This window comes from Lissotriton helveticus, chromosome 2_1 (assembly GCF_964261635.1).
Source record: "Lissotriton helveticus chromosome 2_1, aLisHel1.1, whole genome shotgun sequence".
Taxonomy (NCBI): Eukaryota; Metazoa; Chordata; class Amphibia; order Caudata; family Salamandridae; genus Lissotriton; species Lissotriton helveticus.
Window position 1 is genome coordinate 60,741,421 of NC_136059.1, and position 72,089 is coordinate 60,813,509.

At 42.8% G+C, this 72,089-nt stretch overlaps 1 protein-coding gene across 1 annotated transcript; it reads left to right on the forward strand.

Moving 5' to 3' along the window:
* Window positions 1-10,958: 10,958 nt before the first annotated feature.
* On the forward strand, window positions 10,959-40,372 carry LOC144820063 (vomeronasal type-2 receptor 26-like). The gene is made up of 4 exons (XM_078677718.1): window positions 10,959-11,021; window positions 14,934-15,170; window positions 33,731-33,854; window positions 39,251-40,372. Exons 1-4 carry the CDS (start codon window positions 10,959-10,961, stop codon window positions 40,126-40,128), a joined length of 1,302 nt encoding a protein of 433 aa, XP_078533844.1. The 3' UTR covers window positions 40,129-40,372.
* The last annotated feature ends 31,717 nt before the right edge of the window (window positions 40,373-72,089 follow it).

A 72,089-nucleotide genomic window follows, 5' to 3' on the forward strand; every position in this document is an offset into this window, starting at 1 on the left:
TGTGGCACTGGTGTGGCCATCCTACAATGGTAAAAGTCGGCGTGGGGCGCCCTGTTGGCCTGTGAGATGGTGTCAGTAGCGGACCGATGTGCGAATGGGGCCAAAGGCAGCGCAACAATATTTTCTGACTAGAAGACACCACAAGGCGCTGAGATGCCAAGATCCGAATGGCACCGAGGGGATGTCTAGCAAGTTGCTGTACTGGTGTGGCCATCCTACAATGCTGAAACTCGGCGTGGGGCGCCCCATTAGCCTGTGAGATGGCGTCAGTAGCGGACCGATGTGCGAATGGGGCCAAAGGCAGCGCAACAATATTTTCTGAATAGAAGACACCACAAGGCGCTGAGATGCCAAGATCCGGATGGCACCGAGGTGGTGTCTAGTAAGGTGCACTGGTGTGGCCATCCTACAATGCTGAAAGTCGGCGTGGGGCACCCCGTTGGCCTGTGAGATGGCGGCAGTAGCGGACCGATGTGCGAATGGGGCCAAAGGCAGCGCAACAATATTTTCTGAATAGAAGACACCACAAGGCGCTGAGATTCGGTTACCACCGAGGTGATGTCTAGCAAGTTGCCGCACTGGTGTGGCCATCCTACAATGCTGAAAGTCGGCGTGGGGCGCCCCGTTGGCCTGTGAGATGGCGTCAGTAGCGGACCGATGTGCGAATGGGGCCAAAGGCAGCGCAACAATATTTTCTGAATAGAAGACACCACAAGGCGCTGAGATGCCAAGATCCAGATGGCACCGAGGTGGTGTCTAGTAAGTTGCACTGGTGTGGCCATCCTACAATGCTGAAAGTCGGCGTGGGGCGCCCCGTTGGCCTGTGAGATGGCGTCAGTAGCGGACCGATGTGCGAATGGGGCCAAAGGCAGCGCAACAATATTTTTGGAATAGAAGACACCACAAGGCGCTGAGATTCGGTTAGCACCGAGGTGGTGTCTAGCAAGCTATGCAGCTGAGTTGCGTGCGCACTTGCGGCGAATAGGTCGAAGGCAGCACAACAATGTTTTCTGAATAGAAGACACCACAAGGCGCTGAGATGCCAAGATCCGGATGGCACCGAGGTGGTGTCTAGTAAGGTGCACTGGTGTGGCCATCCTACAATGCTGAAAGTCGGCGTGGGGCACCCCGTTGGCCTGTGAGATGGCGGCAGTAGCGGACCGATGTGCGAATGGGGCCAAAGGCAGCGCAACAATATTTTCTGAATAGAAGACACCACAAGGCGCTGAGATTCGGTTACCACCGAGGTGATGTCTAGCAAGTTGCCGCACTGGTGTGGCCATCCTACAATGCTGAAAGTCGGCGTGGGGCGCCCCGTTGGCCTGTGAGATGGCGTCAGTAGCGGACCGATGTGCGAATGGGGCCAAAGGCAGCGCAACAATATTTTCTGAATAGAAGACACCACAAGGCGCTGAGATGCCAAGATCCAGATGGCACCGAGGTGGTGTCTAGTAAGTTGCACTGGTGTGGCCATCCTACAATGCTGAAAGTCGGCGTGGGGCGCCCCGTTGGCCTGTGAGATGGCGTCAGTAGCGGACCGATGTGCGAATGGGGCCAAAGGCAGCGCAACAATATTTTTGGAATAGAAGACACCACAAGGCGCTGAGATTCGGTTAGCACCGAGGTGGTGTCTAGCAAGCTATGCAGCTGAGTTGCGTGCGCACTTGCGGCGAATAGGTCGAAGGCAGCACAACAATGTTTTCTGAATAGAAGACACCACAAGGCGCTGAGATTCGGTTACCACTGAGGTGGTGTCTAGCAAGTTGCTGCACTGGTGTGGCCATCCTACAATACTGCTCCGAATAACGGCGTGGGGTGCCCGAAGGGGGGGGGGAGGCGGCGTGAACGGGCCTTCCTAGGTGGAGGCTCGTCTGCTGTAGTGGGGCGCCCCTTTACCGTTTCAGTTGCCATTCAGCTGAGTTTCGGCCGCTCTTGATGCTACAGCGACAGGCGGCTGCAACAGGACTCTCAAAATGGCGGCCTGTTCTTTGGATTTGGGCCTGGTCCACTAAAATGGCCCTGGGACACCTTAGAACTCGGACGCTCGATTTTTTTTTCCTGTCCTCTACATGCAAAAAAAGGTAAATGCCCGGTACGTTATACGCTTCATCTGCCACGATGTACTCTCCAGAGGAACCGAAAAAAAATATAGTTATGGTAACTATACCATGCATCGTCATATGGAGAGGTGGCACCAATTAATTATAGTGCTGCATAAAAGAGAGATTTGGAGGAGAACCCCCGACCTGCCAGTACATTCATCAAAGAAGTGGCACTGACAGCATCAGAGGCAAGGGAAACGGTCCCAAATATTGGCATTTGGTGCCAGACAGTGACACAAAGAGACGCTAGGTGTTGGCAGGATGGGTCACTCTGAGTTAACAAGGGGGAGAAGCAATCAACTACTACATTTACACCTACTCTTTTCAACTGAAGCTATCACCCAGATTGTACTCACGCTTGTGATATCCAGCATTGACTATGCAAACCCTTGTTACATCGGACTTACAAAGGATTACAAAGACTGCAGCTTGTCCAGAACCAGTAAACTAGATTGATGTACTAACAGCCAAGATACTGCCATTCAACACCCCGTTTAGAAAATTGCATTGGCTTCCAATCACAGAACCTATTGTATTCAAAGCAGGTTGCACAGTCATTAAAACCAGACAATCTTAAAAGTCATTTTTTCATTACTTCCAGAATACAAAACTATACTCTCAGGCGTCATCTCAGATCACTAAAACGTAATCTTCTAGAGGTCCACAAATACGACAAGAAAAAAGCAGAGGGTAACCAAGCTTATGGTGCTGGCTCCTGGTGCCTGGAATTCTCTTCCAGCTAGCATACACTTTTCAGACAATCTTATGACTGAAGTGGTCCTCAGCCCTGCTGCTGGAACACCCAGCACCATGAAAATGTTTGGTGTACGTACACATAACATAAAATGTCACAAAGGCCCCGTCTGAGTACTCTTGCAAAGGATATGACACTATTCAATTGTGACCTCAATACATCTGGGGCCAAGGCTTGATGGCAGGAAATTGCAAGCCACTCTGGCTGGTGGAAACCTATAGAAGTTTCTCCTACTTCAAAGTAGGCACCAGGTTTAAAGATTGGACCTCATACCCCAACTCTTTAGTATACTTCTGGACCTGTGTATGCTTTGCTGTCAGAATGACTGGCACTCTTCTGCCCTGGTACTCTGTTGTTCTGATGCCAGCTGCCTTGTTTGTTAAGAAGGAAGACTGGACCTGCACCCTTCATCTCAGGATGAAGTGACTCCAAGGTTCAGTCAGCTGACCTCCGGTTGTGAGCTATGGGGACATAACTAGCTCCAGAGGGTCCCTGCAACTGCCCAGCAGACCTGCTGCCTGGAACTACTGCCTGGACCTTCAAGTGGACCTGTCTGAACCCTGATGGCCTCTGAAGTGAGTTCTAGACCCCCAAGGTGCCCCTCAGGTCCTAAAACATTGGTGTGTCCTCATTTAAGCTTCCCTCAAGGGTTTTATGCTCCTCGGAGACTCAAACACAAGTTTTCTGTCATGATATTGCAGCCCCTGGATCCCACCAATGATACCCAGTAATGTGAGAGCGGCACTTCGTGTACAGCATTGACAACTCAAGGGGACCAATAACGCGTAGCGGCAGCCATGACTGTCTGCAATGCTCAGCCTGCTCTTTGTGCTACTTTGATGGCTATCCGTAAAGCTCATCCTGCTCCTCTCGGCCTCTTCCACTGCAAAAGGAACTCTTTACACAGGACTGTGATGGTTATTCTTTCAACTGGACTAACCTAGTCCACGTATTTGACTTTAACCCTCTGCTGCTTTATTTTGCCAGTTCTGCAGTTTTGTTAATTTGAAGGGACTGCAGGCACTCTGCCCCCTTTGAACATCTTTCCATCATCTCTCCGGACTCCCGCTGTCGTCTTTCTGTGGGCACTACACCCTGGTGGGACACGGAGTCCCAGAGTGCAACACTGCATCACCATCAGCCCCAAACTAGCCGCAGCTGTTGAGGGCGGAGGCATCAACACCGCGCTATAAAGCGCCGCCACGCGTCCGCTGCGCGGGATGCGCCGGGTGAAGCCCGTGCCAAGGGCTGGCCCGTCCTTGCCCGTCAGTGACTGTCAGAGGCTGGGCTGGGCCACATCTCTAACTTCCTGTTTGGACGCCCGTAGCCCCATTAATAGACCACCCCAATTCAGTGTGTTACCTATGCCCCCTCTACTTCAATATTCCAGTTTCTAATAGATTACAGACTCTGAGTCACATGGATGCAATAGATTGATGCTGTGGTGCAGATAGACAGGGACAGGAGAGTCAGGAAATGGGTGTTAGCAAAGGGACTGTGGATATGTTGGAGGTGGATTCATTCCCACTTCAGTCACCGGATGGGAACCCCATTTTGTTAGTAGACCCCAGTTTGGATAGTCAATATGCAGGGCTATTTACCATCAGCCCACCGGGAGTATCTAACAGCCCAATAATGGAGTCATCTGCTGACCATATGGGTACAGAAGCAAGCAATATAAGAAAGGGGTATACAATTACTACATGGAGTGTAGCTGGTTTTAAGAAGAAACAGGATACCCCAGCTTGGATGGATTTCATTGCTTCTAAGCATGATATTATATGCTTACAAGAGACTTGGTGTATAGTACCTATCTATGTGGAGGGGATTACATCCTATTGGCTCCCTGCTGTAGCATCAATAACTGGTAGAGCTAAAGGAGGCCTGCTAATCCTTGTTTCCATTAAATTGACTGCATTTAAAATGAATTAGTGTGTTACTGTTGGGCCCATAGCCAGATTTTGTGGCTTCATTTTAAAGGAGGCAGTGATATGATTTTGGTCAATTTTTATAACAATATATTTGTTAACAACCGGGATTCTGTTATCCATGCACTAGAAGAAGAACTTGATAATATGTTGGAACATATTAGGAAACCAGCTATCATCGTTTGGGTGGGCGATTTTAATATACAGCTATGCCCTCTAGCTAAGACTTATGTGTGTGGGTTTAGGCAGGATGGACAATAATGAACATGATGATGAAGACTTTCTACACTTCCCCCACTGTGATTATGTCATGGCATTGAATATGTTAATATCTAAATTTGATTTGGACCTTCTCCCATGTCTTACAGATGAGGAAAATGATAATCGCCCCACTTTTACAGGTAGAAACGTGGCTACTAACATCAACCACATACTGATTTCTTGTAATAATGATAATTTGCATTCAACCCCCTGGATAACGGAACAGGCAGTCAGTGACCATTATAGTGTATCCATGGCCTTATTTTATTGGGATCGCAATTCCATAGTAGAGGAGATATACGTCACCAATGCTGCTCCAATTAGACCTACTGGAATGCGTATACAGTGGGCTGGTATTGAACCGGCGAAGTTTAAAAGAGAAGTTATATTTTGGGAGCGGCTAAAATTAACTATTGTCTTAGAGAAGAAATTAGCCCAGAGCTGTTAATGTCTAACTACTTAAAGATAAATAGTATAGTAGAGGGTCTGTTAACCAAACCTTTTAAAGGGGATAATCATCAACATGTGGGCTGGTTTGACCAAACTTGTTCTAATGCTTTACGTAGCCTGAAAAAAGCCCTGGATATGAACCCCAGAGATTCAGCCGATATTAAGAAACTTCGTTTAAATTATAAAATGGCATTAAAAGATAGGAAAACTGAGCTCCAAACTAATGCATGGGAAAAGTTATGTTTAGCATCTAATTTGAAGAACAGTAAATTGTTCTGACAGACAATAAATTCCCCCTTTTCCATATTCCGGAATTGATTTCCCATGTTAACTGTAAAGCCTGGGTTGATCATTTTACTACTATTTTTAACCCACCAGATAGGGATGCTTTATCCACTTAATTTCTATTGGACACCGTGTGGCAGGCACTGCCTCTGTCAATAAGTACTGAGGAGGTCCGTGATGCTTTAGCTAGTAGTAAGGGAGACAAAGCACCGGGCCCAGATGCGGTCCCGGTAGACCTGTATAAATGCGAAATGGATTTGTGGTCCCCAATATTGGCCTGAGTTTTTAATGTTGCTGCTGAGAATGATTTCCCAATATCCTGGAGCCAATCCCTCATTATCCCAATCTTTAAGAAAGGTCTAAAAACCGAAGCCTGTAACTATTGCCTGATATCCCTGCTGGATTCTTCAGTTAAGGTTATGAGTAGGGTGTTATTAAAGAGATTGGAATCCTGGGTGAATGACAATAAGATCTTGTCCCCGGTCCAATATGGATTTAGAAAGGGCCTGGCAACCCTCGAACTATGTGTCAATCTCGATTTATTGCTAGAAAAATACACTCTGGCCAAAGGAGGAAATCTGTAACTTTGCTTTGCAGATCTCAGCAGTGCCTTTGACCTGATCAACCATCCTATACTGTGGCCAATACTGCTAGAACTTGGAGCTCCCAAAGAAATTATTCATTTCTTAGCAAGACTATATGCGACGCTCTCCAGCAAAGTACGTTATGGGTATAAGGGAGAATGTACACCAACCTTTAGGGTCAGAAGGGGAATCCGCCAGGGCTGCGTCCTGGCTCCTTTATTATTTTCTTTATTTATTAATCATGTGGATGCAGCCTTGAGATTGATACCTGCGGACGCCCCAATGGTCGAGGGAAGTGCTATACCCTTTTTATTATATGCAGACAATGCTGTATTAATGTCACGGACACCCATTGGATTGCAGCGTCTGGTTGATGAGTTAGTTTTGTTTATTGAAAATAGGAAACTTTTAATCAACAAGACAAAGACATTTGTTATGGCCTGTGGCATGAAGCCTAAAACCAATAGCTCCTTTTATATAAAAAACTAAAAAATTCAAGTGGTAAAGTCTTTCTGTTACCTAGGTATTACTTTTGCAGGGAAGGGGAGATTGGTGTGCAAACTCGAAAATATACGCTCTAAAATGATTAGGAATAAAAATGGGATTTTTAGATTTGCGACAAAATTGGGTAACCGCCGCATTGAGGACATGGTAACTATCTTTAATGCAAGATGTGTTACCTCTGCCCTTTATGGTTCAGGGGTATCGGGTGATAGTCATCTTGATTTATTACAGCAGGATGAAAATACTTTTCTTAAATGTCTTCTATGTGTCCACATTCAGCTTCAACAGAACTCATACATCGCAAAGTGGGTATAAATTACATTACAGATCTCGCTGCTCTTCGCCCGGTCCTATAATGGTGATGTATTTGGGCTAAGAACAAGACTTTTTTTACCCAATCAATAATTAAAGACTGTATGAGATTAGATAATTGCCTTAAAATACCATGGCTAAATTACATCCACCATTGGTATGGCCTCCTTTTTAATTATGAGGCCCAGACTGAACTAGATTATGCCCTTCAATTGCTATATCGGAGGTAAAAACATTTTTTCTTATATATGAAATAAAGACCCGTCTTAGAGCTAATGGTGACCAGCCAACTTTTATGTTCTATCAGCAACTGGGCCTCAATGATGGTTTTCAGGATTATTTAACTATTGTCTCTAAACCATCTCATCGTTTTGTTTTGACTTGTCTTCGGCTGGGTATTGCCCATCATCTTGTGGCATTCCCAGACATGAAAAAGCGTTCTTCTGCCGTCTGCCCTTGTGACAATACATCACGACAAAGTTGCTGCAATTTTTTATTATTCTGCAAATGTTATCTTTTTTTAAGGAAATTTTACTTAAAACCTATCTTTTTAAAGCATAATTTAAGATCTACAACAACTGCAATGAACGTGTTGATCTCGTTGGACAATCCAGGATTATGTTTCCATGTAGCATCTTATCTATTATATTCTATTGCTATAAGGAAATCTATTGTAGTCTGACAACTGAGAGGGTACAGCTAACCGCCCCTAAACCACTAATTGTTAATATGAAAAATGTTATGGCATCACTAATGTTAACGGTACGATGCACTTCATTTTAACATTTAGCATGTATAGTACTGTCTAAACAATGGAAAACTGGAAACTAGAATTGCACAATGCACTCTTCCTCATTCCTTTTAACAAAATTGTGATTATATGATCTTGTCTGCTAATTTAAGTATTTCCATTGTCTTTTAACTGTTGGTTTATGTTGCCTGTTTTGTATTTTATTATGTTTTATTTTTTATTGCTTTCCTGAAGATTATAGGCACTGCTTATATGGTTGTATATTACACCCAAATAAAAGCGTATGAACAGCGACTTTAACCCAGTCTCACATGACCACTTAGCTTCGGCAGGCACTTATGTTGTTTACCACTATTTTCACTTCAATCTCTAAAATTGCATATCTTCGGTTCTACTGATTGTATTTTTGTCAGTTTGATCTTAAATTGTTTAGTAGATGTATTCCCTTTATTAGTTTTTGAGAGTGCTGCATAAATACTTTGCACATTACCTCTAAGTTCAGCCTGACTGTTTTGTGCCAAGCTTTCAGAGGTTTAAGCACAGGTTAATTTGGGTTTTGCTTGTGTGGTTTTTGCTTAAGTAGGGTTTCACCCTCAGAATCAACAACCCTGTTTCTTACAAGCCATTATACCTTTCAAGTACATATGTTCCTGTGGAACTTTGTTAGCAATTTAAGCTACCTAAACTAACATGCTGCACAACTGGAGAAAGAAATATAATACAAGGTGATTAAAAGCATCAACTACACGATTATATGGATAAACACCATCAACTTCTGGTTGTCTTGAGTAAGTTCCGTTTTGTTATGAAGACAAATGGATATGTTCAACCCTGCAACACCAAAAGAGGCTATAAATTGCAACACCAAAAGAGGCCACAAATCCAGTTCAAACAATTCTTCCTCAATGCATGTGATCAGAAAATGTAAATGTAAATGTAAATGGAAGAATGCAGGTGCCGGATGTTGATGATGATGAGGAAGCCATAAGTCCCTCAGAGAATTAGGATATTGAAACTGTATGTGAATACAATGTCAACGGTGAAGTCAGATGTGTAGTTTTTCTTGTCCTGTGCTTGCAGGACTAGTGATAATTGACAGCAAAGGTGCAATGTCAAATAAAGCAGCATAGTAGACAGGTAACTGCTTTGTAGTTCAGAATGCCTGATGTACTCTGCTGGGTAACATTAATTCCAAAGTAAGGTTAGACATTACTGATGGTTGCTCAAATTAAATAAGCAGGAGGAATATTTCAAAGCGAATCATACAACAGAACACAGTTCTCATTGAGATAGCTTGAAACTTGTGAAAAAACAGAATCAAGTCCAAAAAATCTCCAAAGTCGACTGCCAAAGCTTTGCAACATTGATATTCAGTCAGGCAGGATTTGCCTTCTCTCGTGTACGCTCTCATAATAGTTTTCATTTCTTCATTATGAAAAACATTAGAATTGTGCAAGAAGTATGTGTGATATTCAAACAAGTGAAGAAGAAGGAGACAATAAATATATAGTATTAAAGACAGTTAATACGACAAATCCAGCAGTGAACTAGGCCTGTCTTTATTTGAGGAATGATAAATAGTTTGCAATAAATAGGCAAAGTGAGTCAGGAACTCAGGGGCATATTTATCAATATTTCATGTAACGCAGCAAGACACCTAGCTGCAATGCACCTTGTAAAATGTAGAGGTCATGATTGTGCCATAGTTAACATTACATGGTGCATTAATGTCTTCTCCTTGCACAGCCACATTTTCTGTGGGCTGGTGCCAATGCAAGCATCCTTGTGTCATGCTGTAAGGGTGCCTAGGTTTCAAGCAGGATTGTTTTGGTGCAGAAAGGGACACCTTCCTGCACAAAAACAACCCTCTGAGGCTCTTCCCTTTTTCAATTGAAATCTCTGCCAAGATCATATTTTAAGGACATAGGAGACCTAGGGGCACAAGCATCAAGCTAGGCTTTTGCGATTCCTTAATTGTGATTTTTAAGGAATCGCAATTATGAAATCGCAAAAGCCTATGCATGTAGGAATCGCTAAAATAATAGCGATTCCTACAAAATCCTTAATTGAAAGTCGCAATTAAGGAATGGCTTCCTATTCATTCCTTTAGGAATGAATGGGAATGGGAATTGCATGCACAATTTGTGAGTACCAAATATGTACTCGCAAATTGCGCATGCAATATCGAGGGGTGCAAAGGTGCCAGTAGGACACCCTGTTGCACCCCTGAAATTGTGATGTGCACCCATGTTGCGCACACACTTGCCCCAAGGGCATGTGTGTGTAACATTTAACTTTGAAAAGTGCACTTTAGTGCATTTTTCAACGTTTTGCAAAATACCGATTAGTCTACATTTTCGGTATTTGGTGATCCCTAATAGCAAAATCGCTACTTCAAAATGCTTCTTGCATTGAATTTAAGGAATCTCAAATTGCGATTCCTTAAATGCAATCGCAATTTGCGATTCTTGCATTTGGGATGCGAGTCGGCCCGTTTGCGAGCAGTATTTTGGTTGATGCATGTGCCACTTAGTATACCTTTTTCAAACAAAAAACAGTCTTTGGGGCTGTGTTGTACCTCCTGCTGGCCCTCATAATATATTTGATCAACATTGGTGGTGTCCCTACCCATTTAGTGGTACTGCAGAATCAACTGTTTATGCAAATACGCCCTGTGCAAGTTTACCTTTATGAATCAGGCCCTAGGTACTTATACTTATGGTCCTCTTGCTCATGTGATGGCAGATTTAGACAGAATCCTGTAGATACATATGTCAATATCTATTGGCCATAAGACTAAGGGGTGGATTATGATGGTGAACTGCCCACCATCACAGCCACATTTACCCCCTGCCAAATTACCACGGTGGGGGTACCGCAGTCGACGGAAAATCTGTCTGCCGCTTTTCTGCCGGTGGGCAAACATCAAGATTGCAGGCCGGGTGGAACTTAGGCGTAATATGTTGGCGGTGCCAGGAAGGCACCGCCATCCATCTAATGATGCGTGGCGGTTAAGGCCTTTTCATGATGGCGATGCTGCCATGGAAAGGCTGGCAAGAATTGCTTTGGGGACCCCTTGCTGGTCCCCAGGTGAGTGGGGGGGGCAGAGGGCTGCACTTGGGGGGTACCTATCATAACCCCCTCATTGCCAAGCACAAGGTGGCAGGCACTGCGTGCTGCCTGCCACGTTATGCATGGCAATGCACCACATGTATTTATGGCATAACGGCGGGTGCTGCTCACAGCAGCACCCACCGCAATGTTAACAATACAGAATGCGACCGTTAGGGTGGTGGTCGAATCCTAATTGGTGGTGCGGGACCGCCGCACCGCTGGCGGGCAATCCCAACACCGCTAGGGTGGCGTGCAGACTGAAGTCCGCCCTCCATCCTAATGGGGCCCTATGTTATCTGAACTACACAATGTTAAATTGTATGCGATATTCGAAAAATTTTCATTCAAAGCCTTGCTACTAATGTTTTTCATCCCTTTGAAAACCACTAAAGTGTGTTTGTAAATCTTTAAAAGAACCAAAGCTCCTTCAACCACATGACAGTTTTCCAATCCTCTTTAGAATTATAATTTCTCTCTGAACCATGTGTGTCCTGAACGTGTGTGCCTAATTTTCAAACTTACAACTTGTCTGGCACCTAGTAATAATAAGATGCAGGTGGACCAGACCCGTCATAACGGTTAAAATACATAAATATTTTTTGGGGAAATTCTGAGGAATGTTAATCAGTGAAGTCTCACAAGCTTTCTCTGCATAAAGTTAGGTATTTTTCTTGCACTAGTGGGTCAGTGACTGTAGTGGTGTCAGAATGATGAAAACAAAATAGCACCTGATACTTTTCTGTATTGAGATAAGGAGCGTGATTGTCCAATGGAGTATATCAACCCAAATCATACGTGATGTAACCACATTAATGCAGGGTTATTATCAGCATGATAATCTCTTTTGACTTTGTGTGAAGTTGTTTTTGCAATCCCTAAACCACAGACAGCAGCATAATTTTATCAAGAACGTACTTCCCATGTACAATAACAAAATTATAATCAGCATTATATTCCACACTAAGATCGACATTTCTCCATTACAAATCCTTATGTATGGCCATGGTGTAAAATGGACAAACCAAAAAGGAGGTGCCCTCAAATCAAATTGCGACAGAGTGTAGTATCAGAAAGCTATACAGGTCCCTGCTACAAATATACAGTGTCACTTTTACCAGCTTATGAGGAAGTGCTGTTCGAATAAAATAGTATCAAAAATGAAAACACAATATCAACATAAGTTAAACGGCAATTACAAAAAAACAAATACAAAAAAACGTCAGAGGAGCACTGCATATTTTATCAACAAGGCAAAGCAGTATTTTAAAATCATTAGATTTTATTATAAAAAAAAGAGGGATTAGCCTCCACAGTTTATTTAAAAAAACACAATATACAATTCATATGCAGAAAAACCAAACAGTCGACGCGGCGCTTCGGTGCTTTAGTGATGTTACACCTTCTTTAGGACGGTTTTCTATACAGAAGAAATACATATATTTTATTTGCAGGCTCTAACAGATATTGACATACACATCTTCACTGATTTATAAATTGTTTTACTTTATAACAAGTTCAACAATTAATTAAGCTCAAAACCTACCCTACATATCTCTATCTTGGGTAATTGTGGGCTAAACTCATAGGTCAAAATTACGTACATATTATCCAATACCCACTATTAATTCAAGAAATAAGGATCATTGTTCATATATGTCCATTCCTCTGATAATAGTAACCGGGAACATCCATTTATGTTAATTTTCTAAGTTTTAGTCCCCAATTAGTTTGAAAAACACACATACCTCTAGTTTAAGAAGACTAGTCATCATACTTTAAAAGGACAAACAGATCCGCTTTATCATTTGCGGTGTTGCTGATTCCAATGTGGATAAATAGGAAACCATCTATAGACAAAACATAATGAAACAAAACACCACCTATAGTAACAATGTTATCAGGTACGCACCTAATCATAAATTACTGTTTTCTGTCCTACATCTCTAGAATCACATACCTGTTCAATACCAATCAAAGGTAGTTTATATGGCCACCATTTTTTAATTTGCTTGGTGCTCGATTAACATCGCTAGATGAACAGAAATACAGAACTTTTTTAGAAATTAATATGTGATTTCCCAACCGGATAGCTAGGTGAAAATCAAAAAAAGGGGGTAATTGTTGTATATACTTTACTCGTGTTGTAACAAGACATATTCGCAATATTGGTCTATGTTCTCTTCAAATGGTGCTGATATTTGCACTCAATAGTATCCTCTGCCTGGACCGCTTCCTTTTATATATTAACATAAATGGATGTTCCCGGTTACTATTATCAGAGGAATGGACATATATGAACAATGATCCTTATTTCTTGAAGTAATCGTGGGTATTGGATAATATGTATGTAATTTTGACCTTCCGGTTTAGCCCACAATTTCCCAAGATAGAGATATGTAGGTTTTGAGCTTAATTAATTGTTGAACTTGTTTTAAAGTAAAACAATTTATAAATCAGTGAAGATGTGTATGTCAATATCTGTTAGAGCCTGCAAATAAAATATATGTATTTCTTCTGTATAGAAAACCGTCCTGAAGAAGGTGTCACATCACTAAAGCACCGAAACACTGCGTCGACTGTTTGGTTTTTCTGCATATGAATTGTATATTGTGTTTTTTTAAATAAACTGTGGATGCTAATCCCTCTTTTTCATAATAAAATCTGATGCTTTTAAAATAATGCTTTGCCTTGTTGACATATAATGCAGTGCTCCTCTGACGTTTTTTTGTGTTTGTTTTTTGTAATTGCCTTTTAACTTATGTTGGTATTGTGTTTTCATTTTTGATACTATTTTATTTGAACTGCACTTCCACCTAAGCTGGTAAAAGTGATACTGTATATTTGTACCAGGGACCTGTATAGCTTCCATTGTGTAAAATGAACCTGTCATCAAACCAACAACTAGCAAGAAGCTGTTTATAGTGTTGACTAATTGGAGGGACAACTGTTTATTTCGTTTTAAAGTCTGTTTCAGAATCATTATCATACAGCACAATTTCTTATAGCAGCATCATTGCAATTGAAGTAGATTATATTTGTGGTTCACTATACACAACAAATGCACAGTTTGCAATTGTGATATTACAGCAAAGCATTCTCTTGTTGCAGTGGTGCTTAAATTGCACCATTTACTTCATTTCCTGTAGTTGCTTTCCATGATACATCATTCTAATGGATTAATGATTTCAACATGGCTGTACTCCTTTATGGGGTAGGTCTTCCAGAGTAGGAAAAGGGATGTACTGATCTTATCTAGAGACACCTTGGTGTTAATAGGGGTATATGTTTCCTTGAATGGTTTATGGCTATTATGGAATAACTCTGTCAGGAGCAAAAATTCAAGGAACATAATACATGGCTAACTTAAATGTAAATGTAAATGTAAATGTAGTATACTTGTAAAGCGCACTGCTGCCCCAGCAACGGGGCGTCCCGGCGCTGTATAACTCTGGGGAACCCGTCCTGGCTTTCCCTGTGGGATGGTCCCATGCTGGGAGTCCCCAAGGTGGAGCCAGGCATCCCCGGAATTGGTGGGGCCGTTGTGGAGATTAGGCAAGCTAATGCCCAGAGTTGCCGAGTGGAACCCCTGATTAGAGTAAGCACCGAAGCGAGAATTATCGAGTCCGCTGACCAAGGTCCACGACCCTGCCGCGTCGGGAATTGAACCCTGGTCCCGGGCTGACTTCTGCTCTCAGGCCTGCCGCCTCTAACCAGTGAGCCACACTACTCAACTTACCAGATAGTGTAAAGAATTGATGATTTATGGTTTGTTTTTAATTTTTACTTTTGTTACATTCATAACAACATTGAATTATCTTTGCAAAGAGTAATGAGCTCTGGTAATACAGTTAGCATCATGTTTATTGCATCTATTCTGTATTTTAATAGCTGATCGGGTTCCTGCAGAAGATTCATTTTAAGACACCTTCTGGAGCTGATTTTGAATTTGACGACACAGGTGATGCACCTGCTCAGTATGACATAGTAAACTGGCTTGTCTATCCAAATGGAACCACCAGAGAAATCCAAGTTGGCACTTTTGACTCATCCGCTCCCACTGGTCATCAACTTGTCATCAGCAAAAATTCAATTCATTGGGACTCTTGGTGGTCCGAATTTAATCAGGTCAGTCTACAAAATGAGCTTCCTATATACCTGCACACGCTATAACATGTATAAAATGGTAGCCATGTTACAAACAATCTACTTTCTTGAGGCATCAAATAATTTTATATTTAACTGAATGTTTGTGGAAAAGTAAATTTTGCCATGTTCTGTGTCCCTACGTGTTCCCCATCTTATGTTATATGTGCATGATTAATATGCATATGTATTCCCATGATCGATTAAAGACGCAATTATAGTTGTGTCCATCTCTAGTATGCCAGTTCCCAGTTTTCGTGAATACAACGAATATCAGGCCTATGTAAAGTTACGTTGCCACGTTTCTCAGTGTGCACGTTATTTCATTGTAAAGTCCCCGTTTCTAGGCCTCAAAAGGGCCCGGACTCAGATTCAGCTCCTGTCTTCTGAACCCTCTCCGAGGAGCGATACAGCCCCCACCTGTATCCCTGACCCTTAGCTTACTTCATGCCTCACAGTGCCCGGCTCGGCCTGGCTCTGCCTGCCAGTCTGCCAAGAGTATGTTATGATTCTAGTTATCAGTCCAGCCCTCCTTCTCTGCATTCCTAAGCTACTGAATCGCATCAATAGTTTCCGTCATGGTCTAGCCTTTACGTCTCCATGTAAGAGAAATACTGTATTAATGGTCATTTAATATTCCTCAACACGCACTACATGTAGAATAATGCATGCACCAGTCTTAGAGTCTGTTAGCCTTTACCCTGATAACTTTTGGATTCTATCAACATGTTCTCTAAACATCAGATACCAGATAGTGTTTAGGTACATGTCGCTCTGACTCTCCAGACTTTAGTCTCTCCTTCTAGCGCAGAAGTCATAGCCCCCAGCTTCTCCCTAGTAACACGTCATTGCCAGTTTGCGCGCATCTCTAGGTTAGAGGTCCCGGCTCCTTAGGTAGCCCCCTCCATGTTTCCGCCCCATTTAAGACATATTCTGTTACGTTTGCATCACATGCCTATGTATACGCCCTGTTCACGCCTCTTGTTACACCTACTTTCTGCCTTATCTTTCGCGACTGCTACAGGCCCTGCCCACTGCTACGCCTATTGTATTGAATACCATGTATTTTGTTTAACTATATATGCTTGTGCACTGTTATTAAAAGAAGCGCTAGCCATCCCAGATCTTGCCCGTGCAGGTTGTCCTGTTCCTGTCCTTTATGCTGTATTAAAACCTGCAAACTCCAGCTACCTCGAATCTTGACTCTTATTTATTGAGCTATCTGTTATTGTATATCCAGTCAAAAATAGAGGTATTATTTATTTATTTACCACATAATGGCGCCCGAACAGGGACTTGCCCTTTCCCCACGCGCCGGAGAAGCCACGCAGGCCCCCTGATCCTCTGCAGCCGTGACGGAACCATACCGTGCACGTGCAGATATTTCTGCTTCAAGTATCCCTCAGGCCCACGGAGGAGACGGAGGTTGCGGTCCAGCATCCAGACGAGGCGGTGGAGGAACGCGGCGAGTCCCGACCAGAGCCCAAGCCGAGAGTCCAAGGTCCGAGGTATCCGGAGGCCCACCCGTAACAGAAGTCCGAAGTTCGTCCGTCCGGCGTCGTAGCCGTCCAGTCCAGTCCGAGGCCTTCCGTTCTTGCTGCCCGGTGAGTACCGTTGCTGGGGTAGTATCTAGACAGGGTCAATTGCATTGTCTCTGGTCCGTGGGTTTGGGTACACAGATCCAACACGAAGTGTCCACTTAGGTGGATGCGGGTCCTGACGTGTCTCTTTATGAGACCGGTAAGTTTCGTACTGTTTTAGCAGTGCATCTAGTTTCTGTCCTAGTCTGTTCTGTTCTCGAGAAATTCGTGTATTCTGTTTTTGGTATTCCAGGTAGTATTTTGTCCGAACAGTTATCCTAAATGTCATTCATGTATTTCAATGTCGTGGTATGAATGTGTTGTTCTTCAGTAATTATCGTGTTCATTGTGTATTGTATTGTGTCCGAACTCCAGTCTAGTTATGCCTTTGTTCTCCAAATTACGTCAGTTAAAAACTAGAAAAGGTCTGTTAGAAGAAGCAGTTCCTGTCCCGCCTAGGGACAGTCCAGGTCATTTTATGTATCAAAAGCATGGCATAAGTGCCATATTATATCTAGATTTATGGGTGGAGTACACCAAACAGTTAGAAGAAAAGTATAGATGGCCCGTATCGGGTACATGGGATGCCGAGTGCATCATGCGAGTAGAAGAAGTATTATGGAAAAAGAAAGCCAGACAGTCACAGAAAGATGCCATCGAGTTATGGCGCAAAGAATCTCATAAAAGAACCGAAAAAGAAATCAGAAAGTCCGAATTAAGTAGAGAATCCTCAGAAAGAGCCCAAGAAAGGGAATTAATCGAAATAGGTGAACGAGTTAAAACCGAACAGTCAGACAGACAGAGAAATGCCCTCATTAAGGGTATGTATCCTCTTCTTGCCGAGGGCCTGCCAAAAGCAACCCCGGAAGCACCATGTAATTTTCCGCCACCCTTAGTTCCGACCAAGCTACGTCACAAACCGACCGCAGCTGATATTTTTCTCTCGTCCTATTTGGACGACACCGTCCCGGAATATGCAAATCCTGTTCCGCCAGCTCCTGTAAATAATGTAATTCATGGTCCTCCAGCCACCGGGGCATCCGTTACAGCACCTGTTACGGTACCCCCGGTCCAGCCCGTAGTACAAATTCCCGCCACATCAGTCACTTTGCCAGCACGAAGAGTATCAGTCAACGATTCCAGTTCAGGGGCCGCGGGAGGAGGTCCTCCTGGTACCCCGCCGCCAAATAGACGTCTAGGGTTAGTCGAGTTACATGAACGTGCGTTACAGCGTACGCCCAAATATCAGTCCATTGCAGAAATCAGGCGAGCTCTTACTGAATGCTGTTATGATCCAGTTCCAGGCGAGGATAGTATGGTTATATATTCCGTACGTATAAGGCAGGTGTCCGAGTATTTGGTCACCCTACCGAATATGAAAGAAGATCTAGACAGAATGTATCGTTTCATTCGTACAGGACAAGATCTAGAAAGTATTGGTGAAGTCATGTCTCTCAGGAAAGCTGAGATTCAGTTCATGCTATTAAAGTTTCTGATCAATTGTTTAATTAGGGAACAAGATTCCCCGACTAAAGATCCGAACGAAATGAAAATTCTGACAAGGTGGAGTGATAATATAGCCGAGGGTAAGCACAAGACACTTAATAGTATAGAGAGTATGTACAAGAAAATACGTAAAGAAATAATAAGGTTACACGAACAACGCAAAGAAGCTCTAGGAAGCGAGAAAGAAAATGACTCTCCTACTGAAGAGGTAGACGACGAGAATCCCTCCAGAATAGCGTATGTAGGTAAATCTAGATTTCCAGACCGACATTTACGCCTAGAACACAAGAAAGTCCTTCATCTTCCAGCACCAGAACAAGGTTCTCTAGAGCAAGTATTTCAAGCTACCGATCAAATTCTGAAGTCACGAATCGGTTATAGTGAGCTAAGTACCATGCATGAACAAGAACTAGCCCGATCAGCAGTCCGATGGATTACTGATTCTACCACTTTTCTAGACGAAATAGTGGCACAAATGTTTCTGAAACTGCCCCCAGCCGAGCAGCGACTGGTGGGTATGTATATGATCCAGCACCTCATTACACTGTATGAGGGTCAACATTCTGATCCAGGTCCGTTACATGATATCCTGAACGAGTTACTCCAGTATAGATGGAAAGGTTTAGGTACCGATTTAATTAGTGTCATTCTAGAACAGCGCCATAAATATAGAACGTTTCTGAACCCGCATTTTGTTCATGTCTCACCCCCAGAAAGTAAACCGTTTTACATAGACAGACAGCATCCGTTACGAGAAGTACATCCAGTTAAGGCAGCGGGTGGTGAAATGCAACGAGTATTTGTTTACACCCCTGTCACAAAGATGGAACTCTTAGAAATGAAGAAGTTAATTCCCTGTCACGACAAAGATCCAGCAGGGTTCCACCGAGAATTAAAAGACATGCTCCGTATGGGAGAATACACGTATCCAGATATAATTAAAATGCTAAAAGTCCTGTTGCCCGCAGGGGTATACGAAAAACTCAAGGAAAAGGATTGGGAGGTGGGAGAGAAAAAGATCGATTGGACAGCTCTAGAAGCTGAAGATAAGATAAGAGTACCAGGTACCGGTCTCGGAGACAAATGTAAAGAATTACCAGAATTATTGATACAGGTTTTGCCTAGGTTATTAGCCACTAAAAAGGAAGACTGGGATGCAATCTCAGCATGTAAACAGAAACAAGACGAAGACACTAGTGATTTTTAGTCCAGATTCGAGAAATGTTTTATAATAAACAGTGGTTTGAAGACGAGTAGTGAGTCATACCCTCATCTTTTTGTTACTAAATTAGTCGAGAATTCAAGTCCACAAGTTAAGAATCGAGTTTTGAAAGTCGAAAGTACATGGCAAGCTAGTACTCCGTCCCAGATGCTTCAGATGCTCCAATATCACCAGAATAGAATCAGGGAAGAGCAAGAACACGAGAGAAGACGTATGAAAGACACGAAAATGAAAGTACTAGTTGCACAATCTGTTCCACAGGATAGTCAGAAGAGGGGTCCGAATCAAGCCAGTCATCCTGCAGTTCCTGTTAAAGGGACCTGCAATTATTGTAAACAGCCAGGTCATTTTATAAACGAGTGTGCAGTTCTGAAACACAACATAGCCACTGGTAAAACTAAAGAAAGACCACGTCCGCCTAGACAAGAACAAGTTTCACAGACTTCTCAGCCACAGAATGCACAACAGACAGTTCCAGCACCGCAGCCTATCGCTGCAACACAGCATGTTACACAGCAGATGTACCAGTATGCTCAGTCAGAGTATCCAGAGTATCAAGCGTATTCATGAAACAGCCTAGAGAGGGAGGTAGGCTTGCCTCTCATCGAGATTCCTGTAGATCAAGAGGGTCCCTATGTTCATAGTCAAGTATTAGGGAAAGATAGAAAGTCTCTGATTGATACAGGGGCAAGTAGGACTACTATTAGTCACGACGAGGTTCCAGGGGCTCCGCTCTCAGGCTCTAGAAATGTTTCCCTTGGATTTTCAGGAAAGCCTATTGTAAACGAGATATCAAAGCCAGTTACTCTAGAAGTAGGTCCATTGTCCCGAACTACTGACCTGTTACTTACGAAATCATGTCCAGAAAATTTGTTAGGCATTAAGACATTGAAAGAATTAGGTGCAGTCATATGTTGTTCCCCAGAGGGAATACGTTTGTTTTTGCGTGACTTCAAGGGTCACTATGTTTTACGAGATTTTGATCCGAGATTGTCTAATGTTCCGCAGCATCTATGGGCACAAGGTCCAACTGATGTTGGTTTTATGCAAATCACACCCCATCGTGTGACTCTCAAACAAGGTATAGTCCTACCACGAATCAGACAGTACAGACTGCCACCTGAGGCTGTAGCAGCCTTATCCAAAATTATTGACGAGCTCATGGCTCAAGGAGTAGTTGTAGAAACTGACTCCAATGTATGTAATTCTCCTATCATTCCAGTCATGAAACGTACTGATCCAAATGCACCCCCAGTATATCGATTAGTGATTGACCTTCGAGAACTTAATAAATGTATCATTCCCCAGTACCCAGTTGTTCCAGATATCTCATCTCTATTGACAGCCATTGATTCTGAAGCCACATTTTTTACTGTCATAGACCTCAAGAACGCATTTTTCAGTGTCCCCATTCATCCGGACAGCCAGTACCTTTTTGGATTCTGTTTAAATGGAAGGAGCTATAAATTTACACGAGCTCCTCAAGGTTTCACAGAAAGTCCTAGTATTTACAGTCAAGCACTTAAAAGACAACTAGACAATATTCACATGCCAACTGACACTGCCCTGCTCCAGTATGTCGATGATCTACTGATCACAGCCCGCTCTGAACGTGACTGCGTGCGAGCGTCACTTACAGTTCTATATTTCCTAGCCGAGATGGGGCACAAGGTGTCCCCTTCGAAGCTTCAGTTCTGTGTCCAGCAAGTGATCTACTTAGGCCACTTACTGTCCAAGTGGGGTAGGCAGTTGACACCCGACCGTATCCAGTTAATAGCGAGTCTTCCTCAGCCCAAGACCCAGAAGGAGGTACGTGCTTTTATCGGCCTCACTTCTTATTGCAGACAATGGATTCCTCAGTATGCATTTCTAGCAAAACCACTGATACAGTTAACGACACAGGAGGCAGCCGTATCGACTGTTCTCCCTTAGACATCTGAACATACACTTGCTTTTAATGAGTTAAAGAATGCCTTATGCCAAGCACCTGTTCTAGCAACACCGAACTACAGTAAGCCTTTTACGCTTTTTGTTACAGAACGTGATGGTACAGCATTATCTGTTCTTACACAAGATCAAGCCGGACAATACAAGCCTTGTGCTTATTTTTCTAGCACATTAGATCCAGTAGCCCAGGCGTTGCCTGCGTGCCTCAAGTCAGTTGCAGCCACAGCACTAGCTATCAGACAAAGTGATTCCATAGTATTAGGACACTCCTTGACAGTACAAGTTCCACACTCCGTGGAAGTTCTTTTAAACCGAACACAAACTCAGCACTTGACAATTGCACGTTTAACAGGTTATGAACTGACACTGTTCCAGCCACACATAGAAATCAGACGCTGCAACGTTCTAAATCCTGCTACACTGTTACCGTCAGTTACTTCAAATCCTGCCACGCATGACTGTGTGGAAGTTGTTAACACCATGACAAAGCCAAGACAAGACCTGACAGATATTCCGTTACCTGATCCCGACCTGACACTTTATGTGGATGGTTCATGTATGAGAACAAGTACAGGAGAACTAGTAGCCGCGTATGCAGTGACTACTGACACTGAAGTTATAGAGACACACCGTATTGATACTCTGTCCGCCCAAGCAGCAGAGCTAGTCGCTCTGACCCAAGCCTGCATACGTGCCAAGAACCTGAAAGTTAACATATACACAGATTCACGTTATGCATTCGGAGTTGTACACGACTTCGGAGTGCTCTGGCAGGAAAGAGGTTTTATGACTTCTCATGGAACCAAGATTCAGCATGGTTTCCTTATTCAAGCTCTGTTAGATGCAATACATTTACCGACAGCTATCGCTATCATGAAGTGCAAAGCACACACGAAAGTTACTGATATTATTTCCCAAGGTAACGATCTAGCAGATCGAACAGCCAAGCTTACAGCCCAGACTCCAGACACTCCAGTTAGCAAGACACCGACATCCACTCTAGAACAGACTACTTGTATGACAGTTAAGGACCCCACTCAAGATGTCATAGATATCCAGTCACATGCTACTCCCGATGAAATCAAGAAATGGTCCGAACAAGGAGGGGTCCAGACAGACCAGGGATGGTTGACGAAGGGAAAAGCCACATGGTTTCTCCCCGACTCTATGGTTCAAGTCATTATTAATACCGCACATAGTCCTGCACATTTAGGAGAAAAAGCCATGTTAGACAGTATCCAGAACATTTGGTTCAACAAGCATTTACGAGCTGCAGCCAAGCAGAAAGTCCGTACCTGTATGATATGTTGCCAGTTCAATCCAGGTAAAAGTGTCCCGGTGGAACAAGGGGGATTCCAACCTCCTGACCACCCTTTTGAGGTCCTCCAGATGGATTATATTCAGATGGAGCGATGTCGAGGTTTCAAGTATGTCCTTGTAGTTGTATGCGCTTTGTCCAGGTGGACAGAAGCATATCCAGTCCCAGATTACACAGCCGCGACCACTGCCAAGCTGCTGGTTCGTGAATTTTTCCCCCGTTATGGACTCCCTAGGGTCGTGTATTCTGATAACGGCCAGCCATTCTCATCTGAACTCATGAAGCATGTTTCCCTTTTGTTAGGGTACCAGTGGAAGTTCCATTGTGTACGCCATCCTGAAGCAGCAGGTCTCGTAGAGAGACATAACCAGACTCTAAAAATCCGCATCGCCAAAGTCTGTAAAGAGAAAGGTGTAGACTGGCTAGTAGCTCTGCCAGTCGCCCTATTTTATATGCGCATGGTCGCACATTCCAGATCAGGTCTGTCCCCTTATGAGGTCGTATTCGGCCGACCCCCGAACATGTGGGGTACACCTAGACCCCGAAGTATTACAGATGTTTCCAGTAATATGCTGACAGATTACCTAGCTTCCTTGATGTCTGCCCTACACTCTTGTAGTTCACAGGTTGCCGCTGCATTTCCCGACAATACTGAAGTCAAGCCACACGAGGTCCTTCCTGGCACCCTGGTCCTAATTAGGAACTTTGATCGTTCAAGTCCGCTGGAGCCTCGCTGGAAGGAGCCGAAGTTAGTCCTTCTGACCACCCGCACGGCCGTGAAGTTGGAAGGGAGAAAAGGCTGGGTGCATCTGTCTCATGTCAAGAAATTTCACGGACTAAGAACTAAAACGTTCAATGACACTTCTACAGACATTTCCGATTCTAAAAATTGCCCTATTTTTAAGGACTGTCCCGCTATTGACTTTGATTCCAAGCCTCCCCTGTTAGAGAAAACTCCGCAGCAGGAGTATAAAAGTAAGCTCCGGTCTAGTAAAATAAGTCAGCCAGTTTAATTGTCTAAGTCCCCCTCGGGTGAAACGGTTAGACAGGTATCTGACATGTATGAGATAGACCCCCATAGTGAGAGAGTTAGTCAAAACTCAATCCGATGTATCGTTTTTCTAAGTTTTATATTGTTTCTAAGTTTGATGGTTACCTGCACAAGTTATGCATTTCATTTATGTTTTCCAATTTCTCATGTCAATATGTTTTCTAATGCTACAGTAGAGCACACGTTTAGTGATCTGCCTCCTCACGAACTATCCTATCGTCTTGCTATGCGCAACAATTCATTTATCCGTATGTTACATTATTCACACCAGACCAGCAATGCCACTAATTGTTGGGTGTGTGGTCGACTCCCCCCTTTCCAGACACCGAAGGGAGTTTTGCCACTGTTTCCTTATCCGTTTTCACATAATGGTTCATGTGGAGCCTGGTCCATGTTAACGTCATCCTCAACAGATATGTCCCTTCTGAATAGTACATGTTTTCCAGACAAGCAAGGTCTTCCCCACAGAACAGGGTTAGATCTAGAAAATGAAGTTTATAATTTGGGTAATTATTCCTCGAATTTTATGGTCCTGAATGTTCAGTCTGATCCTACTCCAGACTTACCTGCTATTTCAGTACTACCAGTCAAAGGCGAATTATGTGTCAGAAAGAATGGTTCCGTACATATAGGACATAGTGATTGTACTACTATTGTCAAGTATAGTGACAGTGGGAAATATATTTTCAAAGCTTCACATCATTCTTATTTTGTTTGTGGTCAGACCGCATATGTTCGTCTGCCCCTCGATTGGGAGGGAACATGTTACATTGCCTTCCTACTGCCACCAGTTTTTCTAATCCCATCTGATTATCATAGAAACACACATCTAGTACACATTAGACATAGAAGGGAGATCGAGTCCCCAATTGTCGATCAAACTGAAACTGCTCTAGAACAGTATACAGACTTCAATAAAGGATTCTTCTTCTTTATAGGCCCTATCCAGAATAGTAAGCTAATCCGTAGGTTGACCAGAACCCTTGAAGCAGTAGTGAATGAGACTGCCTCTGCCCTAGGTAACTTAACCGAAGAGCAATCTGCTATGAGATTTGTCGTGCTCCAAAATCGTCTCGTTCTTGACGTCATACTGGCCGATAGAGGAGGAGCATGTAGAGTCATCGGATCTAGTTGCTGCATTTTCATTCCTAATAACGCGCCGTCTGTTTATTCAGCTATAACCAGACTTCATAAAATTGCCCATCAGTTACACCAGAATCCAGGCACCTGGACATGGTCCGGTTGGTTTTGGAGTATAATTTCTGCCTGGGGATGGAAAATATTGTCATTTCTAGGTATTGCAGTAGCGATCATATTCAGTTGCTGCCTCTGTATACAATGTGGCCCTGCGATTTGCGGCATTTGTGCTACATCCTGTATTCCAAGTCCTAGTCCTAGATCCCGTTCCAAGACAATTCGAGACGAGCAAATGATACTGTATGAAATGATAGACGGTATCATGAATATAGATATTTCCTGATGGAAACGTAGTGACAAGGAGGGAATGTGGAAAAGTAAATTTTGCCATGTTCTGTGTCCCTACGTGTTCCCCATCTTATGTTATATGTGCATGATTAATATGCATATGTATTCCCATGATCGATTAAAGACGCAATTATAGTTGTGTCCATCTCTAGTATGCCAGTTCCCAGTTTTCGTGAATACAACGAATATCAGGCCTATGTAAAGTTACTATGCCACGTTTCTCAGTGTGCACGTTATTTCATTGTAAAGTCCCCGTTTCTAGGCCTCAAAAGGGCCCGGACTCAGATTCAGCTCCTGTCTTCTGAACCCTCTCCGAGGAGCGATACAGCCCCCACCTGTATCCCTGACCCTTAGCTTACTTCATGCCTCACAGTGCCCGGCTCGGCCTGGCTCTGCCTGCCAGTCTGCCAAGAGTATGTTATGATTCTAGTTATCAGTCCAGCCCTCCTTCTCTGCATTCCTAAGCTACTGAATCGCATCAATAGTTTCCGTCATGGTCTAGCCTTTACGTCTCCATGTAAGAGAAATACTGTATTAATGGTCATTTAATATTCCTCAACACGCACTACATGTAGAATAATGCATGCACCAGTCTTAGAGTCTGTTAGCCTTTACCCTGATAACTTTTGGATTCTATCAACATGTTCTCTAAACATCAGATACCAGATAGTGTTTAGGTACATGTCGCTCTGACTCTCCAGACTTTAGTCTCTCCTTCTAGCGCAGAAGTCATAGCCCCCAGCTTCTCCCTAGTAACACGTAATTGCCAGTTTGCCCGCATCTCTAGGTTAGAGGTCCCGGCTCCTTAGGTAGCCCCCTCCATGTTTCCGCCCCATTTATGACATATTCTGTTACGTTTGCATCACATGCCTATGTATACGCCCTGTTCACGCCTCTTGTTACACCTACTTTCTGCCTTATCTTTCGCGACTGCTACAGGCCCTGCCCACTGCTACGCCTATTGTATTGAATACCATGTATTTTGTTTAACTATATATGCTTGTGCACTGTTATTAAAAGAAGCGCTAGCCATCCCAGATCTTGGCCGTGCAGGTTGTCCTGTTCCTGTCCTTTATGCTGTATTAAAACCTGCAAACTCCAGCTACCTCGAATCTTGACTCTTATTTATTGAGCTATCTGTTATTGTATATCCAGTCAAAAATAGAGGTATTATTTATTTATTTACCACATGTTACCTACAATATATTTTAGCCTAAAGGTATAGAGTTTACATTAGAAGATGACTCACAAAAACAAGCTCCCAGATATTGGCTTCATGCTGCTGTGGCAGATTTTTCAATGCCTTCTTCAGGAGTTATACTACATTTCATCAGCAATGAATTCGGTGCACCCAGCATGTATATCACAGAGTATTACATCCGATTGACACAACTCTAAATCAACATTTATTCTATCTCCGTACATTCACAACCTGTTTGACAGCTGCTCCTTCACCACACTCCTCAAGCTCTAATCATTGAAGTCTAAATTATTTTCTACATCAAATTTTGTAATGTTTTTGATTTTGGACTTCCCGGCGACAGCTGCTGCAACAACCAAGGTGATGGAAGAAATTCTTCAGTTAATCCCAGTCATTAGCACCTTATGGGGTGTATTCCAGTGCATAACTTTTCAACTATTCTCTCGATAGAGCCTAGACAGTGTCTGGGTGTTGTACGAGATGGTTCAGGACAGAAATGGACCCCATGCTCACCCAGAGAGAAGTTTGCAGCTACACCTAACGAAGGGGGCCTAAGTAAGCACACACTGATCTGGGCCACTTGTGTTCCTATAGCACACAATAAAGAAGAGGAGAGGGTACGGTGCTCACCTACTCCAAACCCCATATTAAATACTTATACACACCAAGAGCGGAGTGGAGTGAGAAAATTAGGTGTCGTGAGTGAGAAAACATTGTTTTGTGATCTGGTGTGGACACGTGCTGTGTGTTCTAATACTTCCCTCACTCACACAAATGTGTGACATGCTTCATCACAGGGCTGCTTACAACACACCACAGCACAACCAACGCATTGGGTGGAGCAATACAGGTGAGGAAGATATACACAACATAAAAAGAAGAGAACAATATTCCAACTTGTTACTGGGAACAATGGAGGTGAATGTGAGTGTTAAAACTAACTCAGAGGTGTCCCTAAACCTAGACTTAATTACTGGATCCTCCGGCCAGGACTAAAAACTTGAAGGATGGTAGTGCTAGGGAGATATCATGTGCTCCTTGCACCCCTCCTTGCTGCCCAATGGTCAACATGTTTCGGCCGTCTGGATGTGCCCGATACAGGGGTCACGTCGGCCTTCTTCAGGACTCTCCTAGTCCCAGTGTATAGGTTCCTACTTAGTCCACCATTTGAGGTAGCAGGTGTTTCAAACCCTAGTCCTTACTCTGAGGAATTTACCACATGAGATTCCTTGGATTTTACTGTGAAAGATAAAAAGATACAGTCCCAAGGTTAGGCTGTATATTTTCCTTCAAGTGCTCTAACTAGTTAAAAATTGCTTCATCCATGCAAGGCCCGCTCCACACCAAAGTTAAAAACACTAATATCCCGGGTGTTACACCCGGCGGACATGAGCTGCCTCAATTAGGTCACTATATTCTCATTTCATTCTCCAATTTTGAGGTCATGCTGAAATAAGTAGGTTTAGTCACCTGTATCATTCACACACTCATGTTCAACATTTACATGGCCCCACTTGCACACGTAGCCCAACAGCACGACCTCAACATAATCTCCTACGCCGACGACACTCAACTGATCCTCTCCCTCACCAAGGACCATCACCCCCAAAGTCAACCTCCACGAAGGAATGAAGGCCATCGCCGACTGGATGAAGACCAGCCGTCTGAAGCTGAACTCGGACAAGGCGGAGGTCCTCATCCTCGGATCCGACCCTTCAGCCTGGGACGACTCCTGGTGGCTGACGGCACTGGGGGCAGCCCGACACCCACCGACCACGCATGCAACCTGGGAATCATCCTCGACTCAACTTTCTCAATGACCAAGCAAGTCAACCTCCACCTGCTTCAACACCCTCTGCATGCTCCGCAAGATCTACAGATGGATCCCGACAGATACAAGAAAGACAGTCATCCAGGCCCTCCTCAGCAGCAGACCCGACTACGGAAACGCACTCTACTCGGGAGCCCAGACCAGGCTCATCCAACGACTACAACGGATCCAAAACGCCTCAGCACATTGATCCTTAACATACCACGCCAAGGCCACATCACCCCCACCTGAGAAACCTACACTGGCTCCCCGTCAACAAGAGGATATCCTTCAAGCTCCTCACCCACACACACAAGGCACTCCAAAAGACCGGCCCAGCCTACCTCAACAGACGACTCTCCTTCTACATCTGCATCCGCCAGTTACACTCCGCCGACCTCTTCCTTGCCACCGTCCCGCGCATCCAAAGAACAACCACCAGTTGGAGGTCCTTCTCCCACCTCGCCGCCAAGACATAGAACACCCTCCCACTGAACCTACGACAGACCCAAGACCTGCTGACCTTCAGGAGGATACTCAAGACCTGTCTGTTTGATCAGTAGCGCCCCCCCCCCTTGCGCCTTTAGACCCTCGCGGGCATGTAGTGCACTTTACAATTATTGATTGATTGATTGATTGATTGACTCATCAAACAAGCCACACTTCAAGTACTTGCCACTATTAAGGAATACTCGGATGTAGAATTCTCACCAAGTTTGCCCCTAAGTCATGCTAAAAATGGTGGTTTGCAAGGAGAGACCCCCTGTTGTCATACTCTAGGATGGTAAAAGGAAAATGAGGGAGAGAGACACACATCGTACTCGTTATTATTGTCTTAACAGTAGCTGTACATTAACGGTACTAAAATATCGGACCCTGTGTGGTTTTATACGGGCTGACTTGTCAGTGCTTTAGGTCAATTTCATGATAATTAGCATTAGTGTGCCATCGTGATACTCGTATATGCCCAAAAGATTACCCGCATATAATGTTGTAATGAGGAATGTTATCTATAACCCCCATATCTCAAAAGTTAATCTGCCATAAACAGAGCGGCGGCGGTTCTGTCACCCTTCACTTGTGCCAGGTCTTTCAATAGTAGTGTAAGAGACTGGAGTCTCTGTAATGGACAATCGACAGATTGCGCATGCCAGAGAAGGTCCCCCGTGAATTGAGGAATCCCCCCGGTTTACAAGAATCAAGCTGATGGTCAGCATGTGTGCCCTAGTGCTATCCTCCATCTCATTTTTCCTCCTTACTACTCCAAGGATGGTGCTCTTCCTTCGTCAGTGCTCGCCTGCTCCTGCCATTTAGAAGTGTGAGGAGTCAGGGAGCCCAGCTGTATATGAAGGGAATCCCGTCTAACGGATCCGCTTCCGGGTACCTTGACATCAGTGCACGATCACGTGCCTCAGTTCTCTCAATTCCCGCTTTTGTTCCCTAGAATGGGCGGAAGCCCATTGCTATGGGTCCCAACAAACCCATTGACGTCAGACGCACAGTTAATTGGCTCTGCTCTCCCAAGCCCCGGCTATTTCCTAGAACGTGCGGCGGCCTGTTGCTATGGATACCAACAAACTCCTTGTCAATGCAGCAGGCATTTTTAAGAAAAGGAGTGTTCTGCTACCCTGGTTTGGATAAAGTTGATTTTGCCCTGAAGACACACACCCCAAGGGTGCCTGATCAGGTTTTTTATTGTGCCTCTTGAATGTATGTATGGGGGGCAGAAGTGCATACATGGCCATGCTCAATAGGCGGTATGATTAAGGTCATCTAAGCAAGGGGTCTGGGTGCAGACTAAGCTACCCCACTATGCAATGTGGGAAGTAGGGTACAGGTGCTCTGCGCTGAGGGTCTACGCAGTGGTGTATATGCGCACATTTAGTCTTCTAAAGCCTGGTTATCGCCCACAAGCCCCTAGCCTGATCCCTGTAATTTAGACCTACCAGGATGGAATGTAGGTCTATAGGTCGGGGAGAAGGGTATGTGATTACCATTTTTCACTGAATCAAATGCCAGTACAAAGGGTTTTATCTATTAAGAGAATGCCACGGTATTTCATCATTTAAGCCAATTGTCTGACTCCTCAACCCGTACACCCACTATTGCTCCCTCAAGAGTAGTGCCCTTGGTTTGTCCCCTATGCAGGGTGGCAGAGTGGGTTTTTTAATAACAGTCCAGGTCATATCATCTGGAGTATGTTGTCTTCCCAGGTAGTGGGTTGTGAGTTTGGTATTTGATCTCCTGCATCTTATTCTACTTCGATGTTCTATGATACGTGTCTTCACCTTCCTGGTGGTCATGAACAAATACTCCATGTCACATGGACAAGTGATCAAATAGATCATGTTTTCTGTGTTACAATTGGTCTGTGATCTTTGCTCCTAAGGATAGGTCAATCCTATGTCGATGGTCTTGGTGTTGTTAGTCATTTGACAATCATTACAACATCCGTAGCGGGAGTGTCCTTGTACCCGTGGTAGGGGATCCTGTACTTCAGTTCTTCTTTATGGTAGTCCTCCCGGTCTTGTGTGTACTAGTAGGTTCTTCAAGTTGGTGCTCCTTTTGAAAGAGAACAGGGGTCTTTCAATGTTCAATCCCTGGGAGTTCAGTATACTTCAATGTTTCAGTATCACCTGTTTGATTTGGTGAGAGGCTGTATTGAAGGTGGTGGCACACACTGGTTTGTCTGTGACAGGTTTCAATCTTTTTTTCTAATAGGTTATCCCTGTTGGCATTCATGGCTCTTTTGCGGGCTATCATAATGATGTGTTCTGGATATCCTCATTGAGATAGTTTACTGGAGAGTAGGCTGGCTTCCTCTTTGAAGATTGTTCTCTCCGTGCAATTGGGGTGCAGTTGAAAGAATTGGCCTAAAGTTAGCTTCATTCTCAAGGATTTGGGGTGGAAACTGTCAAAGGCTAGCAGGGCGTTCTTGTCAGTAGGTTGTGATAGATACAGGTATGGAGCATTGCCTTCTTTGGTTTGATAAAATGGTCCAGAAATGGGAGTCCTGTTCTGGTCATGATGGATGTGAAATGGAGCAAAGGATTCCTTTGGTCGAGCCAGTCTAAAAATGTTCCCACTGACTCAGCACCCCCCTTCCAGATCACCAAGACGATGTCTATGTTGCACCTCCACAATTTTATATTTCCCAACCAGAACTTGTGTTCCTGCCAAGAAGAGTCCTGGCAGGTTGAGCTGGATGGCTCCTAATGGAGTTATACTTGTTTGATTTGCATATGTCTGATCTCTGTCTAGAGCAGTATCCGGCTGAAAAAATATGAACTGGAATAGGCCCCCCAGTGATTGCTAGTGACTGATATTAATTTAGACAAAGGCTTATTTTGTGTCACCTTTGTCACCCCAAAATAATTGGCAAAATGTATGCCCAAAGGGTTGGATAAAGAATCATTTTGGGGTTAACTTGACCTTCTGGATAAGACTGTGACGCTGACTCCCTTTCAAGCTCTCTCGCAGCACATTAAATGCAGCAGCAATATTTGTTACACTGTTTGAATATTCACATTTATGTACACCGGCTCACATTGTAAAGCAATATTCCAAAACTTGCATTATATGTGTAATAAAAAAAAACTTTTACATCTCTTTTCATTTCTGACCTAAAGGTGATAACTAGTTAATGAGTGCTTATAATTATTTTTTCAACCTTATATAGCATTTGAGAAATGTTTGTCTTTTATCTGAATTGCAATGTATCCCATCTACTTTCTCGGGTTCTTTGTATTTTGTCCGGTTTGCATCTGATGATTGATCACTGTATCACAAGCACCCTAATGGAGATAAGCTGTGCATTCATCCTGTGCTAAGTAATGGGAAGACATGGGTATATCACCCCAATGGAGGCTTGAGAGTTCCTGTAGTCTGTCATATCATGAATAAAGAGCTTGTCGAGTTCTGTCATAGGACACCTGATTTTAAGTGAAATAGAGGAATTGCCATAGATGAACTGATGTTAGAATGGCCTCCTTTATATATGTGACCCTCCACCAATTCATTCTTTAAATGTATGTCTGCCCTTCCTCCCCCCAGGCCTCTGTGTGCTTGAGTGTGAGCTTCTCCACTGGTTTCTTCTTGCTGTAGATGATGCAGGTTAAGCTCTTTTAACCTTTTGCTTTCAGGAAGTACACACCTTCACTTTCTTTTCAAAGCAAGGCAAATTCCTTGTGGGCTATAGTTTCAAAGGGTGCAGCAGGTGCAGTCATTGAGATTGCAATCCTCTTGGTACTGGCCAGGGTTCCAGCACAGCTGTCTATCTTCTTCTTGCAATTTCGGGAAAGGAATTAAGTTGCTAGGAAGCTCTCCCAAATTTATTCTGTGGCCCTGGGTGACAGGCAGGGGGCACCTCTGTCCATAGGGGGGCAGGGTACCACCCAGAAGTATGACAACATCCCCCAAAGTGTGGCATTCTCTTGTGCCACAAAGCCCAGTACTTTAAAATCCAAATTGGAGAAATTCTATTCTTGGGGTTAGGATCTGGGTCAGCCAGGCTACTAGGGTGGCTTTTTTTCTCTAACACACCCTTCCAGTCTCTCTGCTTATCTAATTACTGTGGCTCCCAGTTTGCTGCAGGGGTAGGAAGTGGGGGTGAGCCTGTGTATTGTCAGTTTGGTTATTCTACTCCCTGCCTGCCACTTGCTCTGTTCATGCAGTTCTCCTCCCACCAGATGACCTTTGTCTCTGTGCATGCCACTTCACACCTCATCAGAGCAGTTTGGTAGAGCCTGTCAAAGGCTAGAGAATCAGGAGAGGCTGCTTGAAGGGTGAGATTTCGCTCAACAGAAAAGTTTCATAACTTTTTTATGTATTAGACATACTAAATCTAACATTGGCAAGCTGTTGGATGTATCATTACTAATCTTTTAAATCCCTGAAACATCATTTTAGGTCACTCCTGCAATAGTTACAGTTTAATAAAGTATTCCTATGTTGGAGCTAAAATGCAACAATGGGGAACAATTAAATCGGTAAGTTTTCCCTCACCTAGGCATATAAAACACCTTTTAAAATGGCCCTACTTAGGGGTGACATATGTGTAAAAATAAGAAAGTTTAATACTTTGGAAGTATCTCAAAATGCAACGTTGATTTTACATATAATTTCAATTTAAAAGCTGCTTGCAAATCAAGTAACACAGCAGTACACACATAAGTGCGTTAAATCTGCTGAGCCACTACATGCCCTACCATATAATAGGGACTCATGGGTAGGTGCCACTTGTTATTACACCTAATTACCTTATACTTTTTAACAGAGTAAAGGCACAGGGCCTGGCTAGCAGGGCCTAGGGCACAATCAGAGTCAGTAAACACCAGTATGTTGTCAAAAATGGAGTAAAATAATTGTAGGACACCGCAAACAGTCCTGGTTTCTCACACCATATAATCCCTTTTCTTCACAGACCCCCTCCTCTGTGTGTAGTGAGAGCTGCTCACCTGGGTACAGGAAGGCTCCCATAGAAGGAAAATCTGCCTGCTGCTTTGTCTGTGTGCCATGTGCAGAGGGAGAGTTTTCAAACTCCTCTGGTGAGTGAAGACTTTTTAACTGAAGGTGTTTATAAGGCATTAACAAGAACAAGTGCATTAAATACAGGAGGGAATGTTTCCAAAGGTGTGCCTCCTCAACAAATATTCATGTTATTAGCCCAGCTGATTGTGTGTTTTTGTGAACCTTCTGTGCTAGAGAATAATGAATAATGCTTCTGGAACTGCTTTGATCACAGCATAATATTATAACTTGTTTTGTCCTACATTGACAACAGAGAGACTCCTGGCTTTATTGGACACAAAAACAGAGATGAGTATTTGCAATGTATCCTGCTCAGAGACTGGGGTGCATATTTATGAGAAAATCAAAGCACAGCAAGTGACGTTGCTGCACTGCGTAACTGGGAAAGGGCAGGAATGCATCACATTTAAAAGATGATGGTGTATCCCTCTCTTTTTCTTGCGCTTGTGTTATTTTCGCTACTTAGCACCAATGCAGGTACTCCTAAACCATGGTGCAAGGGTGCCTGTGTTGTGTGCAAGATCATTTGAAGCCTGATACCCTCGCAAAGGACAGTGTCAAAAAGCAAGGGTGTTGCATTGGAATACCCACAGCAACACTCATGAAACCCCCCTTCCACAATGAGAAATGCATTTCCTTACTCTATATAATGAGGGCCATGAAAATCCAGGCAGGGTGGCTTTTCATGGCCTTGTAAATAGGGAAAGGCACACTGCACCTCCGCAGCACCACAAAAGTGACACACTGGCTGCATAAAAGTACTGCAGTGTTTAACCTATTTAAAATATATATTTGTGGCACTTATGACGGCAAATGCACCTCTCCACCAGTCTGCTAACATATGTTTAGAGACACAAGGGTCATCTCCTCACTCAGCTCTCCTGCGGAGAGGTCCTACTCTGGGGAAAAAGGGGTTCACTTGTAGTGTAGTTCCTATATTCCCAATAGGTTCTGCGCATTGGAATAATATATCCTATAGATTAGACGTAGGACTGAGGTCGACTAGGTCTCTATCGAATATATTAAACTTAATTGTGAGTGCCAGCTAGCTCAGAGGTCACTAGAAACTTTCTCGAATAAACAAGATGGGATTAGTTTCTGACAACTGCATAAACATGACAACTTTGTTTCCCAAGAGTAAGAAGTATATTGCTAGAGTTGTGGAAACAATAGATATGTATTTCACTCAGTCATGCTTCGTTTTTACAGGTTTGTAGATAAATAGAGAGACAGGCGTTTTCAATAAAAGATTTATTGATCAGTCTTTTTTCTCACACAAGAGAAGTGAACTGCTACAATCATTAAGCAGGCTGCAAAGTATAATGCGTACAGTAGGAAGAGTATTATAAAATAATACTGTAAAAGCATGGTATGGTTTCTAAGCGTTATAAAATAACATACATAAATAACAAAGCTAAAAGTACTCAACTGGTGCTTCTAAAATACGCCTACCCCAATGTACCTAACCTAAGTCTAGTACGTGGGAAGAAGTACGTATGGTGTAGCATAGGTTTAGTATTCTATTGCCAAGAATCTATCCAAGATTTCTCTTAGGGTCTAATCAGCTCCGTACCTTGGTTTTAGAATGAAGGAGGTCTGGTATCTCTCTGTCTCAGGACTCTATTTCCCAACACCCCGCAAGGGGAGCTTGGAAACACTGAGCTGGATTTAGGACATCGTCTCTCTCAGTGCGTCAGCTGGAGGGTCGGCTTCCTTCAACACTTGCTGTAGCGAGCTGCGTAGGGCAAGGAGATAGTCAAACTGCTCCTAACCACCGTGTGTTTGCCAGAGCAAGTGAAGGTATATTTAAACCTTGAAGGAGCCTGGTTTGACGTAAAGTCGGGCATAATAACGTCATCAAAGAATGGCAATTCTTTGAAAACTCCATGAGTTTTTCGACAAATCAATATTCAAGCAAGGGGAAGTCCCTATCTGCTGAAGCCGAGTTTTCCAAGAAATCGTTGTGGACGTAGCCATGCCTGTATTTGGACTGCATGGTCTATGGCTAAATATGGGTATGATTTCTATGCCTATTTTAGGGCAATGTGAATTGTACCTCTATAAGGGCAAGAATCTGGAAAATCAAACTAGTGTCCTAAAATGCTATACAACACACTGGTTGGTGGTTGACACCTTGTTTGCTCATGACGGGGAGAAGAATGGTAGTACATTAATTTGGGGGAAGGGTGTATCATATGTACCTTGCATGCTGAACTCAAAGTATCTACTGATCTTCTCAGATAACATCAGCATCAGCAACAGGTTGTAAAATAAAATAGGATAATCACCCAAGATCAACTATTAAACATATGGAGGCACAGAAAATTTACAGTTAATTATTGTATGCTCTATTTTATGCTGCTTATAATGCACTCTCGCATTGACTGTGTCCTCGTGTCTAACGATGCAATGAGCCTGGCTTACACACACACACTGGCATTTCCCTGTTTCTTGTAGAACTAAAAACTATTGACTGACATCCTCCCCTATCGCCACATGAATGTCAGTTTTAGGGACGTTCCTTCTAGCGATAGGGACTCCACCTTATTTACAAGGGCACGTTAACCCTCCTTATAAATAAGGCGTCCTTTCACGCTACACTTAGCTTGAAAGGTGTGGGCAATGTGTGGCATAAATAGGAGGCAGCGCCAAAATTACGACCACGGAAAACCTAGTCTTAACATGGCAAAATGAAGAGACATTTTTATTTCACCTCGTTTTTGCTAATTTTGTGTGCTGCACTGTACAGCACACATAGAAACATAGTGGATTTGGCATATAGAAGGCTCAAACCAGTTCAAACAGACAATACCCAATAAACTCTTATGACAGATCTTAACACGCCTTTTAGATATTAATCGGTCATGCCTAACTTGGCCTTGTTCATTTAGAATCATTCTGGTGAAGTAGTAACAACCCTGTGGGAGTGCTGTCAATTATGATTCAATTTAAAGAAAACCAAGTTTTGCCAAAACTACCTATCAATATCTGGTTAAACCCGAAAGGGTGCTAATGTGTCATTGATTCTTGACTCTAGTGGGTAATGGACAACATTTCATTAAAGAAGTGACAGGAGTAGAAAGAAGCAAATTGACGTTCTTAGTCAAGAAATGTTCATGATCAGCATAATAAATATTCATGACCTTTACTTCTTTTTTTCAGAGAAACATTAATGAGATAATTTACATGTCGGCTAATGATCTTTGTCATGTTGTTTCCTGTTTGTCAAGATGATAAGGGCTCCACGCCTTTACCCACCACCATTTGCTGTGTGGCTGACACTGGTTGCCTGTTGAAAATACTAAAAAGCATCACAATTATGGCTGTAGACATTTCCTCAGAAGCTCCCTTCGGACAGACACCTGCCAAAAGATGTGGGCACATCAGGGTGTGCTTGTATGTGAGCAAGATTTTGAGTGTCATAGAGAGAGAAAAGCTTGCATGTAAGCAAGAGCATGTGTGTGAGAGAGATAGAAAAAGTGTGTGCGCGTGTGTGTTTTGTGATGTGTGTGTATCACCAGCAGGTGACAAGGTGGTGTGGTGAACATTAAGGTGAAAAGTAAACATTTGGCAGCTGCAGCCTTCACACACTGATGAAGTGTGCATTGGCAGGCAGTTTGTGGATCTGGTCTCCTCTTTTAGATATCTTTTGAACTCTGACACCATATTTGTGCTCCTGTGCTTCAATCTAAGATATACATTCCCAGATGCATGTACAGGTCCTTATCTGTCATCAGATTCTATCTTATGGATGATGAACTAATAATAAAAACATGGATTTTGACTGTGGGAAAAAAGAATAGGGCTGAGGACAAAAGATAGTTTCCACAAACTAACAGAGTGTATAAATTATTGCAACTAAAGGGGCCTCATCCAGGGCTTTATGAATTCTACTCCATTATGCGAGTCTTAGATTCACAGAAGTCATTTTCAGATTGGTATTTACTCATGCTGAACAGACACCAGTGGGCCGTATTACACAAAATGCCCTGAAGGCACAACAGGAATGTGTTCCCGGTTTGTGCATCACCAGAGCACTTCCATATTATTGAATGGGCTGCAGATGCTTTTTGCCTCTTCTGTAATACTGATAGCACTGGTGCACATGTAACACCCGCGGTGTTTCAAGAGGGCATTCCTTCATTTGCATGGGAGCTTGGCCCCATCTAAAGGATGAAATCGCTTTGCCTCAATGACCCGCCATATTATTAATGCAGGTGCAGGGGCAAATTTGCCTTTAAGAGGCACACTGATAGCATCCCTTTGGAGAGGAGAAAGCGTGAGGCATGGACACCACAGACATCCCCTTGCAGACGCTTGCAGTTAATCTGTGTATCCACCTGCAATGCAAGGGGATCCCTCTCCCCTCTGGAAAATGCAGGCCGTTGCCGCCTACACAATGAAACACTGAGTGGCTTTAAACACCCGTCCCATGTATCACTTGAATGTACTGGCCCCAGGGCAACTGGAGGTTGCAGCTGCCTTGAGGGCAGCACATTCGACATAATAAGGTGCACTTTCCCTTGTTTGCACAAGGGGCCCCTGTTAGAAAGTGCTCCATGGTGCAAACAAAAAAAGTATTCCCTTTCAGTAAAAGGGCACCAGGTGGAAAAGCTATATGAGTAAATAAGTTAAGATTGTGAATTTTACTATTAAAGTTTTTACTTTGAATATTTGACATTTGCATTTTATTTTTTCAATAGGGAATATACACTTTGTGTGAAAGCAGTCCTTTCCCCTCATTAACTTGAGGAATGGGGAGGACCCTCCCCATTTCTGCACTGAATTGTCAATTATTCCAGAATTTGGAAGTATTATCTTACATGCATTCCATGGTAATAAATAGCCTGAAAAAATATTATCAAAAACCCACATCATTTTGCAGACCTACACCCACGCAGGTTGTGATTTGGGTGCCTTGTTTATGACTGTATGAATAGCAAATATAAATCTACCCTGTCAATTTTGTATTTACACATAGCAAATGTAGATCCTATAATTGTACTTATAAATCACAAACAGCATGTTGAACAACTAAGTAAGCAAAATCCTTTTGTGAACCTGACCCTAAATAATAGATGTTTTTGTACAGGTTTTATACAAACTCAAATTGAATCTTGTGTCGGAGGTTGTGCAGCTTTTGCTTAATGCATCTCATGTTTCCATGCAGCCTCAGTCACACATTTAATTTGCATTTATTCTATTAACACTTAGAAAGTTATGTTTATCTTATGTGAATATCATATGGTCACTCAGGGAATTTTCTTCTACTGTGAGTTCATGAAGATATTGCAATTCTTTACCTTTATGCATCGTGTTATCCTTTAATAACAAGCCAATATTGTAGAGCCGGCAGCGGATAATGTTATGATACCATTTCTGTTACAAATGAGACATATGTTTTTGCTTTTAGACATGGAAAACTGCCTGAAATGCTCAGATGACCAATGGCCCAATAAGAGGAAGGACAGCTGCATGCTGAAGGATGTGGTTTATCTTTCATACACAGATGGCCTTGGTGTGAGTTTAGTCTCCATATCTATTGCTTGCTCCATAGTCACAGCAGGAGTGTTGGGAATCTTTCTGAGATACCGGGACACACCAATAGTCAAAGCTAATAACAGAGATCTCAGCTACTCCCTTCTTGTCTCTCTAATGTTGGCATTTCTCTGTTCCCTCCTATTCATCGGACGCCCTACCTCATTGACCTGTCTGATCCAACAAGGCGCATTTGGAATTATTTTTACTGTTGCAGTATCTTGTGTATTAGCAAAAACCATCACCGTTGTCGTTGCTTTTAATGCCACAAAGCCTGGGAGCAGCTTAAGCAGATGGCTGGGACCACGGGTATCTGCCTCTATGGTCCTTTTGTGCACGATGGTTCAACTAGTAATTTGTGCCACTTGGCTGCTTACCTTACCACCTCATCCAGACACTGACACACAGTCTGAAACTGGCAAGATGATCCTGTTGTGTGCCCAGGGCTCTACCACTGCCTTCTACAGTGTGATTGGTTACATGGGCCTGTTGGCCTTTATGAGCTTTATCGTGGCCTTCCTAGCCCGGGACCTGCCTGATAGATTCAATGAAGCCAAGCTCATCACATTCAGCATGCTGGTGTTCTGCAGCGTCTGGGTATCCTTCCTTCCAGCCTACCTTAGTACTAAGGGCAGAAACATGGTGGCTGTGGAGATCTTTGCTATCTTGGCTTCCAGCGCTGGACTGCTTGGCTGTATATTCTTTCCCAAGTGTTACATTGTTCTGCTTAGGCCCAATTTAAATACAAGATAAACTCTTGTAGATAAGAACAATTTATAGTTAGACTTTTTAAAACTGCAGGTTATGATTTTTGTATGAAACAGCATATTTGATTTTTATCACACACATCTCATCTTTTCATAAGTGTGTTGACAGTTATTTAAAAGACTAGGTAAAACAATGTATGAGTTTATATGCAGAATCGATTGTAATCTCTGTTTTCTGAAATGTTTCATCCAATTTGACCTGGCTGACCCTCTGAGGGTGTTAGTGGTTGTGTGGGACTCTGAGAGCCCAACTAATGTTAAAGGGTCATCACTTGACATTTATTACAGCCATCACATGGTCTGGATGCAGAGTAAAACAGTTGTGAATATCAGGAGTCTAGGTCAAAATTATTTTGGGGTCTTATGGAAAAAAAAAAACCATTGCTGTAACAAATATGAAGGTACTTGACTTCAGTAACATGTCTTTAGATGGATGTGACAGTGTTTACTCCTGATAAGGCTTAGCATTTGAAATAAATTGTCATTGACCAAATTTAGCATTCTTATGAACTTGGTGACTCTGAGTTCATCTAAGAAAGAAAACACACAATGTATTCACTTCCTTGGAAAGGTGAGGAGGTGGGATGAATTCAGGTAATGAGATGATTAAAGAAAGATGAATCTCTTCTACAACTTGGGCGACAAAGATGCTTCACTTGCATTGTTGCTTTGTTTTTTGAGAACTGCTAAGTGTTGAAAAATTGAATAGGCTTGTAATGAACCCACCCCTCCGTATTCAGCAATTGTGACCAAGAAAGCTAATTTCTGAGTTGAATATCTTAAAGAGCAACAGTGAAAGAAAGGGTTTGAAAGGCACCCAGGAGAAATGGTAAAACCAAATTAAAGGGCAACTTATGGACTGAAAAGTCACCAGTGTACATTTGACTTTGTAATCCCGTGAGATACCTACCCATATTTTCCGGCATATAAGACGCCTTTTTAACCCTTGAAAATCTTCTCAAAAGTCGGGGGTCATCTTATACGCCGGGTGTAGTCTCTTGCAACTTAACGTTGTGAGGAGCTGCGCCCATAGATTGTGCCCGCACTTCTACTGCGCCATAAGCGGTGAGAGAAGTGAGCCTCACATGGCATTCTGCCCTTTACCTCCGCTGTGTCAGATTTTCAGAAATTATTGCTACAACATTTAAGGCTGATACTTTATAGAATCGTACATTTTCTTAGCTTTCAACTTGTTTCAGACATTTTTAGCACATATTTTTGAAACATTTAAGTGTCTTGAAATTAAAACAATAGCAGTTTAATTATGAAGGATCCGTTGGAATAGGTCCATAGTGGTTAGCTAAATAGTGTATACAGAGCAGTCCATCATTGCTCCTAAATAACAGTCACCGGTTATTACAGTTGCTAGTTGGGTAAAAACTACGTTCCCTTTTTAAGCTTCAGCAGAATGTTTTTTCTATTCCCCATTTCTAGTTGAGATAAAAGCAGTTTATCCAATCACTGATCTAACAAAAAAAGTTTTAGTTAGATTGAAAAAATATAGAGATTTTGGCAAAATCGTAATTGCATTTACAATTATAAAATTTCAAAATGCTAATCAAATTCTAATATTATTGGCCACGGTACCTTCTATACATGAATTATATCTCTCTTTTAGGTCATCTTAAGCATAATGAATTACTTGAGTTAATCTGCCCTTAAACAATAGTTTGGGATGCCTCATTATCACTTGGAGTAATCTTGGTTCCAATGTTGATCAGATCCTTGGAGCTAAGGGTTCACTCAATTACATAAATTAGATTGTGGGAATCAGCTACTCCTGCCATGTCCGTAAGATAACTGTAATATCTATAGTAAAATCCCTGTTATCAATACCCTAACCCTTTGCAACACGATAGAAGGGTGCGCGTTGGAAGAGGGGTAGTCTTATACGGCAAGTATAGCACAAACCCTATATTTTAACAAGAAAATTGGGGGGTCGTCTTATACGCCCAGTCGTCTTATATGCCGGAAATACGGTAGCTACTACATACCAAAGCAATTCCTGGCATTTGAAAAAATAAATATACACAATTTAAGCTGGAATAGCCAAAAGGTAATACGTGACAATACCTAATTTGAGATTGTTCTCTGCCAGAGACACAGTGTCATATAGCTACTGTTTATCTTTATAATGTGTTAAGTTAGCATTGGCTTATTAAATGTTTAAACGCCATTTTTCCTTTTGCTACTTCTGCACACGACACTTAATTGTTGATTTAGCTTTCAACCTAGAAGTTCGTTGTGGTCTACATGAGAATAATATGTTATTGCTCTGATATCAGCTTTGCTTAATAAACCATGTCTGTACAGAGAGTGCTGAAGCTTCAGGAATAACACGATACAGAATTGTTATGAGGTCTGATCTCCGCACCTTCATAGACATAACATAATTGCAGCTTCTGACAACTTTAGGCTTTAAGCGGGTTTTATATTCCTTTGCTTGAAGCACACAAACACACTTGATGCGGATCGCATGCAGAGAGCTGTTGGAAGCAGATGTGATCTCTTCATACTAAGATCTTGAGGTATGGGCCCGCCCTGCTCAAACCCAAAGAGACCTTCTAATATATTAATATAATATAACAGTTAGGGAGGGTGAGAATTATGTGTGGTTAGCACTTATTCATTTCAGCATAATAGCATGCTGTCACCGTTTGCTTTCTATGGACTAGTAACTATGCTGATAACTTTGCTTCTGATAATATGTTTCCTTGTATTATCTAAGATACTGCGCTTGAGAAAACGTCATTAGTAAATAAATATTTCAAATGTGCACGTGTCCTCATTTACTTCACGTTCTGGGTTGAAATGATTGTATAACGAAAGAGTGTTCATGTGTTCCACGTAACCTGAGGTATTGTAAGTTCATGTTCTGGTTTGTCTAAGCATTGGGAGTTTTGTTATGACCAATGAGACACTGTAGCTAGCTCGGTAAGGGGTTTGTTGGGTACTGAGGCGAGTTTTGGGTCACCCTAATTCGCCGAGGTTCCAATCCTCTGTGCACAGTTCTGTGGGAGAACGGAAACCCTGCTACAAGGCGCCCAACGTTTGTGGTCTTATATCATGACACTTGAGTAGTATATCATTCAATCCTTAACCCCTTCGCTGTCGTTTCCGGAAAACGGTGGTGTCGGAAAAACCTACCTATTTTTGAAATAGATCTTTTCAAGCTTAAATCTATCTAAAACGGTTTCTTTCAATTACTACCCAGCTGTGCTACGAAGTTTACTTTGTTTTTCTGTAGTTCCGGTGTAATCATGGCACAGGCTGTGGACATCCCGCAGCATAGTCGCATCGCGGTGCGCAATCATTTACAGACTTTCCAAGTCCCAGCGGATGGCTTGGCTGTGATTTTGGTGGTGTGTGCGGATCCGGCGTACCCTTACGAACTGTTCTATTCGTGGGTAACGTTTCCGGCAGTGGACGCAAATTCTGGTGTGTTCCACACCTACACACCCTCACCTGTACCGGCTGAATATACACCATACAGGTTACTGGAGATACCTATTGATCAGTGGCAGCATCGCGTTTGATTTGGTGGCGCCCTACCCCATTCTTTGTCCGCTGCGAGATTAGGTCCTTTGTCCATTCCAGGCACTAATTGGCCTGCTTTGGCTGGATTTACTTCTCATCCGCAACACGGCAATTGCACCTTAGCGGAGGTTCGTAGACTGCATGTCGTCTCGATTGCCGTGATTCGTGCATTAGTGCAATACATAGGTCGTCATCTCCCGGGTGGTCCCCCGGGGGGTCCGGCTGTTCAGACGGAACATGGCGGTTTAAAGCTCAATCCGGTTATGGTCAATTCGGTTTTTGGTAAGCGCCCGATGACACAGATGAGTTCCCTTTCTGGCTTGCCGAGAAATTTGACCAACTGGAAGCTGTGTTTCCGAATTCTACTCCTGCTGATAAACATAGACTGTTGACGATTACTTTGCCTAAGGATTTAACTCCTGAACTCGTTGACTGTGAAAGTTGGGGGAAAACTTTTGCGGCTGTTTATGCGAGGTGTTTCGGCACCCCATCTATGTCCGTACTGCCTACGATCGTTAAACGTGTTCAGGATGATCACGGACCGGAAGCAGCGGTTGAAGTGGGTATGCGCCTGTGTGGTTCTTTTGAGATTGTTAGCGATCTCATACTCTCCAATATAAAGGGAGATGCGGTGAACTTTCAGGTGTCGAATGCTTTGGCTGCTCTACCCTATGCCGAAAAACCCCGACAGTTGGCGAAGATTGTTGTGGCCGCATATAAAACTATTGGTCGCCCAAGTAAGGGTCTGAAATATTTTGCAGTTAAGGAGAAAAAACAACCACAAGGACAGTCTGCTGAGGCAGATGTCCAGCCTAAGTCCAAAAAACAAAATTGGCCTAAAAAACAGAAACAGGGGAAGCAACAACAGCAAACTCAGGATTCTTATCCTGCGCCACAAGTTTCTGCGCCGACAGAGACTTTTTATGACTTGCGCGATCGCGCGATGATTAAATCACCTGATCGATTTCAGGTTTCTGATCAACGCTCTCCTCGTTCCTTTCAGGATTCATCGGCCCGAAGACCGGTGGAGGAGGAGGCGGAAGGGGACGTGGTGGCAAACAAGGACGTGGCCAGCCCCGCCAGACGGACGGCGCAGGGAAGCAGGAGGACTCTCCGCCAAAGAGACCGCAGTTTGCGAAAAAGAAAGTCGCAGCTTTAACAGCGCATCGATATGCCACAGATAGTGAGAACGCGGCTTTGGAATCTGACGTGGGCTCTGACCTTGCTGGACAGCACGGCGGAGATTACCATATTGAGAGAGGCCCTGCGTCCACTACTGAGGGTGACTGCGACTGATGTCTACGTTGTAATAGAAACAGCCGATACAAGACTTGCTCCCTGTGATAGACTTCATGAAATTGTCCTGTTAATAGAAGGTGACATACAACGTACCATAAAAGGGGTGTTTTGGGAAAATCTTTCTTCTACGTATGACATTTTGCTTTCGGAGGCTGACTGGCCCCGCAAGGGGAGGAGGTGATCCTCCCCAGTTTCGCGAACACTGTCTCGAAAGAGCATGCGCAGTATTTTGCAGAAGAGTGGGATTGGGCCCTCGCACCGGCTCTGTACCGTAACCAATATGGTTGGGATAAATTGTCCCCGTGCCACGAAATTCCTTTGCGGTCTCAGCCGCAGCCTCAACCTCAATATACCATTCGACGTGAAGCCAAGGCTTCCGTCGCGACGATCCTTGAACAATTGGAATATCAGGGAGTTATTGAAACATGTGTGTCACCGATGAATAACCCTCTCTTTACTGTGACCAAGCCTGACGGATCGTATCGTTTGGTATTGGATTACCGGCATTTAAACTCTCATTGCCGTAACTGTGCAGTACAGAATACTCACGGCTCTGCCCTGGTGGATAGTCTAGTGCAAAAGCGTTTTAAAACAACGCTTGACATTTCCAACGGTTTCTATGCCCACAGACTGGATAGCTTGAGCTCCCAATGGACCAGTTTTATGTGCGCTGGGGTCCAAAAACAATTCCGGCGTCTCCCAATGGGCTATAAGAATAGTCCTGGTATATTTACCGCCCACATAGTCTCTCTTTTGGAGAGGATCGACCCGGATGCTTGCTCGTATGTGGATGACATATATCTCACGGACGACGAAATTTGGGAGCATCTGTGTCGAGTAAATTCAATTATTTGTAACTTTGCAGACATGGGTTACAAATTTAACTTTGCAAAATCGCACATTGCTGAGTACACAGTGTTGTTCCTGGGCTATGAGCTCAACAATGAAGGTAGAGGTTTGGCTCCTCACTTCTTGGAGAAATGCGCACAGTTGCGCGCTCCTACAACACTGAAAAAATTACAGTCTTTACTGGGCTTTTTAAATTTCGGGAGGACATACATTCCGGAATATGCCCAGCGTATCAAGCCTTTGTATGCTTTGATACAACCAACCTTTTCTAAATCATGCTGGCTGCCTGAGCATTCGGCCATTTTTCAATCATTGTAGGCTGATCTGCTCGCTTCTAAATTTCTACTGACTCGTGATAACCACACCAACCTGGTGATAAGAATCATTCCTGGGACGGTGGGTTTCACGTACCTAACTTTTAATGAAGGTGACACAGTACCTATTGCTTACAAGTCACACTTGTACACTTCGGCTGAAATGCGGTTTCTCACTGTGGAAAAGGTTTTAACAGCTGTGCAGATGGCGATTCTTAAGGCACGAGCTCTGTCACAGGGGAAACGCATGTTGGTTGTTACACCCTGTCCTCATTTGGAGGCAGTCACGAAGGCAAGTGTACCAAATTCAAAAGCTTTGCACCCAAGGTGAATTCAATGGGCTGTGTCCTTGACGTCCACGGATGTCACGTTTATTTTTGACGCCTCATTACGGTCGCAAGAGTACTTGCAGTATGAGTTCGTTCATCCTGCACCTCTAGCTATGCGACCTTTGGAGGACTTCCATTGCATCATTTACACTGATGGTTCGGCGCTGGTTGCGCATGGCTCTAAACACGCCTACGTTTCCGCATGCACCATTGTGGTCGGTGCCATGGTGAACGATGAGTTTCAGTCCCAGGCAATTCACACGCAGCCTCTGGGGGACTGCACCGCACAATTGTCAGAGCTTCGTGCTCTCTTACTAGCATTGGAGTACGCTGATCCAAGTGTAACTACTCTTATTGTGAGTGATTCTTACTACTGTGTCCAATCTTACAACGAAAACTTGTTCTTTTGGATTCAAAATGATTTTCGTGATTCCAAGGGTAGCACAATAAAAGACAAGATGATCTGGGTTCGAGTGGCGGAGCTTAAGGCTACGTTGCCGCTCGTTTTTGTAATTCATACTCTCTGCCATCAGCGTGTTGGAGTCCACGCTGTCGGTAACTCGCTTGCTGATGAAGCAGCGAAATCAGCGGTGTCTACATACTTAGTTGCAGCAGTTACTCGGTCCAAAAGTAAGATTGATAGTGACATCTTGGCGGCTGTTGCTGCCACTGAGAAGGGAGGTAAACATCCTACGGGGTTCCCTTCGAAGTACACATACCACTTAAGTCCCGAAAAGGTTCCTTTTGTGAAAATTCCTGATGTTGGTGAACGTTTAATTCCCAACGTGGATCGCAGGTCAGACTTGATTACAGCGGCACATGAAGGTGTGGCATCTGCGCATGCGGGCCTCTCGGCCACTGTAACTCAATTACGGCAACGTTTCTCTTGGCGGGGACTGTACAAACAGACGCGTGATTATGTCCTTCTTTGTGACATTTGCCAGCAGATTAAACCTTCGACTGCTGCGCGCCCGCCACAGACACAGTTGTACATTTCCAATAAACCGCTAGGTTGTGTTTATTTGGATCACTGCGGTCCTTTTTCCTCTGATACTGCATATAAGTACATCTTAGTAGCAGTTGATTCATGCACACGCTTTGTGTGGGTATGGCCCCATCGCAGCGCTGATTCACGGACTGTCATTAGAGATTTGCGTGTCTTTGTAGGGATTTTTGCCTGTGGTACCTTCCATTCGGATCAGGGTCCGGCTTTCGCCTCTAAGGCGTATAAGGATGCCATGACTTCGATGGGGGTCCAAGTCAAGTTTTCGTCTCCCTACAGACCTGAGGGTAATAGTGTAGTGGAGCGAATGAACCGTGATTTAAAGCAATCTTTGACAGCATGAGTTATAGGCACTGGCAGAAACTGGCTGGCCCACCTCAATGGCGTGCAGCATGCTCTTAATAATCTCCCTAGAAGGTCTCTGGGTGGGCGGACCCCATACGAAATGCTCTTTGGCATCAAGATGTACGTCCCTGACCTTGACGGTCTAGACTGCGTGGCTCGCGCCACAACCTTTGACGTAGATGAACATTGCAATGTTTTACAGGATCTACAAGAGACCAGAGACAGTCTTGCAAAGGAACATTTGCCCTCCACATCGGATGTTGCGTTGCAGATCCCGGTAGTCGGCTGGCTACCCCAAGTTGGAGAACTGGTTCGAGAGAAGATCGATAACAAGAAAGAATTTGGTCCTTCCTATCGAGCTCCGGTTCCAGTCCTTGGAGTGAAGGGCACAAGAACAGTCATTTTACCACCACTTCCTGGTCGTAAGGAAAACAGGTTTATCTCAATTGACAATGTCAAGGTACACAGAGTGGCAGATTCTTCTTAGCATGACACCGGCAGTTTCCTGTCCTTCCATTGTGAGAAATTCAGTTTTGGCCACTGCTTCTAATCCTGAAACTGAGGTGGCCATCGAATTGCCTGCAATTTCCGGTCCTTTATTGAGTACTTTGCCTGGTACTGACAATGATGAAATAGACTACACTTACCCCACTGACTTATCCATGCCTGATCTGCAAACACGTTTGGCCACAGAATCCAGATTTTCATTTGACACTGTTTCCATTGCCTCGAAGAAACCCTCACGATTTGCGGTTTATGCCAGCTTATTTAAAAAACATTTTTTGATTCCCCCTTGAACATATATTTGGCTGGTGCTTTTTTCAATGTACCTTTTTATGTCAATTGGGTTTGTGTTTTATTTTTTCCGCATTGTAAATGGACACTATGTCGAGGAAAGAACATGCATTCGACATCTCAATGGAACTTTGGCCCCCCTTTCCTCATCACATTCTGCACACAGACTGAAAAGAGACTTGACATTTGTTAACATCACTGCTTGGCCTGTCCTTGATGGGATAGTGTTGGATGCCGTTAGATTTCAAATTCATGGCCCTACTGAGGTTGTTAATGTCCCTAATGTACTTAGAGTTAATATGGGGGATATAGTGAAACAAAACATATGTTCTGATGATTGGGATGTTCAGGCCGTAGAGTCTTTGTTTTCTGATTTGAAATACTATGCTGCCTTTGATGCTGAAGATTTGTACTTAGAATCAGCTAATTATGGTGATTTATTTTGCTTTCAACGTTTTGGCAATCACTTCTTACATAAAACGACTTCTAGAAGGAATACTGTAAATTATACACAATGGGAGCATTGCCCCGCCCCCAAACAATGCAGTTCTAGTACTTTTTTGAAAAAGTACACTTATTTTTCTGACTTCAATCAGTCTAATCCCGAGTCCTTTTATTTCAAAATAACACAGAAGCCTATGTCCAAGGTTAGACTTACCGATACCAAATTATTGTACTCGAAGTCCTTTCTTGATCAGCTGGCTGTTGGCGGCTATGAATTGTGGAAGGAAACTATTGACCTTAAATCAGTTTGGGGTCTGGCAGGTACAAGGCACTGAGGCTTTGCACCGTGCTTGTCTCATCCCGAATCAAATGTTGTTTTTGAATTCCTCTATTTCACAGACAACAGACCGGGCTGTTAAAAGTCCCAAGAATATCTAAAGCTCGCATGGGAGGCAGATCTTTCAGATACCTTGCTCCCAAGCGCTGGAATAATCTTCCGCTGGAACTTCGGTTGGAACCCTCCGAAGTCCAGTTTAGAAAAAAACTTAAAACGCACCTGTTTCAGTAGATAGCTTGGTTGGGAGGAGGGGGGACAGCCACACCACTTGTCATAGCGCGGAGACACGCCAGTGGCGTAATCAGGCGCTTAATAAATGTCCAATAAATAAATAAATAAATAAACATGCTTTGGATTGGCTACTTCTAAAAAATTGAATACTCCAACCATCCCTGAGTTGGAAGAATATTCTGGCTGGAGTAATTATACTCAGTTTTCGATTAGGGACTTGCAGACCCTATTACTGAATGTATCCTTTAACATATCCAGTATGGATCCGAGAGGTTGGCTGGTGTGGCACAGAAGTGCTGATTCATGCCAGCAACGTTTTCTAGGTTTATCTGATGGCTTTACACAGGTCAGACCTGATCCACGTTTTGAAACTAAACATTGGCTGAAACATTCTAAAATGTCTGCAGTTAAATCACATCTTGCAAAGCTGAATGGTGATGTAGATTTAAATGATTTCATAAAAGGCCCGGCTAGTGGTAGATCAAAAAGATGGATATATGCTATTTGCAATGAAATCTGGAAGACATCACAGATTGAGGCAGCGACACGCCTTAGAGCTATAGATCAGGCTAATCTAGAAAAAGTGCTTGCAGTAGTTGACAATAGTATTAACATGCTTTCTTCCCGCATTTACACGTTAGATAATATTGTGTCTTCTGTAGTGGATATTGTGCAGGATGAAGTATCTGTATTGTACCATGGTCAAAATCAATTGCGGTCTATCATGCAATTTGCGTGGACCCTGCAAACGTTGAAATCTGGCAAGGTGCCATGGACCTACATGAATGTCTCCTCTCTCTTTGCCCCCTTTAACTTAACTGACAAGCAGCGCCTGCTTTCCATGCAAGATGCTTCCTTTTCAATGTTACATTTTGAGAGATTAGAGTCCTTGCCTTTTTCTGTGGCAGAAGCCACCGCTGCAATGTGGCTTATCCACGGCTTGATAACATTACCTTTTGCTTTGTATAAATTTACTAATTGTATGCGATATGTTGCCATTGGTCGATATGAACCATTAGGGAGTGCGTTTCTCCATGAAGTCTGGTCCCTTCCTTTTACTTATAGATGTTTGAAAGACGGACAGGAGGTTTATCTGAATGGGGAGGAGTGCACAGAGACACCGGATCATTCATTAATGTGTAGGCACATACAATTACACGGTTCTTGCAACCAGGACCGACCAAATTTAGCCTGTGTTTTAAAAAGGACTCCCGTTCCAGCAATCATCCCGACTTTTACCTTACTGGGGAAGGGAAGTTATTTACTTTTAAATAATGAAGATTGTTGCGGGTTAATTAAAGGTGTTGCTTATGTGGTAACCGTAATTGAGCGTGTAGTTTGCTGCAGAAATGTCCTGTACCCACCCACACATGAAAATAGGGATGTTTCCATCTGGCCCCGCATCCCAACCTCGACAGCAGAGTTCAACGGCATGAGCAGAATAAGAGCTCTATTGTCCCAGAAAGAAGTGGCCTTGAGTTCGGCTCGGGAAACTTTCGTGCTTCACATAGCTAACACCCGGACTGAGGTTCAGGCCCTTTTAAATACTGATTTACCGTTGCATTTCAGCGAGATGGTTCATTCTATCTTTAACGCGTCCTCCACAACTGGGCTGGCGCATTTTTTTAAAACAGTTAGCAGCGGTCTTGTAACTTCATTTGAAAAAAAATTTGGAGTCATCCCTGCTTTCTTCCATTCCATTTTTTCGAGTTTATTTGGTGGATTCCCGGTTTTACTGGCACTAGCGGCAGGCGTTCTAGTGGTTGTTTGCTTCATTAAATATGGATGCCCCACATGTGGAAGGAGCCTCCCAGCCCCTTCTGGCGCAGTTTTGCAACCGGATGCTTGAGTACTATGGCACGCTGCCGCTTGCGATTTTAAGCACGGCATATGGATTATCGTTTCGATTTTCCTACTTCACCTGTGTCCAGCCTGTGTTTCATTGCCTAAGCTGTGATTTTGACTGAGCCATTGATTTGTGTCTCTGCGGACCGGTTTCTCCTGACGTCGACTTTAATCAGCTGATGGGTCCCGTCGTTACTCACGAGTTGGTTTGTACTGGCGAAAGGATTATGGCCTTAGTAGCGATGCATGGACTAATGGGTCCTTGGAACATTCTCGCAGCAGCGCAGGATTTTTTTTGGCACTGAGCTTTCTTGAAAACCCACCGAGTTGTCCTCTGATTGTAATAGAGGCTCCGGTACTAGGAGAACACGTATGTTCTTATCCGCTTTTGAATTGGATGGCTGAACTGTTTTCGGATGAAGACGGTGATTTCATGTTGGAGGCTGTTGCTGCATATTTTGCATATTCGGTCTTGCCTTAAAACCTTTATTGGTTTATGATGATGCCGCCCTTTTCTTTGCATTTTTTCACCTCCCAGTCCCATTGACTTGAGTGCTGTTGAACACTAAAATTGACATTTTGAATTTTTGGTTTGATTCATGTAGTTTTTTCCATCACTTATTAAGATTATCACATTGTTCATCGTTCTTGAACTCTGCTTTCATGAAGTTGCCCTTATCTTATCTTATCTTATCCGTGCTCGGATCATGGGGGGGTGTCATATAGCTACTGTTTATCTTTATAATGTGTTAAGTTAGCATAGGCTTATTAAATGTTTAAACGCCATTTTTCCTTTTGCTACTTCTGCACACGACACTTAATTGTTGATTTAGCTTTCAACCTAGAAGTTTGTTGCGGTCTACATGATAATAATATGTTATTGCTCTGATATCAGCTTTGCTTAATAAACCATGTCTGTCAGAGAGTGCTGAAGCTTCAGGAATAACACGATACAGAATTGTTATGAGGTCTGATCTCCGCACCTTCATAGACATAACATAAGTGCAGCTTCTGCCAACTTTAGGCTTTAGGCGGGTTTTATATTGCTTTGCTTGAAGCACACAAACACACTTGATGCGGTTCGCATGCAGAGAGCTGTTGGAAGCAGATGTGATCTCTTCATACTAAGATCTTGAGGTATGGGCCCGCCCTGCTAAAACCCAAAGAGACCTTCTAATATATTAATATAATATAACAGTTAGGGAGGGTGAGAATTATGTGTGGTTAGCACTTATTCATTTCAGCATAATAGCATGCTGTCACCGTTTGCTTTCTATGGACTAGTAACTATGCTGATAACTTTGCTTCTTATAATATGTTTCCTTGTATTATCTAAGATACTGCGCTTGGGAAAACGTCATTAGTAAATAAATATTTCAAATGTGCACGTGTCCTCATTTACTCCACGTTCTGGGTTGAAATGATTGTATAACGAAAGAGTGTTCATGTGTTCCACGTAACCTGAGGTATTGTAAGTTCATGTTCTGGTTTCTCTAAGCATTGGGAGTTTTGTTATGACCAATGAGACACTGCAGCTAGCTCGTTAAGGGGTTTGTTGGGTACTGAGGTGAGTTTTGGGTCACCCTAATTCGCCAAGCTTCCAATCCTCTGTGCACAGTTCTGTGGGAGAACGGAAACCCTGCTACAACAGCAAGCCATGGAATAGCTAGATTTCTATATGACAAGCAATGCAAATATCAAAAACCACACCACTACATCAACTACCAGAAATTGGACATATAGAGAGTAATCAGGCTTTTGAGGAAGGGTATCTGGTATGATAAAGTGCATCTACGACCCCTTCACTTACGCTCTCACAAAGATAATTATGTCATAATAAATCCCAAACAGGCAGCCAGAATATGGTGTTGAGTTTATTGAGGTACAGCTACACAGCAGAGACAGCAAAATAGATGGCAAACAGCTGGATCCCAACTGCTCTCTCTGACCAATTCAAAAGCTAGAACCCGGTGACAGTGTATACCGGCAACCATAAGCATTCCACATGACAGAGCCTGGAATGCAGAACATAATAACTAAACACAGTATTAGTCATTTAAACTAAAAGCACTATTGACAGAGTATAATATATCCTCTCTTCTCAATAATAAAAAAGCATAAAAAATAAAGACAGAAAAACATAAAATAGTACAAAAATTCACATTTGATATCTTTTAGGAATCACTTTCACTCTTGTGCTCCTCCTAAGAGGAACTTGAGAGGGACCAACAGGCTCGGGAGATAGAGGCACATCTGAAGAACAAGGAAACATCTTTTTTACTTTAACAATTTTTCCTACATTCCACCAGGTACCTCCCTCGACCTGGGCAGCATTTTTTCCCACCCAGGTGACCAAAACAGGTGGACCAAACTTGTTCTCACCATTTTTCATATGAGTGAAAGATTTGATACAGACAAAATCCCACACAAATACAGGTACAATTTTTTCAGACTTCTTCTTGTCAAACCAAGATTTTTGTTTGAGTTGAGAATCAAAAACATTCTCTTTACCACCTTCATAAGACTATGAACATCAGGAACAGACTTGATCCACGTATTCATCCATGCTGGTTTAAAACCAGTGTTTGCTTTTCTCCCTCTCAATAATTTGAAAAGAGAAATTTTAGTCGTGGAGTGTGGCGTGGTCCTGTAGAACCAAAGCATGCTATTCATGGACAACATCACAGTTAGAAGATATTGCCCACCTGATACAGTCTCCCTCAATCCTATTCATATGTTCTACAAGACCATTTGACTGGTGATGGTACAAAACACTTTTAACATGCTTGATGTTGCATGACTGCAAAAATGCAAAAAAGTTTTGAACACAGTGCTGCTAAACTGTGTACCGTTATCTGTCACCAATGTTTCAGGAAAACCTTCCCTCTTGAAGAAGAAATTTATTTCACAAACTTTAACTCAGGCCATTTGGACGCGTAGTATTAACAAAATAATGAAACAAGCACCTCCAGGTAAAATTTCTAGAGTACCTATGATGTCCAACCCCAACTTGGACCAAGGTACAGAAGGACACTCAATGGGATGAAGAGTGGATTTGCTACTTTCAAACCTTTGTCAGCAGACCTGCAAATTGAGCACACATCAACCACTGAATCAACAAAAAGGAGAAGGGGGGACCAGGATCTTGTTGAGGTCCAGTGTGCATGCTCCTCAAGTGCTAGTAGATCAAGATGGACACTGTTCTGTGATAAAGGGTGCATGTATGTGACCCTAATAATAAGGGAGAGGAAAGACTAGAATACGGGAGAGATGAGAAAAGAGGGTGATGGGAGCAAAAGAGGCAGATGTATATCAACCACGTCACACACATCACTGTCCATGGAGGGCCACCAAAAAACAGTCACGGACTCTACTCTTATTAAGTGTTGCACCTAAATGACCCTCATGGGCATTAACAATAATACCTTGTCTACGGCTCTGTGGAGGAATAAGTCTGTCAGCATGTACTAAAATACCACCCTCCATTGAAATTTCAGATTCAACCTTCCAGAAAGGTGCAGGTATTGAGGGAGAACACGATATCAAGTCCAACCTGTCCTGACATACTCACACACTTGTTGTAGAACCTCAACATTCGACAGTGCCTTCATCCAACTCTCTTCAGTGCCAAGACTATGCTCAGGTAAATCAATTGCCGCAATTAGACAATCATCTGAATCCTCTTCACTACAATTTGCAATACCAGACTCTTTTCCATTATCACTCATGGGGAACATAGATAAAAAATCAGCTCTGACATTTCTGCCCTCATAAACAACATCAAACTGGTATTGCATCAGATTAGAAACCATCCTGAGAATTCTCGGAGAACAGCATTTGCTGGTGCCCGCGCCAAGTATGTTGATGAGTAGTTTATGATCTGTCCTTAACAAAAAACGTCGTCCCCAGACTTTGGAACAGAACTTTTCAATGGCCCAAAGACAAGACAATAATTCCTTTTCTATTACAGAGTATTGAAGTTCCCCATTCCTCAGGACTCTAGACGCAAAGGCAACTGTATTTTCTCCACACAGTGAATCTTGGGTCAGAACTCCCCCCAGACCTACTTGACTTGCATCAACTGTAATACAGGTGGCTAATGCAGGATCATAAGGCTTAAGAGCACCACTGTTAACAAGACTCAGAGCTGAAGCACAATGATCAGACCAACAAAAAATCACACCTTTCCTGAGTAGTGAACTAGTAGGATGTACTATAGATGTATAGTTAGGAAGAAACTTAGAATAATGTTCCAGTAAACCCAGCAAAGACTTTACTCCTGTTTTGTCTATAGGTGCAGGGGAACAAATTATTGCATCTGACAATCCTTGCCTAGGTCTAATGCCCTCTCCAGAAATGTGGTGACCTAAATATTCATTTTCATCGCAGAGAAACGTATACTTTTCTGACTTAACAGCCACACTGCGATCTTTGAAAATCTCCAAAACCTTACATAGGAGAGAATTATGTGAAAAAATGTCTTTAGTGTATATGAGGACATCTTGAAACACAAGAACACCATCAATCCCACCTAACATGTTTTGCATGACCCGTGAAGCTGCCAAAGCAAGTCCGAAAGGCATCCGTTTATATTGAAATGTGCCTAAAGGAGAAATAAATGCAGTAAAATGACAAGAGTCTGGATCTAGTTCAATCTGATGATATGCACTGGCTAGATCCAGTTTGGAAAAATATTGAGACCTTCTGACACTTGAAAATAGATCACACATTTTCGGTAGTGGGTGATAATCTATCCAGATTTCTTTATTGAGGGACCTCAAATCCACACAAACACACAACTTGCCACATTTCTTGTGTGCGACGACTAAGGGCGAAAGCCACAAGGAGGATTCTTTAGGCTCAATTATCCCTTGATCACATATAGACTTTAGCTCTGTTTCAAGATTGTCTCTAAAGCTGAAAGGTACACTCCTTAATTTATGTTTGACCGGAAAGGCTCCATCTTTGACAATAATTCTATGCCTAAAACCACAAATGGTCCCAAGCTCAGCTGAAAAAACTGATGGAAAATGATCCTCCCACCTGACAAAGTATTGCCCCTCAGAGATTACTAGAACTTGTTCAGCACATCCAGTTTTGAGATTCATGCCAAATAGGCCTTGGTGGTACCATCCCAAAATGTTCAATCCTTTTATGGCAACATAAATCTTGCCAGAAATGTTCCTATTTTTGAAAATAAGATCATCCTCGATGTACCCAAGAAGATTGATTTTGCGACCTTCGTAGGAGACTGGCGAGCGATCAAGAGGTTGAAGAGATCGGTCACCCCATGTTTTGAAAAATAACTCTTTAGTCAACATAGTAATTCTTGCTTCTGAATCTACAACACATTTAGTGGTTTATCTCCTAGAGAAATTTCCACAATAGGATCAACACATTCAATGGGATCATTGACATTTGAAATGTGATCATTAATTTCAGTAACTACAGAAACAATTTCCGAATCAGATTAACAATCTTACTCTAAGACACATGCAACAGACCATTTCTGATCATTGAATTTCTAATTTTAAACAAACTTTCACAAAATATCCTAATTTTTCACAGTAACTACAAACCACACTGGCACCAGGACACTTAGCCCTCTTTTGAGGTGGAGAATTACCACACCTGTTACACATTTGTTTAAAATTTTGAACGTCAGATGTACTTCTCCATGAGCCAGAGTTTCTGATTTTAGAGTTTTTATGTGTAGACTTTCGAAACGCACTTTGTTTCGGCTCAGAGATAGTTGAGACAACATTAACAGTATCAACATGTTTATCCTCTAACTCTTTCAAAGACACTTTGGTAGTCTCAATACTTTTAGCAATTTTAATGGTTTCATCCAGATCAGAATTAGCAAAAGACAAAAGCTTCTGACGGATTTGCTTGTTTCTGCAATGCCAAGCAAACTGGTCTCTGATCAATTGATCAGTAAATGTTTCATATTGACAGTCAGATGCTGACTAACGTTATGTAGAAACATAAGCATCAACATCTTCACATTCATTTTGATGCCTCTTAAAACGTTTGTGTCGCAAAATCTTCAAACTTGGTTGTTTATGAAACCTTGTTTTAAGTTTTGTAATTGTGTCTTGGTAATCATCAATATCATCTCCAGGAAGATGAACAACTTCAGGAAGATGTTTGAAGATGGATCTTGCTTCGAAACCAAGGGAGTGAAGAAGAAGACATTTTTTCTGTTTGTTACTGAACCTAGAAGCACCAATAGCTCCCAGGTAAGTTTGAAGGGTGTCAAACCAAACCTCACATCTGACAGAAGGCTTTCCTGGAGATGCCAGAAAGGAAGGAGGAGGGGTTACAGAGTGCATGTCTGTAAAGTGCTTACATTGCTTGAAACAGAAAATATAATACACATGCAAAACACTTTTCAATTGCAGATGAAGTGTGCAAATCACTATTTTATGATCTGCTAAAATAAGCACAAAGCAAAAAAATGGTGTGCAGATAACCGTGTATTATGACCACAATATAGCTCTTGAGTGTGCAAAACACTGTTTTATGATCTGCTACAATATAGCACAAAATAAATGGTGTGCAGATCACCGGGTATTATGACCACAATATAGCACTTGACGATAGAGAAGTGTGCTAATCACTGTTAGATGATCTGCTTTAGTGTGTGGATCACTGTCCGAATCCGCTTGAAACAAGATTAAATTAGTTTATGTCTTTGTTAAAATTTTACTGGAAATAGTAGGCAAGTAAGATGACTGTAGTAAGATGAGGACATGTATGGCCTTCATTTCAGTTCATTTTTTTGTTTGAATATTTTTTATTGCAAATTGTATATGAGATTACAGTACAAACTGCATTTCTACACAGGATAAGCATGTATTGTCCCATTCCCTTCCATTGTACATATTAAAGAAAATTAGAGGATTGTAAAAACAGGAATGATTGATTTACAACTACATATATTCAACAACAGTTCGGTAGGATGACAGTATCTTCCATACCTGCCTGCAAACCAAAAGTTCGATTGTGGGGCAACTTTCCAGAGAATAGAAAGTCCAGGAACGAGTGTGGTCTACTGGAAACCAAAGAGGATTACTCCTAACCATCCATTGAAGGTGTGCACCAGTTAGTAGGCGCCACCACATTCGGGAGGAGCCATATGTAATAAAGGGGCTGGTCGGACTAGAGTGTTGCAGTATGTCCGGTCTTGTGTGTCACTCGTCTATGTCCCCATCTCTAAGGTGCGTCGCCTCTCCCATTCCCAGAAGGAGCACACCCATCTCTCGGGATTACAATGTCAGTATGCTTAAATCTGCGCCCACAAACGCTGGGGTAGCCCCAGGAGGATTTGCACATCATATAATATTCAATACCTTATGTGTGATGAATCGAACGTGAAACGTCAACTTGTGAAATAGGAACTGAGAACGCAAGGCAACCTTTGTTGCAGTTCATAGACCGTAATTAATAAGAAAATAGTTGGCTGAGTCGAGCTGTTAACGTGCTAGGTTGCGATCACCAGTAGCACAAGACGTCCGACGCGACATTGCTTAGCAACGCTAAACACGCATTGAAGAACAGCGTAAGACTCAGATGTGATGTGTCACAAATTTGCAATGAAGAGGTCAGGCAACCAGGCAGCTGTGTGCGCATCCCCCGAAGGAGTTAAGCCATGGGGAAAACAAAGGCCAACTAAAAGCTTACGCGGAGACCGTAAAACAGACAGTCCGCATCAGATTTAAAACTGCAATAATATGGTAAGTTCCATTAAACTTTTTTTGAAGACATGTAGAGAAACAATTAAAATCTTTATGATGTGTGGTAAACACGGTGTGTCGAGGAGAGAGAATGCCAATGTGATGAAATATAAATGGGACAGTCTTACTGCTTTACTTGAACTTGAAGTCTTGACTAGTAGTAGAAATAGAACTTGCTTTGCACGCTGAGTTCGTTGTAAAGCTGTATAGCATAGATCGTCGCCACAAAAATTGAAATAATAAACTACAAACAAGCAGCCAGAATATGGTGTAGGATTTATTGAGGTACAGCTACACAGCCAATTCAAAACCTAGAACCCAGTGACAGGCAACCAGTTTGTTTTGGATAACGCCACACCACAAATAACACCTCAAAATAATATCCAACATATCTGACTACACATATGTGTTATTTATATACAACATACCAACCGGCATATGCTGTCAATTTGTCCGATTGTGTTGATACAACTGGAGGGGGCCGTTCTGTCCTCTGTAAATGGCATGAAAATCATCTATTGGTAATGCTTTAAGGCTAGAAAAGGTGCCATTCGTTAATTATCTATCTCTATGCCAGAATACCCATTTGGCAGCAGAAATGATTCTTGACAAGAAGTAGATTATTTCACTTAATGTATTTGAATGTTAGAGGAAATGTCTTTTATTAACACATGTTATGCTTCTAGTACATATATACTTTTTAAAGTGATAAACATATAAAATGTTAATATATATCATTAGTATAATGCAAAACCAAAAAAATCATAGTTTTACTACTAATATATAAAAATATATATTTTTATGAAAATATTATAAACATATTTGTATTCACTGAAAAAAAACATAGGTTTCAGGCACGTTATATTTAGGAATTAGCATTTAAAAAACCTTAGAAATTCACTGAAAAAACCATAGGTTTCAGGGGTGTTATAGCTAGTTGGAAATTTCACTTGTACAAAACCATTGAAATTCCCCCGTTATAGTTAGTTCAGCTAACTATAACACGCGTGCCTGCAATGCACTGCTGATGACGTCACATATTACATCACTCATGACATGGTCAGTGACATGGTCAGTGACATCACTGATGAAATCTCAAATGACATCACTGATGACCATCATTCTCTAAACCATAGAACACCGATACTATTACAGCAACACTATTCTGTGCACTATGGATGTAGACCTCTAATCAGCTAAATAGCATTGATACAGTCTTTTAAATACTCAGTTAGTATCTATATAGTCTAGGAATCCTTCTATCTGTCCCATGCAGTTGTCCATTCATCCATCCAGCACTATCTACGTATCCTATAACATCACCAATACCTAAGCACTTATAAATTGAGCACGCACTCTCTTTGCAGCACTGAAATTACTCCAGTTATTAGTCATATACTTAAAGAATAGCCTAGCCACTAATATAAGTGCAGGTACAATATTTTGCACACTATGCATGCAGACCTTTAACCAGCTATATACTATTGATACTCTCTTCTAAATATCCAGTTAGTACCTATGCAGTGTAGGAATCCTCATGTCTGTCCGATGCATTTCTCCAATCATACATCCAGCACTAGCTACTTATCCTATTACTCCACCAATACCTAAGCACTTATAATAACTGATTTTTTTTTGCCATTTTCTGATATGTACTACTGTCAAGGTAAGATTAAGTAATCCAAACAGTATCAATGCACCAATATATTCAGCTGTGAACTATATATATATAAACCCCAAACCAGCTACTTAGTAAAGTACTACCCATGCAACCTAGGAATCCTCCTGTCTGTACCATGCACTTCTCCAATCACCCATCCAGCACTATCTCCGTATCCTATCACTCTGCAATACCTAAGCACTTATAATTTCAACATGCACTCTCTTTGCAGCACTGACATTATTCTAGTTACTAGTCATGTACCGACGGAATTACCTAGTCAGTAAAAGTACAGCTACAATATTCTGTGCACTATGCATGCAGACCTCTAATCAGCTACATAGCATTGATACAGTCTTTTAAATACTCAGTTAGTACCTATGCAGTCTAGGAATCCTTCTGTCTGTCCCATGAACTTCTCCATTCAACCATTCAGCACTATCTACCTATCCTATCAATCTGCCAATACCTAAGCACTAATAAATTTAGCATGCACTCTCTTTGCAGCACTGAAACTACTCTAGTTATTAGTTGTATACTTAAGGAATGACCTAGCCTCTAACACAAGTGCAGGTACAATATTTTGTACACTATGTATGCAGTCCTCTAACCAGCTACATACTATTGATACACTCTTCTAAATACCCAGTTGGTACCTATGCAGTCTAGGAATCCTTCTGTCTGTCCCATGCAGTTCTCCATTCAACCATCCAGCACTATCTACGTATCCGATCACTCCACCAATACCTAAGCACTTATAAATTCAGCACACACTTTCTTTGCAACACTGAACTAACTCCAGTTATTAGTTTTAAGGAATGGCGTAGTCACTAACACAAGTGCAGGTATAATATTTGTTACACTATGCATGCACACTTCTAACCAGCTACAAACTATTGATATGCTCTTCTAATACCCAGTTAGTACCTATGCAGTGTAGGAATCCTCCTGCCTGCACCATGCATTTCTCCAATCTCCCATCCAGCACTATCTACTTATCCTATTGCTCTACCAATACCTAAGCACTTATAAATTCACTATACACTCTGTTTGTAATACTGTAATTATTCTACTTACTAGTCATGAACTTATGGAATGACCTAGCTATTAACACAAGTACAGCTATAATATTTTGTGCACTATCCAAGCAGACTTCTAACTAGCATCATACTATTGATACACTCTTCTAAATACCCAGTTAGTACTCATGCAGTGTAGGACACATAAAATATTCTTTCCATAATCCCTACAAATCTCTAAGCAGATACATACTATTGGTTTACTCTATTAAATACTGAAGTAGTACCCATGCAGCGTAGGATACCCCCTGTCATTCTCATGCCATTCTTCAAGCACCCATCAGCTCTATGTTCTTATTGTATCAGTCTGCAAATACCTAAGCACTTATGGGGCAGATTTACAAGCACCCTGTGCCACCAGTACATCACTTTTTGTAACGTAGTGATGGCGCCAGGCACTCCTTCATATTTACAAGGAGAGGAAATGCCACCCTACATGGTTTTTCGTCTCCTTGTAAATACGACCCCTTCATAAACAGAACTTTGCATTGAAGGGGCGTTCCATAGGTGTTGCTGTGGGTGTTGCCACGCAACACCCAGAGAACAAGACACATCTCCAGAGTCATGAGAAATCGTAAATCTGGAGATGTGTGTGAATGCTGCACAATCCTAGAGTTGATGTAGCAAGGCACAACGAGGAGAATTGTTCTCATTTCTCTTCATTTTTTCCTCTTTCAATGCATACTGCATTCCACAGCATACATTGAAAGAGGAAAATGCCTGTACTGATTGTTTTTGTGCAGGAAGGTGTCCCTTCCTGCACAAAAACAATCTCCGCACGACACAAACATCCTTGCACCATGGTGCAAGGGTGCCTGTGACACTGCATGGCTGCAGTTTGTGCAGCAGTGCAGAGGGAAGCACAGAGTTGCAACATATTCATGTACATATGTCACACCCCTGTGCTTCGGAAGTGCCACAGTGCAGTGCAGCTAAAGAGCTTGCAGAGTCACGCTGCAGTACTTCCTTTAAAAAATCTTCACCTATAAATTCACCATATACTACTAATGCATTCTTTCAGTCAATCATGCTGTATACGTATATTCAACCAAACTTTCACACATTACCTTGCAATTATAGTTCTTTCTTTAACCAGATAAGGTAGTTCTGATAACTTTTTTTTCTTCTTTTTTCTTTTGTATTTTTCTTTCATTTTTTGAATTTATTTTTCAAATAATGAACAAAAAAAAAACCGAATAAAACAGGAAACTTTTGGAATTACTTATGATTCCAAAAGCAAAACAAAAAAAATTAACAACAATGGTTGCGTTGCCCAGCACAAACTGCATCCACCCACTGCTCACTGAAGCATATACGTTTCTTACACTTCACGCAGTGTTGCTCGAGAAAGGCGAATTCTGGCCTAATGTCCATTGCAGGTGTTCTTGAGGACGCTCCAGACGTACTTGCCACTGCAGGTGAGGGGTTCAAAGCAGCTCGCCTCATTTCCTCCCGAGCAAGATTGAGAGTATGTGTGGTCCGGAGATGCTTGGACATAGAAGCAGTGCCACAAGAGTATTTTTTTTCACTGCTCTTGACAGGACTCAGTCACAAATTTTGCATGTCACCTTTCTCGCGTTTACTTTCTTCTCTCCAGGTGGAAAAGTGAAGAATTTCCACATTACAGATTCCAGCCTCTGTGGACGTTGTTCCTCCTACAAGAATTCTTCTTCAGAAGATACCTCCTCCTGCTGCTGCTGTCCAGATGCCATTTTGTTCGATATTTTTTGAAAAAAACAACCAAAAAAACAAGCAAAAAGGGATCTTGTAGGAAAAGAGATGTCTCTCTAAAGATGCTCCAACAAGAATAATTAAAATGGCGGGGTACTTCAATAGTTACAGTGGGTAATGTTATGAACCAATTAAATATTTTTCTTTCAGTTCACATGGAATCCGCGCACTCTGCACTCACGAAACACGAACCCGACGCGACTTTGCAAAAATATATTTAAAAATAATATATGTTTATTATAAGTACAAATACATTATTTTTATGAATGTCTTAGATAATGATTGATTGATTATAGTGCTTATATAGCGCATGCTGTCACCCTACGGGTATCCTGGAGCTTCAGACTAGGAAGAATTGACCAGAATGTATAAGGTCAAAGCAGAGAGACAGGGAGACAACAAGTTAAGCCCTAGGAAAGAGCCAGGTATTTAGACTCCTACGAAACTCTATCAGAGAATCAGTTTGTCTGAGGTTGAGGGGTAGTTTGTTCCATAAGCGGGCACCAGCCACATTAAATGCCCTCCCTCCTGACATAGAGCGTTTGAACCTGGGAACCGTTAATAGACTGGTGCTAGAGGAGCGAAGATGTCTCTTGCGCTGGTACCATGTAAACTTTTCTTGCAGTGGGACTGGACCCAGCTCGTGCACCGCTCTGAATACCAGGCAGAGAGACTTAAAATGGACCCTTTCCTTATAAGGCAGCAAATGTAGGTCTCTCAGGGCCAAGGGGTAGATCTCACGCCCTAATATGTATATTAAAGACACATACATATCATTTTAGAACATAAATTGTTTTTGCAGGAGTTGCGCAATCAGCGTGCCCCAGCACGTATATGATGTCACGCGGAACCCGCCACAGCTCAAGCATTGGATACGTAATGCGCGTGTGTCGCGAATGCGCGGGAGCAGGAGTCACGCACTGGTCGCATACCAATCGCGCACATCACGTAATATTAAATGTATATGATGTAACTGAAAAACACGCAGCCGTCGCACACCGTAAGCGGATCCTTCACAACTTTTCTAAAATGGCGGGTAGAATCCGCGCATCCACTGTGATGTGTATGCTTTGGGTGCGCGACTCCCACATTTTTGGGGACATTTTTTTTATAAACAAAAAATTATAAATATATTAAAATAAAAAAATAAACAATATTTCAGTTTGAATTAAAAAAAAGTTTTTTGCATTTCAGAAAAATATATATTGTTATTTAATGAATAATATATTTATAAATAAACAGTTAAAAAACTGTAGAAAATCAATACAAAAAAATAGGTATAACTGTAAGATTCATGTCCACTCCTTAGATTTCGGATGATGCACAAAGGGGTCCACCTCCCGACATCCCCAACTCTGGATAATTCAACGCAGAGTAGTAAGGCAATCAGGTGAGGGAAAGGTATTAGGGAAGGAACAGCGGGGAGAGAGAGACCTGCAACAAGAGAATACAGGGTTAACACAATGTGATATCTGCCTGCTACTCTCATATATTCTCACTATAACTGTGGACTTGATGTATGCGGTATCTCTACTCCAGTATACCAACTCAGATCCAAACAGAGATACTTCTCTCCAATGTATAGGGGTATACCTATACAAAGAAAGCAGGGTATGTTAGGTACCCAACCATACATACTGCCAACAAAAAGACTTATGACACGTATCCATACATACCCAGGTAAATAACTTTCATACTGTGGAAAAGTAAATTTCGCCATGTCCTGTGTCCCTACGCCTCATCCATCATATGTTATGTGTGCATGACCAATATGCATATGTTATTCCCCATGTCTGATTACTGACGCAATTATAGTTGTGTCCATCTCTGATATGTCATTTTCCAGTCCTCGTGAATAATACGAATATCAGGCCTATGTAAAGTTATGTTGCCACGTTTCTCAGTGTGCACGTTATTCTATTATAAAGTCCCCGTTTCTAGGCCTCAACAGGGCCCGGACCACAGATTCAGCTCCTGTCTTCTGAAAGCCTCGCTGAGGAGCGATACAGCCCCCACCTGTATCCTCGACCTTTCACTTACTTCCTGCCTCGCAGTGCCCGGTGCAGCTTGGCTCTGCCTCTGAGTCTGCCAAAAGTATGTTATAGTTCCAGTTATCAGTTCAGTCCTCCTCTTCTGCATTCCTAAGCTACTGAACTGCATCAATAGTTTCCGTCATTGCCTAGCCTATTCGGCTCCACGTTAGAGAAATACTGTATTAATGGTCATTTAATATTCTTCATCACGCACTACGTGTAGAATAATGCATGGTCCAGTCTTAGAATCAAGTTAGCTTTTCCCCTCCTGACTCTTAGTTTATATCAACATGTTCCCTAAACATCAGATACTAGATAGGGTTTAGGTACATGTCGCTCCGACCCTCCAGACTCTAGTCTCTACTCCTAGCACAGAGTTCGTAGCCCCCAGCTTCTCCTAGTAACACGTCATTGCCCGTTTTCGCGCACCATTAGGTTAGAGGTCCCGGCTCCTTAGGTAGCCCCCTCCTATGTTTCCGCCCATTCATGACATATTCTGTTACGTTTGCATCACATGTCTATGTAAACTCCCAGTTACACCCACTTTTACTGTTATCTTTCGCGACTGCTACACGTCACGCCTTCTACTCCACCCACTGTTACGCCTACTGCAATGTACTGCTATGTGTTTGCGCTATGTATATATGCCTGTATCTTGTTATTGAATGCTAGCGCGCTCATTCCAAGCTCATCCCAGACCTAGCCCCAGCAGCTGCTGGGCATCCTTTTCCCCTACTGGGTCCCAGTTGTCCTGCTGGGCCCTGTCATTCTGCTCTTCCTATGCAGGTTGTCCTGATCCTGTCCTTATGCTGTAATAAACCTGCAAAAACTCCTACTACCTCGAATCTTGACTCTTATTTATTGAGCTATCTGTTATTCATTTAAGCATTCAAAAATAGGGTATTATTTATTTATTTACCACATAATGGCGCCCGAATAGGGACTTGCCCTTTCCCCACGCGTCGGTGAAGCCACGCCGACCCCCTGACCCTCTGCAGCCGTGACGGAACCATACCGGCCACGTGCAGATATTTCTGCTTCAAGTATCCCTCAGGCCCACGGAGGAGACGGAGGAGGCGGTCCAGCATCCGAACGAGACGGTGGAGGAACGCGGCGAGTCCCGACCAGAGCCCAAGCTGAGAGTCCAAGGTCCGAGGTATCCGGAGGCCCACCCGTAACTAAAGTCCGAAGTCCGAAGTTCGTCGTCGTAGCAGTCCAGTCCCGTCCGAGGCTTTCCGTTCCGTGCTGCCCGGTGAGTACCATTGCTGGGGTGGTATCTAGACAGGACCAATCTAAATTGACTCCTGGTCCGTGGGTTGGTGGTGCCCAGACTCACAAACGAAGTGTTCACCTAGGTGGATACGGGTCTTGATGCGTCCCTTTGTGGGACCGGTATGTTCCGTACTGTTACAGCAGTGCATCCGGTAACTCTAGTCTGTTCCGTTCTCGAGAAAATCTGTTCTGTTTCTGTTTTCAGTATTTTCAGGTAATATTCTGTTCGAACTGTTATGTTATGATATTGTTTAATGTAATTCCAATGTCGTGGTATGCCTGAATTGTTTTTCCACTTGTTATTGTTCTTCGTGTATTGTATTGTGTTCCGATTTAAGTTTACAATGCCGCTCTTTTCAAGATTACGTCAGTTGAAAACTAGAAAGGGTCTGTTAGAGGAAGCAGTTCCTGTTCCGCCTAGGGACAGTCCAGGTCATTTTATGTATCAGAAACATGGCATAAGCGCCATAATGTATCTAGATTTATGGGTAGAGTATACCAAACAGTTAGAAGAAAAGTATAGATGGCCCGTATCGGGTACATGGGATGCCGAATGTATCATGCGAGTAGAAGAAGCATTATGGAAAAAGAAAGCCAGACAGTCACAGAAAGATGCCATCGAGTTATGGCGCAAGGAAGCTCATAGAAGAACGGAAAAGGAAGTCAGAAAGTCAGAGTTAAGTAGAGAATCCCAGGAACGAGCCCAAGAAAGAGAATTAATCGAGATAGGTGAACAAGTCAAAACCGAACAGTCAGACAGACAGAGGCATGCCCTAATTAAGGGTATGTATCCTCTCCTTGCCGAAGGTTTGCCAAAAGCGACCCCAGAGGCATCCAGTAATTTCCCGCCGCCATTAGTTCCGACCAAGCTACGTCACAAACAGACCGCAGCTGATATTTTTATTTCGTCCTATTTGGACGACACAGTCCCCGAATATGCAAATCCTGTTCGCGCTCCGCCAGTCCCTGTAAATCAGGCACTTCCTGCTCCTCCAGACACCGGGGTGCCCTTAACAGCTCCCCCGGCCCAGTCCGCCATACAAGTCCAGCCCACGTTACAATTACCGACTCTGCCAGGACGAAGAATGTCAGTCGACGATTCCAGTTTAGGGGCCGCGGGAGGAGGTCTTCCTCAAACCCCGCCGCCACACAAGCGTTTATCAGCACTCGAATTACATGCTCAAGCATCACAGCGTACTCCTAAAAGTAATAAGTCTGTCACAGAAATCAGACAAGCCCTTGGCGAATGTGTCTATGATCCAGTCCCAGGCGAGTATAATATGGTTTTATATTCCGTACGTGTAAGGAGAGTGACCGAGTATCTAGTCACCTTACCGAATATGAAAGAAGATCTAGACAGAATATATCGTTTCATCCGTACAGGGGATGATCCAGAAAGTATTGGCGAGATTATGTCTCAAAGGAAAGCCGAGATCCAGCTCATGATATTAAAGTTCCTGATCAATTGTCTAATAAGAGAACAAGATTATCCGTCTAAAGATCCCGCCGAAATGAGAATCCTGACAAGGTGGAGTGATAATATAGCCGAGGGTAAGCACAAGACCGTCGGTGCCATGGAGAGTATGTACAAGAAAATTCGTAAAGAAATAATAAGGTTACACGAACAGCGTAAAGCAGCACAAGTAAGCGAGAAAGAAAGTATCTCTGATCCTGAAGAAGAGGACGAGAATCCCGGCAGAATAGCGTATGTAGGAAAATCTAGATTTCCAGATCGCCATTTACGCCTAGAACACAAGTCTATTTTTCATCATCCAGCACCAGAACAAGGTTCCCTAGAACAAGTATTTCAAGTTACCGATCACATTCTGAAATCACGAGTCGGTTACAGTGAATTAAGTACTATGCATGAACAAGAACTAGCCCGATCAGCAGTCCGATGGATTACTGATTCTACCACTTTTCCAGACGAAATAGTGGCACAAATGTTTCTGAAATTGCCCCCAGCCGAGCAACGACTGGTGGGTATGTATATGATTCAGCACCTCATTACTCTGTATGAGGGTCAACATTCTGACCCAGGTCCGTTACACGATGTCCTGAACGAGTTACTCCAGTATAGATGGAGAGGTCTAGGTACCGATTTAATTAGTGTCATTCTAGAACAGCGCCACAAATATAGAACGTTTCTGAACCCGCATTTCGTTCATGTCTCACCCCCAGAAAATAAATCATTCTACATAGACAGACAGAATCCGTTACGAGAAGTCCACCCAGTCCAAGGGGCGGGTGGCGTAATGCAACGAGTGTTTGTATACACTCCAATATCAAAGATGGAACTTCTTGAAATGAAGAAATTAATTCCCTGTCATGACAAAGATCCAGCAGGGTTCCATAGAGAATTAAAAGACATGCTCCGTATGGGAGAATACACTTACCCAGATATCATTAAAATGTTAAAGGTCCTGTTACCCGCAGGGGTATATGAAAAGTTAAAAGAAAAAGAATGGGAGGTGGGAGAGAAAAAGATCGATTGGACAGCTCTAGAAGCTGAAGACAAGGCACGAGTACCAGGTACCGGTCTTGGAGATAAATGTAAAGAATTACCAGAATTATTGATTCAAGTTTTACCCAGATTATTGACAACGAGAAAAGAAGACTGGGATGCAATCTCAGCCTGTAAACAGAAACAAGATGAAGATATTAGTGATTTTTATTCTAGATTTGAGAAATGTTTCAGTATTAACAGTGGTCTCAAGACCAGTAGTGAGTCATACCCTCACCTTTTCGTTACCAAATTAGTCGAGAATTCAAGTCCACAAATTAAAAATCGAGTTTTGAAAGTCGAAAGCACCTGGCAAGCTAATACCCCGTCCCAGATGCTCCAGATGCTCCAGTATCACCAGAATAGAATCAGAGAAGAGCAAGAACACGAGAGAAAACGTATGAAAGACACGAAAATGAAAGTGCTAGTTGCACAATCTGTTCCTCAAGACAGTCAGAAGAGGGGTCCGAATCAAGCCAGTCATCCTGCAGCCCCCGTTAAAGGGAACTGCAATTATTGTAAACAGCCAGGTCATTTTATAAACGAGTGTGCAGTTCTGAAACATAACATAGCTACTGGTAAGACTAAAGAAAGACCACGTCCGCCTAGACAAGAACAAGTTTCACAGATTCCTCAGTCACAGAATGCACAACCGACAGTTACAGTACCGCAGCCTATTGCTGCAACACAGCACGTTACATCGCAGATGTACCAGTATGCACAGTCTGAGTATCCAGAATACCAGTCATATTCATGAAACAGCCTAGAGAGGGAGGTAGGCTTGCCTCTCATCGAGATACCTGTAGACCAAGAAGGTCCCTATGTTCATAGTCAAGTATTAGGGAAAGACAGAAAATTTCTGATCGATACAGGGGCAAGTAGGACCACAATTAGTCATGCCGAAGTTCCAGGGGCTCCGCTCTCAGGCTCAAGAAATGTTTCCCTTGGATTTTCAGGAAAACCCATAGTTAATGAAATATCTCAGCCAGTTACTCTAGAAGTAGGTCCATTGTCCCGTACTACTGATCTGTTACTCACTAAGTCATGTCCAGAGAATCTGTTAGGTATTAGGACACTGAAAGAATTAGGTGCAGTTATTTGTTGTTCCCCAGAGGGAATACGTCTGTTCCTACGTGACTTTAAGGGTCACTATGTATTACGAGATTTTGATTCAAGATTGTCTAATGTTCCGCAACATTTATGGGCGCAAGGTCCAACTGATGTAGGTTACATGCAAATCACACCCTATCGTGTGACTCTCAAACCAGGTGTAGTGTTACCCCGAATTAGACAGTACAGATTGCCACCTGAGGCTGTAGCAGCCTTATCCAAAATTATTGACGAGCTCATGGCTCAAGGAGTAGTTGTAGAAACTGACTCCAATGTATGTAATTCTCCGATCATTCCTGTTATGAAACGTACTGATCCGAATGCACCCCCAGTATATCGATTAGTGATTGATTTACGAGAGCTTAATAAATGTATTGTTCCTCAGTACCCAGTTGTTCCAGACATTTCTTCCCTGTTAACTGCCATTGATTCCGAAGCCATGTTTTTCACTGTTATTGATCTCAAGAATGCATTTTTCAGTGTTCCAATTCATCCAGACAGCCAGTTTCTTTTCGGATTTTGTTTAAATGGAAGGAGCTATATGTTTACACGCGCTCCTCAAGGTTTCACAGAAAGCCCTAGTATTTACAGTCAAGCACTTAAGAGACAACTAGACAACATTCACATGCCAACTGACACTGCCCTGCTCCAGTATGTCGATGATCTACTGATCACAGCCCGTTCTGAACGTGCTTGCGAGCGAGCATCACTTACAGTTCTGTATTTTCTAGCCGAGATGGGGCACAAGGTGTCACCTTCGAAGCTTCAATTCTGTGTCCAGCAAGTGGTATACTTAGGACACTTGCTGTCCAAGAGGGGTAGGCAGTTGACACCCGACCGTATCCAGTTAATAGCGAGTCTTCCCCAGCCCAGAACCCAGAAGGAGGTACGTGCTTTTATCGGCCTTACTTCTTATTGTAGACAATGGATTCCCCAGTATGCATTTCTAGCCAAGCCACTGATACAGTTAACGACACAGGAGGCAGCCGTATCGACTGTCCTCCCTTGGACACCTGATCATACACTTAGTTTCAACGAGTTAAAGAAAGCCCTATGTCAAGCTCCAGTTCTAGCTACACCGAACTACAGTAAGCCTTTTACACTTTTCGTTACAGAACGCGAAGGTACAGCATTATCTGTTCTCACACAAGATCAAGCAGGTCAATACAAGCCCTGTGCTTATTTTTCGAGCACATTAGATCCAGTCGCCCAGGCGTTACCTGCGTGCCTGAAGTCAGTTGCAGCCACAGCACTAGCTATCAGACAAAGTGATTCCATAGTTTTAGGACATTCCCTGACAGTACAAGTACCACATTCAGTAGAAGTTCTTTTAAACCGAACACAGACTCAGCACTTGACGATTGCACGTTTGACAGGTTATGAATTGACATTGTTCCAGCCACACATAGAAATTAGACGCTGCAACGTCCTGAATCCTGCTACACTGTTACCATCAGTTAGTTCAAATCCAGACACACATGATTGTGTGGAA

Bases quoted from the DNA above. Each gene is read 5' to 3' on its own strand.
- LOC144820063 (XM_078677718.1), top strand. From the start codon at position 10,959: ATGGCGATGCTGCCATGGAAAGGCTGGCAAGAATTGCTTTGGGGACCC. The intron at 15,171-33,730 runs GTCAGTCTACAA...TTTTCTTCACAG, and splicing joins GGTGGTCCGAATTTAATCAG to ACCCCCTCCTCTGTGTGTAG. The intron at 33,855-39,250 runs GTGAGTGAAGAC...TTTTGCTTTTAG, and splicing joins AGAGTTTTCAAACTCCTCTG to ACATGGAAAACTGCCTGAAA.